The 71,776-nt window shown below is 32.3% G+C and overlaps 7 protein-coding genes and 1 long non-coding RNA gene across 10 annotated transcripts; 2 read left to right on the top strand and 6 right to left on the bottom strand.

Annotated features, from left to right (window-relative positions):
- Window positions 1-13,394: 13,394 nt before the first annotated feature.
- LOC107016339 lies at window positions 13,395-16,550 on the top strand. The gene is made up of 2 exons (XM_015216826.2): window positions 13,395-14,414; window positions 15,921-16,550. Exons 1-2 carry the CDS (start codon window positions 13,559-13,561, stop codon window positions 16,424-16,426), a joined length of 1,362 nt encoding a protein of 453 aa, XP_015072312.1. The 5' UTR covers window positions 13,395-13,558; the 3' UTR covers window positions 16,427-16,550.
- Window positions 16,551-18,264: 1,714 nt separating this feature from the next.
- On the bottom strand, window positions 18,265-22,502 carry LOC107016077 (SUMO-conjugating enzyme SCE1-like). The gene is made up of 5 exons (XM_027916190.1): window positions 22,332-22,502; window positions 22,157-22,240; window positions 19,320-19,472; window positions 19,101-19,214; window positions 18,265-18,527 (listed from the first exon to the last, which is right to left on the bottom strand). Exons 1-5 carry the CDS (start codon window positions 22,398-22,400, stop codon window positions 18,465-18,467), a joined length of 483 nt encoding a protein of 160 aa, XP_027771991.1. The 5' UTR covers window positions 22,401-22,502; the 3' UTR covers window positions 18,265-18,464.
- Window positions 22,503-23,282: 780 nt separating this feature from the next.
- On the bottom strand, window positions 23,283-27,164 carry LOC114076943. The gene is made up of 3 exons (XR_003578024.1): window positions 26,801-27,164; window positions 26,631-26,712; window positions 23,283-23,861 (listed from the first exon to the last, which is right to left on the bottom strand). It is a non-coding gene; the product is annotated as an uncharacterized LOC114076943 (long non-coding RNA).
- Window positions 27,165-36,992: 9,828 nt separating this feature from the next.
- LOC107017703 (kinesin-like protein KIN-4A) lies at window positions 36,993-48,372 on the top strand. 3 transcript variants are annotated; one of them, XM_015217933.2, is made up of 26 exons: window positions 36,993-37,414; window positions 38,393-38,539; window positions 38,646-38,795; window positions 39,544-39,797; window positions 40,498-40,676; window positions 40,752-40,876; window positions 41,585-41,621; window positions 42,253-42,344; window positions 42,434-42,544; window positions 42,672-42,785; window positions 43,067-43,154; window positions 43,314-43,441; window positions 43,692-43,793; window positions 43,884-43,994; window positions 44,075-44,191; window positions 44,265-44,345; window positions 44,565-44,636; window positions 45,139-45,232; window positions 45,393-45,424; window positions 45,515-45,612; window positions 45,715-45,813; window positions 45,960-46,181; window positions 46,732-46,885; window positions 47,295-47,441; window positions 47,556-47,867; window positions 47,942-48,372. In XM_015217933.2, the coding sequence occupies exons 1-25, from the start codon at window positions 37,286-37,288 to the stop codon at window positions 47,781-47,783; spliced, it is 3,111 nt and encodes a 1,036-aa protein (XP_015073419.1). In that variant the 5' UTR covers window positions 36,993-37,285; the 3' UTR covers window positions 47,784-47,867; window positions 47,942-48,372. The 3 variants fall into 3 exon arrangements, with proteins under 3 accessions (XP_015073419.1, XP_015073421.1, XP_015073420.1); XM_015217935.2 differs by having other exon boundaries at window positions 36,995-37,414; window positions 43,329-43,441; XM_015217934.1 differs by having other exon boundaries at window positions 37,286-37,414; window positions 47,957-48,372.
- A 288-nt stretch (window positions 48,373-48,660) lies between these two features.
- Window positions 48,661-53,234, bottom strand: LOC107015671. Its single transcript, XM_015216002.1, has 2 exons — window positions 52,855-53,234; window positions 48,661-49,291 (listed from the first exon to the last, which is right to left on the bottom strand). The coding sequence occupies exons 1-2, from the start codon at window positions 53,035-53,037 to the stop codon at window positions 48,926-48,928; spliced, it is 549 nt and encodes a 182-aa protein (XP_015071488.1). The 5' UTR covers window positions 53,038-53,234; the 3' UTR covers window positions 48,661-48,925.
- Window positions 53,235-55,057: 1,823 nt separating this feature from the next.
- On the bottom strand, window positions 55,058-58,169 carry LOC107018424 (probable inactive receptor kinase At5g67200). The gene is made up of 2 exons (XM_015218904.2): window positions 56,360-58,169; window positions 55,058-55,872 (listed from the first exon to the last, which is right to left on the bottom strand). The coding sequence occupies exons 1-2, from the start codon at window positions 57,765-57,767 to the stop codon at window positions 55,265-55,267; spliced, it is 2,016 nt and encodes a 671-aa protein (XP_015074390.1). The 5' UTR covers window positions 57,768-58,169; the 3' UTR covers window positions 55,058-55,264.
- Window positions 58,170-60,954: 2,785 nt separating this feature from the next.
- LOC107017147 (uncharacterized protein At4g06744) lies at window positions 60,955-62,544 on the bottom strand. The gene has a single exon (XM_015217418.2). The coding sequence runs from the start codon at window positions 62,342-62,344 to the stop codon at window positions 61,190-61,192; it is 1,155 nt and encodes a 384-aa protein (XP_015072904.1). The 5' UTR covers window positions 62,345-62,544; the 3' UTR covers window positions 60,955-61,189.
- A 4,086-nt stretch (window positions 62,545-66,630) lies between these two features.
- Window positions 66,631-68,343, bottom strand: LOC107018428 (probable WRKY transcription factor 7). The gene is made up of 3 exons (XM_015218912.2): window positions 67,409-68,343; window positions 67,177-67,302; window positions 66,631-67,077 (listed from the first exon to the last, which is right to left on the bottom strand). The coding sequence occupies exons 1-3, from the start codon at window positions 68,173-68,175 to the stop codon at window positions 66,915-66,917; spliced, it is 1,056 nt and encodes a 351-aa protein (XP_015074398.1). The 5' UTR covers window positions 68,176-68,343; the 3' UTR covers window positions 66,631-66,914.
- Between the last annotated feature and the right edge of the window lie 3,433 nt (window positions 68,344-71,776).

Below are 71,776 nucleotides of genomic sequence, written 5' to 3'. Positions count from 1 at the left end.
ATAGCAAAAAGAGATGAAACTTTATGTAACTTTCTTAACCTATAATTTGTCTAATTACACTTTATAGATATAAATTCATTTGTTATACTAATTTTCATTTGTATGTTTCTTTTATATATATATATATAAATAAATTATACAAATTGAGTTTATACAAGTAACATATCACTATATTCAATTATTTGTATTGTATACAAACTATTAATATAAATAAATACGTAATTGTATATAAGTGTAGAAATTATACAATTGATTTGTATAAAGTATTGTGGGTGCGAGTATACCGGAAAAATATAAACAACCAAAAACCAAAAAATATATAGAACCAAACATCAAAAAGAGAGTTTATACACACAAGAAAAACACACACACATATATATGTGTGTGCACGATATAATAACAAAATTATTAGTACGTATGCATATACAGAAATATATACAAATAGGATTTATACAAATATATGAATTTTTCATAGCAAATTTTATTAAATTGTAGCAGCGATTCATAATTATCTAATACTATAGTTGTATTAAATAATAAAACAGTAATGTTTGTTGAATCAAGTAATTTTCCTCTTTTATTAAAAATGTCGTTTCAAGAACGTAAACCTTTCGGGTAAAAGAGATTCTTGACCCAACTTAGAAAATAAAGTCCAAACTAGCCATTAAGCCCATATCATAAATGGGCCTATTCCCAAAACTCAATGAAGACTTTTTCATGTTTGTGGGTATAAAAGCTGACTAATGAGTAAATAGTGTCAAATAAAGCAGAAGAGAGTTGGGCCTTTGTTATTTAAACCCTTTTCATATTAAATTTTGTAAATTATTTTGTACTATAGAAATAAAAGTTGGGCCTTTGTTAAACTATCATAATGAGATGGGCTTGGGCATGGTCCTTTGTCCTTGTGAGAACATGGGCCAGTAAATTTCAGATATTGACAACTAAACCCAAAAAACACTACTAATGTGTGTTAGATCGTCAAGTGTTTATGATTATGCTAAAAGCTATAGTTGATCGCGATGACATAGTTTTATTTCTTAACCAAACTCCATATTCAACAAAGACTCTGACCTTGGGCCATCCACGCTCCATCACACGAGCCTCACTATTGGGAAAATGTTGGTGTTACCTAACAATCCCTCTCTCAACACCTCTCACATGTATCATATCGCTTTTGAGAGTAGAAGTGTAAAACCTTTGATCTTGATTCTGATATCGATTGTTAGAATCAAGCATTTATTATTATGTAAAAAGTTATAATATTAACTATTAGCAAGAATGCAACTTAATTTCTTAACTAAGCCTATCAAGCAGCTGATCTCGATTTACCACTAAAGCCTAGTAAATATAATCCCAACCTTTAGGGTTAGGTCTTGTTGACACACAATTGACGTGTAGGTGACATATATCAATGCCTCATCATTTACTCAATTCTTCTAGTGTAATATTTTCATCAAGCACATTAAAAAAAATTGACCAAGTACGAGATTAATTTTGCTTCCTTGCTAAATGTACCCTACAACCATAATAATTAGGAGGAAGATATCTTTGTTCCAAAGTAGGAAACAAAATGAAATGACAAAAGCTCCATATTTCATGCTTTTGTTTACTCTACTATGAGTATATCCTATCGAATGTTTTAACCATCTACTCTTTTTTTGTGCCACTCTTTCTTGTCTCTTTTATTTATTTTTTTACTTTCACTTTGTCTTTTGCCGTGCTTTCAACGGATATACTTATTTGATACACATTTGAAGGAATCAATGTTGGACACGATCATCGAAATTTATTTTACGATCTTATTAATCTGAGTTTGCGTTTCAAATTTTTGATTTTAATGGTATAATGCTTAATATTAGATATCATTTCATTCCGAAACTTTAATTTGAGATAACTAATTAAAAATGAGAAATATTTATCATCCATAATAATCCGTGACAGTTATAATTAATTTTTTAGTCCTTATTAGTAAAACATAATTGAGATGGAGTAGCTCAACCAAATTCCTCCTTGTTAGGTTAATCAATAATTCTATGAATTAAGCATGTACAATAATTCTAGCTCTCTCTTCTTGGTAATGTCAAGTACGTTATAACAACAAATTTGGGAATAGTACAACAATATATATATATATATATATATATATATATATATATATATATAAGTGGAAACTAGGAAATGTGAGATGTACATAGATTTTATTTCTATTTTTGTAGGATAAAAAAATTGTTTTCAATAAACTCTCCACTCGAAAAAATTATTTTTTAAGACTTGTTTAAAAAAGAAAGCACTAGTAAAAGAAATTATGATAAAAATATAAAAAAAGTATACAAACAATAAAAATAGAAAAAGTGATCATTAAAGTAAAATGAACAATAATACTCATAAAATTAAAGAATAAATTGCTACGACAATAAAAATAATAATATTGGTAAGGGAGTCGATCACAGGTATTTGCTCTGTCGACTATCATTAAGAAGAAAAGAACCACTCAACTATTTACTAGTTGTTTACTTTATTTCTTGACCTTCATAATTTCTTGTCTTTGTTCGATAATACAAAAACAAATTTAAAGAAGGAATAAAAAGGGGTTGACCTAATTTATGGTCATCATATTTTAATTTTTAAACCATGAAAAGCCACTAAAAAATACAATATTCAGCTCATATAAGAAGAAGACCTTTGTCAATTAGTCTGAATTCAAATATTGTTTAGTAGTATTATTTTTTATTTAAGAATCTCTTTGGATTCTGTCAAGAAGAATTGGCCTAGAGATATAATTTCAATAAGCTCAGCTGATAGTCATTGAATGTTTTATAAGTAGGTAAAAAATTATTCAAAATTGTCGTAGTATATATAGTTATTTTACCATATTAATTACATTTTTTTCCGTTCGATATTCAGAGTCCGACTAAATTTAAAATCGTGTCTGAAAATCTCACGTTGAGGTAAAGCGTTCCCTTATAAATATAATTTTACATATCCGATAAGATTTGGACCCGAGACCTTACTTACCACTTCACTATAACTCTCGTTAATACAGTATTCATTACATGATCTAGAGTGAATGGACAAATAAAAAAGGGTATTATTAATGAAGAATATTAATTTAACAAAATTGCTGGCCCGCCCTTCGTTATCTATCTTTTACTTTTTCAAAGTTTTTGAGTCTTTTGTAAAGAAAAATTGTGTCATAAGAAGAAGAAAAGTCTGAAGATTGGACCAGCTTTTGCCATGAAATTGTCCTCTTTTTTTGGGTCTTTTAAGGATAAATCATGCTAATGAATCCAAAGAAATAACAAGAAAATAAAAAAGTAAAAGCAAATTAAAAGTGGATGATGCAAAATCATTACTTCAATAGCATCCCTACGCTTAATTAAGAATTGTGATAATTGATGAAGGAATATTGATTGTATTCAAGTGTTAAGGGAATACATGGGAGATATATATAGGAGATATAGGAAGGAGTACTAATCCTAATAGGACTAGAATTAAGGAGTACTAATCCTAATAGGACTAGGATTAGTACACAGTAAATACTAATATTATTTTATACTATTTATTTAATACTATCTGTTATTATCCCCCCTCAAGCTGAGCTGAGCGGAAGCGAACGGAAGCTTGGAACTGAGGTAATCGTGCTGTCGGCTCGGGAGAGGCTTGGTGAGAATATCAGCCGGTTGTTCTTCAGTGGGTACATACTGCACAGTCATGGTGCCGGCCTGAACTTCATCGCGAACAAAGAGACAATCGGTATCAACATGCTTCATTCTGGTGTGTAGGACGGAATTCTTGGCCACACAGATGGTTGATTTGTTGTCACAATAGAGAGCAGGAACAGTGTGAGTGGCGCGGAGTTCGCGAAGAATATATGTGACCCACATGGTCTCAGCAGCAAGAAGAGCAAGGGCGCGGTATTCAGCTTCAGTCGAGGACCGAGAGACCTTGGGTTGTTTTTTTGTACACCAGGAGATCAGGTTCGGCCCCAAAAAAACGAGAAACCCCGATGTAGATTTTCTGTCATTTTTATCATTCGCCCAATCTGAATCTGAGAAACCCCGAAGCTCCAAGTCCCCGGGTCGAATGAGTAAACCACGACCAAGAGTGCCAAAAATGTACCTGAGAATGCGTTTTAGACAATGGTAATCATGTTCACTTGGTTGATGCATGCGCTGAGCAACTCGGTTGACAGCAAACTGGATGTCAGGACGGGTAATGGCCAGATACTGTAGAGCCCCAATGAGGCTGCGGAAGTGGGTGATATCGGCAAAGGGGGTGTCGGCTCCATTCGTAGACGAAGAGACTGCCATCGGTGTTGGTTGACTGGTGCATTTTTCCAGTCCAGCTTTCTGCAACAGATCTCGAGCATATTTTGACTGATGAAGAAACAAGCCGCTGCCTGTCCGAGAAACCTCCATTCCCAGAAAATAATGTAACGGGCCAAGGTCCTTCATTTTGAAGGTAGTATGCATAGCTCGAGTGACATCCTGAATGAGAGCTGCAGTAGAGCCTGTAATAATGATATCATCTACATAGACAAGAAGAATGACTGTACCGTGTGCTGAATGTCGAGTAAACAGACTCGTGTCGTGTACGCAACACGTGAAGCCGAGTCCCTGGAGGAACGTTTTCAGACGTGTGTACCAAGCACGGGGGGCTTGCTTGAGCCCATACAGAGACTTCTGGAGTTTGCAAACATGTTGAGGGAAGCGGGGATCAACATAGCCCGGTGGTTGCGTCATGTAGATAGTTTCATCAAGCATGCCATGAAGAAAAGCATTGGAAACATCCAACTGATTGATGAGCCAATTGTTGCGCACGGCGAGTGACAGTACCAGGCGAATGGTTTCCTGCCGAATAACAGGACTGAATGTCTCGGAGTAATCAAGCCCATACTCCTGATTGTAGCCTTTAGCAACCAAACGAGCCTTGTACCTGGAAATACTGCCATCCGCATTGTGTTTAATTTTGTACACCCATTTACAGCCCACTGGGTGCCGCCCATGGGGCTTAGGTACAAGAACCCAAGTTTTCTGATCAGTCAAAGCCTTAAACTCGTCATCCATAGCATGACGCCAATAAGCATTTTTTGAGGCAACAGAGTAGGTTGTTGGTTCACTATCGGGAAGGGGTGTATTTGGTAGTATGGTAGCCTGAAAGGTTTTGGGTTTAAAGATACCGGCTTTGCCACGGGTTAACATGGGATGAGTATTGGGGGGTGGCACGGGCGGTGGTGATTCGGGGGTGGCCGGGAAGGACCCAAAACGGATCGGGCTGGAGATGTTGTGGGTATGGGGTGGTTCGGGTTGGTTGTGAGTGTGGGTGGTGGTTGCGGGTGTATTGTGGGTGACGGTCGAAGGGGTGATGAGGGGTGGTTGGGTAGTGGGTGGAGGTGTGGGGGAAGGTGGTGAGGGACCCTGTGAGTATGTTGGAAAAAGGGGAAGGACGCCAATGAATGATGTATTTGTGGAGGAGGAAATAGACTCGTAGGGAAACTCATTTTCGACAAATTTGACATGACGAGATATGTAGACTTTATGAGTTTGTGGGTCAAGACAGCGATAACCCTTGGAGGTAGGATGATAGCCCAAAAAAATACAAGGACGGGATCGGGGTTGTAATTTGTGAGTAATATGAGGGCGTAGCCAAGGGTAGGCAAGACACCCAAAGACGCGGAGGTTGGTATAATTGGGAAGTTCTTGGTAAAGGAGTTGATAGGGTGATTTGTTGGAGAGAGTGTGACTGGGCATTCTGTTAATGAGGTAGTTTGCGGTGGCTAGAGCTTCTACCCAAAAGGAGACAGGGAGATGAGATTGATGTAGAAGAGTAACCACCGTTTCAATGAGATGGCGATGCTTACGCTCAGCCACCCCATTCTGTTCGGGAGTGTATGGACAGGAGGTTTGATGTATAATTCCCAGGGATTGCAGAAACTGGCCAAAGATGTTATTGACATATTCCTTTCCATTGTCACTTCGAAAAAGTTTAACATGAGAATTGAATTGTGTTTTGACCATTTTTTCAAAAGTGACAAAGGTGGTGTATGCCTGTGATTTGTGTTTTAGTGGGTACAACCAAGTGTATTTTGTAAAATCATCCACAAAACAAATATAATAGCGAAAACCAGCAAATGAAGGAACAGCAGTAGGACCCCATAGGTCAGAATGAATAAGTTGAAAAGGTGCAGTTGTACGCTTCTCAGATAAAGTAAAAGGTAATTTATGAGATTTAGCAATTGAACAGGAGTCACAATTGTTTACATGAATGGAAGAAAAACCTAATTGAGACATTAAAGAATTTATTATTTGAGTAGACGGGTGACCCAGACGACTGTGCCACAACAGACTGTGGCCATCAGCCGAAAGAGCCACCGGAGCCACAGGAACGCTTTCTGAAACTGGGTGGGCAGACGAACTTGTGCCAGGAAGAACGTACAGACCATGCTCACAGGGGCCCTGAAAAATCACCCTCTTGGTAGTATTGTCTAGGATCTGAAAATCATTAGAGGTGAACAAGAGTGAGCAATTATTGTCTTTTGTGAATTGGTGAACTGAAAGGAGATTGGATTTAATAGAAGGGACGTGGGTAAGGTTACCTAGGTGAAAGATAGCGGTGGGGGTTTTAATGGTACCCGTGCCAGTGTGAGAAATATTAAGGGACTCACCGTTGCCAACAGTAATACCATTGGAGCCATGATATGGATTTGGAGCGTTAAGCTTGGATAGATCAGAAGTAACGTGCATGTTGGCCCCAGTATCCAACAGCCATTCAGAGGAAGGGCCGGCTTGAGATGCATAATTGGCACGGTTATCACTATTTCGGCTCTCCTCATACCGAAACCAGCAACGAACAGCGGTGTGTCCTGTTTTCTGACAGATTTGACAAGTTGGACGATCCCGCTCGTAAGTGCCCTGCCCGCCGCTGGAAGATGACTGCCCGCCGCTGCCGAAGGAGTGCAGGCTGTTGTTGCTGCCGTGCTGCTGACCGTCGTACGGCGGACGACTGCCCTGCCGACCGCCGCGCCCGCGGCCTCCGCTGTTTCTGCCGTAGCCGCCGCGGCTCCCCTGCCGGCCGCCACCACGCCCCCCGCGATAGTTCTGGCTTGCGGTGAGGGCGGTGGCCGGCTCCATAACAGCGGCTTCTCGGAGAAGAAGTTTGCTCTCCAGATCCACGTTGATTTCTTCACTTTTTAGCCACGAGGAGAGAGTAGCCAGGTCAACGGGCGTTGGACTGATGCGAACCGCCTGTTTAATGGAGGAGTAAGCTGATGGGAGCCCCCGAACGACGCACATGACGAGATCTTTTTCGGGAATGATTTCGTTCACGGTGTCGAGGGCTGTGATGATGGTGGAGACCTCGTCTAAATACTCCGCCATAGTTTTCGTGCCTTTGGTAATTGTGTGGAGACGATCACGCAATTGAAAAATATGAGAGTGGGAAATTGATGCATAGCGTGTTGCGAGGGCCGTCCACAGGGCTGAAGCAGTTGTGTAGGATCGGACGTGTTTCTGAACCGTGGGAGAGATGACCGCAATCAAACATGATCGGATCTGGCCATCCACGGCTTTCCAGGCGGCATGGGCCGGATTGGTTTTTTCTGATTTGTCCGTGGCGGTGATGACTGCCGGCGGCGGTTCTGTGCTTCCATCGACGTATTTGAGAAGGTAATTAGCCTCAAGGGCTGTAAGAACGGTGATTTTCCATGTAGGGTAATTTATGTCTGATAATTTTTCGGGAATCAGGGCATGAAGATGCCTGAGAAGGAGTTTAACGCCAGAAGGAAGTGAATCGAGAGGATCCACCTCGGTTGTCATGGCTGCCGCCGCCCAAGAGAAGAGAGGGAACGATCGGTGCCCTAAAGAGAGAAAGGAAAAAAAAAACCTAGAGAAAAGAAGATCTAGGTTTTCTGGCTCTTGATACCATGAAGGAATATTGATTGTATTCAAGTGTTAAGGGAATACATGGGAGATATATATAGGAGATATAGGAAGGAGTACTAATCCTAATAGGACTAGAATTAAGGAGTACTAATCCTAATAGGACTAGGATTAGTACACAGTAAATACTAATATTATTTTATACTATTTATTTAATACTATCTGTTATTAATTGATCATAAGTCCGTCGATCAAAAAGAAAGTAACCATTCCTTTCCTTCAAAAATAAAACTCAAATTTGTTCAGTGATCAATATATTAAATTAATTTTTAAAGACTAATTCAAAATTTATTTATTCAAACAAATACTAATGTATAAGTCGCAATTCTTTTTTTATATATATATAGTTTGACTCTAGAGAAGTTGAGATTTTGCGATGAAAAAAGTATCATTCACATTGTTCTATGAAAACAGGTTCTTACTTTTGTATATTCCTAGCTTTTTTTTTATTCATTACTTTCCTTAAATTTTTTTGTTCTTGTAATTGTTCCCACTTTCAATTTTCACCTCTCTACAAAGTTAAACATCAAAATGAGACGATTCGATCAAATAAAAATACTCAAAAATAACCTTAGAACATATAAGGTCGTACGCAGAATTCATCTAAATGATTTATTATCACAATTCGACTGGTAAGTGAATTTAAATTTAAGACTTTACTTCATATCTCAAATTAAAATTATTTCATATTATTATTTTAAGGCAATATGATATTGGAACTATGCAAAATACATGAAAAACAAAAGTTGAAGTACATGCACGAGTAAATTATTTTTTTTTAATTATTTGATTATTTTTAATCCGCAAGCTTAATGGTCGAGATTATATTATTTGCAATTAGCTTTTTTATAAATACATAAAAAAAAAGTTTTATTTTACATATGATCACTTAGGTTATATATTATAATTTTGTATATAATCTCTTTACTTCATATACTTTAATGATAAAAGTCAAAATTCTAATTTATGTCAAATTAAAGTTACACTATATATATAAACTAAAGTCTAAAATTTTATCGCAATTTTAGGCCCACTAATTGATTGTTTTTTTTCTAATTAATTCTTCACAATTAACAGTCCATATTAATTTTAGGCAAATTTGACACAAGTCAAACCATGCATCATTGACCTCCATTTCAAGAATTTTGTTTCTCTCTAGAAGGCTTTTATTTTTAATAGGGAAAATTATATATAATAGCAAACTAATAACCTAAATTAAATGTAATAGCTAGGGTTTGATTTAGTTGTGCTCCATAGCAAACATTAGCTAAAATTTGCCAGCGTCTCTCTCCCAAAAATCTCGCTCGCCACTCTCCATTCTCACTCGCCTCTCTCGCTTTATACACAGAAGTGTATAATTCTGTTTCTGTTTTGTATAAAGCGAGAAAAACATATATCTTCTTGCTATACCCTTATAATTATGCAATATACATACATTTTAATTCGCTTCAACTGTATGCAAAGCAAATTATACAATTGCAGTGAAATACAATTTTCTCTAGCTTTATACCACAGAAGTGTATATATTGTGTTTCTGTTTTTGTATAAAGCGAGAAAAACATATATCTTCTTGCTATACCCTTATAATTATGCAATATACATACATTTTAATTCGCTTCAACTGTATGCAAAGCAAATTATACAATTGCAGTGAAATACAATTTTCTCTAGCTTTATACCACAGAAGTGTATATATTGTGTTTCTGTTTTTGTATAAAGCGAGAAAAACATATATCTTCTTGCTATACCCTTATAATTATGCAATATACATACATTTTAATTCGCTTCAACTGTATGCAAAGCAAATTATACAATTGCAGTGAAATACAATTTTCTCTAGCTTTATACCACAGAAGTGTATATATTGTGTTTCTGTTTTTGTATAAAGCGAGAAAAACATATATCTTCTTGCTATACCCTTATAATTATGCAATATACATACATTTTAATTCGCTTCAACTGTATGCAAAGCAAATTATACAATTGCAGTGAAATACAATTTTCTCTAGCTTTATACCACAGAAGTGTATATATTGTGTTTCTGTTTTTGTATAAAGCGAGAAAAACATATATCTTCTTGCTATACCCTTATAATTATGCAATATACATACATTTTAATTCGCTTCAACTGTATGCAAAGCAAATTATACAATTGCAGTGAAATACAATTTTCTCTAGCTTTATACCACAGAAGTGTATATATTGTGTTTCTGTTTTTGTATAAAGCGAGAAAAACATATATCTTCTTGCTATACCCTTATAATTATGCAATATACATACATTTTAATTCGCTTCAACTGTATGCAAAGCAAATTATACAATTGCAGTGAAATACAATTTTCTCTAGCTTTATACCACAGAAGTGTATATATTGTGTTTCTGTTTTTGTATAAAGCGAGAAAAACATATATCTTCTTGCTATACCCTTATAATTATGCAATATACATACATTTTAATTCGCTTCAACTGTATGCAAAGCAAATTATACAATTGCAGTGAAATACAATTTTCTCTAGCTTTATACCACAGAAGTGTATATATTGTGTTTCTGTTTTTGTATAAAGCGAGAAAAACATATATCTTCTTGCTATACCCTTATAATTATGCAATATACATACATTTTAATTCGCTTCAACTGTATGCAAAGCAAATTATACAATTGCAGTGAAATACAATTTTCTCTAGCTTTATACCACAGAAGTGTATATATTGTGTTTCTGTTTTTGTATAAAGCGAGAAAAACATATATCTTCTTGCTATACCCTTATAATTATGCAATATACATACATTTTAATTCGCTTCAACTGTATGCAAAGCAAATTATACAATTGCAGTGAAATACAATTTTCTCTAGCTTTATACCACAGAAGTGTATATATTGTGTTTCTGTTTTTGTATAAAGCGAGAAAAACATATATCTTCTTGCTATACCCTTATAATTATGCAATATACATACATTTTAATTCGCTTCAACTGTATGCAAAGCAAATTATACAATTGCAGTGAAATACAATTTTCTCTAGCTTTATACCACAGAAGTGTATATATTGTGTTTCTGTTTTTGTATAAAGCGAGAAAAACATATATCTTCTTGCTATACCCTTATAATTATGCAATATACATACATTTTAATTCGCTTCAACTGTATGCAAAGCAAATTATACAATTGCAGTGAAATACAATTTTCTCTAGCTTTATACCACAGAAGTGTATATATTGTGTTTCTGTTTTTGTATAAAGCGAGAAAAACATATATCTTCTTGCTATACCCTTATAATTATGCAATATACATACATTTTAATTCGCTTCAACTGTATGCAAAGCAAATTATACAATTGCAGTGAAATACAATTTTCTCTAGCTTTATACCACAGAAGTGTATATATTGTGTTTCTGTTTTTGTATAAAGCGAGAAAAACATATATCTTCTTGCTATACCCTTATAATTATGCAATATACATACATTTTAATTCGCTTCAACTGTATGCAAAGCAAATTATACAATTGCAGTGAAATACAATTTTCTCTAGCTTTATACCACAGAAGTGTATATATTGTGTTTCTGTTTTTGTATAAAGCGAGAAAAACATATATCTTCTTGCTATACCCTTATAATTATGCAATATACATACATTTTAATTCGCTTCAACTGTATGCAAAGCAAATTATACAATTGCAGTGAAATACAATTTTCTCTAGCTTTATACCACAGAAGTGTATATATTGTGTTTCTGTTTTTGTATAAAGCGAGAAAAACATATATCTTCTTGCTATACCCTTATAATTATGCAATATACATACATTTTAATTCGCTTCAACTGTATGCAAAGCAAATTATACAATTGCAGTGAAATACAATTTTCTCTAGCTTTATACCACAGAAGTGTATATATTGTGTTTCTGTTTTTGTATAAAGCGAGAAAAACATATATCTTCTTGCTATACCCTTATAATTATGCAATATACATACATTTTAATTCGCTTCAACTGTATGCAAAGCAAATTATACAATTGCAGCGAAATAGGCCAGCGAATTATACACTTGTATATGTATAGCGAATTATACCGTTTTCATGTTTGCTATGGAGCGCAATTATGCAAAGTTTGCTATAGCATACAAATATGAATTTTTTGTTTGCTACATGTGAAAGTTACCCATTTTAATATATAAAAAATTAAAACAAAAGAATATGTCTTTCTATGTCCTTTGAAAATTTATATTATAAATTAAAAATAAACGAGACACGCGTCCCCTAATTCCCAAAAGATGGTGTCGGGAGATATTTTTGTAAAGTTGTTTCAAGAGAAATTAGTACTCTTTTAAAATTTAGAAATAACTTTTTTTTTTTTACTTTTTTCAATAAAATAATGTATCCAAATATAAAAAACGATATTAAGAACATCAAAATCTTTTGGAACGATTGAAACATGACTATCTTGATTGGTTTGATCCAAAAAAATTTCTTTTTTTTTAGAAAAAAAAAAACTGACAAGGTCAATCAATTGCTTTTACCCAAAAAATCAAGAAAATAGAAAATCGACTAAGCTTGATAGTTTAAGTACAAAACAAAAAATTAGTATAACCAATTGGACTTCTATTTTTATCTTACATATAACATTTCTCATTCAATTGCAAAAGCTCTACATTTGATTAACACAATAATTTTTATCTAACATTGAATTATTTAAAACTTTTTAAAAATTATTTCAAGAAATTGACTTGAGGTTTTTTTTATCGAAACTTCAATCGAATCTTTTAAATTAATCAATTGAAGAATTGAATCGAACTATGATGATTTTTTCAGATTTTATCGCGTAAAAATATTGATCGAGTTTGGTAAACTTTTTAGTCAGTTCAAAAGTCAATTATCTTTTTCCCGTTGATATCGTGTATTTAGTATTCCCATTATCCCTTATTACTTCTTCATTTTTTTTATTTGTCTATTTTAACAAATCAAGAAAGGACAGTTTTATTTACCTATTATAACCTCAATTAATTACTTGAAAAAAGGTAGAACTTCTTAAAAACCTTAAATTTTTAATTCATTCATTCCATAATTATTGGAGTAAAATGATAAATATAATTTAGTGATATTTTGATATCAAATATTCAATAAATAAATTTATTTAAATTAATTAAACTGATCAACAAACATAAATATAATCATTTAATTTTTTTATATTGATCAAATTCATATTTTTAAAATAAATAAATTTTAAAAATAAAATATGAAGAATATTATAAAACGATAAATATTCATCATACGAACCACGTGTAAATAAAAATAAAGAAAATATTGAACAAATAAAAATGACGGAAATATATATTTATGAGCGTGCCTGCATTTTTGTCAATATAGAAAAGGTGTAAATGTTATCTTTTCTTGGCCTAAAACGCCTCTCCCATTCTTTCCATTTACTTCATTTTCCATTTATATTATTTATATCTAAAAAAAATAAAAAATGTCAACTTTCTCTCTTTTTGGTCTTTATTGCAGTCTTTCTTGAACCATTCTTCTTTCTCTTTGCCGCCACCGTTCATGTTTTTTTTCTTCTTCCTCTGTTCCAAAAATAAATAAATCTCTCAATTAAAAGCCACAAAATTAAATAAAATTGAGAATATGGAAGAATGGTTGAAGATCTCATTCGTAGCTTTTTCAAGTGTGATTGTTGTTGTAATTGTAATAACAATAATTAAACGAAGATGTTGTACTAAAAAGTCAGATCAATCAAATTCGTCAAAACAGAATTTACAAAATGGAATTTCGAAACATCATCATCATCATCATGTAAGTGTTACAAACAAATATTATGTTGTTAAAAAAGGTTTCAGTTGGTCTGATCATCCATCACTTGTAACTGATGCTGTTGAAAATGGATGGTCAAGATTTGCTTTCACATCTATTGCTCCATCTTCATCCATTAGATCATCAGCTAGGTCCATTTTAGGATCATGTGTTGGTAATGATAATATGAGTTGGGAGATTTGTCAAGATTCATCTGATTTTATGCAGAAAATTCGATTTAGTTATGGCAATCAAAAACTCAATAGAAGCAGTAAATTTATGTCTGTTGTGAAAACTAGTTTACCATTACCAGGACCTCATTTGGGAAATTCATCATTTCCACAAGAATCTTATTTCGAGATAGCAATTTTGCAATGGAATCAAGAGAATAATGTTGAAGTTATGGGAAAGGTAAAAGAGGATAAATTAGATTTGGAGAAAATTAAGTTAATTAGAGAGGATTCTTCTAATTCAAAGGCTAATTCAGAGTCTTTGGTTCATGTTACAAGTAGTAGTAGTAGTAGTTATCATCAAAAGATTCAAGAATCAAAGGAGAATTTGAGAAGTGATGAGTTCATTGTGTTGTCAATTGGGCTAACAAGTGCTGCTGCTGGTTCTCTACCACTTAAACTTCCAGGCAGCTATCAAGGTTCCATTGGATTTAACTCAAACGGTTCTGTTTTTCTTGATGGTAAGTTCTCTTTTTACTCATTTTCTCGTTGTTTCAATTTGTTTGTCTTATTTTTAATATTTGCATACACTCTATTCTTTATAGACTTCACTCGAATTTCACTGAAAATGTTGGTGGTGTTGGTGGTGATGGTGATTTTAACTTGACATGGAGTTTAGCAAAGAAAACAAGATTTTTGAATTTCGTTGTCTTAAATTAAAGATGCGTGAAATGTATCTAAATGTTTTTAGTCTTGTGATCTTAAACATGTTATATGAAAAGCTTAGAACATATCAAAATAAAAAAAGAAAAAAAGACATTTTTTTAAAAGGGAAATGGGTCTGAAAAATATTTAATTTTGGTCGAAATTGATGTTACGATACCAAACTTTAAGAAGAATTTTTTACCCTCAAACTATTTAATAGTGTATTTTAAAGGTATATATGTACCCATCTGGACACATTACTATTTATAATTATGCAATATTTTTTATGTCCACGTGGGCACATGCATACCTTTAAAATATATTATTAAATAGTGTAGGAGTAAAAGGTCATTTTCAAAGTTTGGTATCGTAATAATAATTTCGATCCAAATTCAAATATATTTCAGATTTTTTTCCCTTTTTAAACGGTTTACGGAAAATATATGAGAAGTTGAAATTGAAGGGGTAAGTTTTAGCCCATTTGGAGTTTTTAGAATGGGTAAACAGAGTTGTATAAGTCAATTTAAAGCACTAAAAATGTTCATAAACTAACTTTTCATAGTGGCCATTTTACTTTATTATTTGCATTTGATAACAATGTTTATTTACTAGCTCATTGCTTATTCCAAAAGTCACATAAGTAATCAGTCATTAGTGTTTTTAATTGTCCATGATCAACATTGTGGAATTGTTACACCATAAACAGAATTTGTCAACATACACTGATAACAAGTCAACAACCAAATAATCACTAGTATTATTGTTGAAATAACTGAACTTTACCCGTTAAACAATAAAGTCAAATAAGTGTTACCCACTATAATAGTAAAATTACCTTGATACCATAAGTTTTGTCGTTATAATAGGTAAAGTTTAGTGATCTTTTTCTTATAATGGCCTAAATTTTTTAGGTAAATCCATTAAATATTCAATAATGAGCCAATAGATTATGTATCTACCGCAAGTACTTATGCATATATACCTATATTATTTATTATAAATGTAAGTTCTACCATCTCGCTCTGTGTACACGTCTATCCTCCCCAATCCCACTTGTGGGGTTATAATATGTTGTGGTTGTACTATTGCGTGACACGGCATACGTGTTTAGTGAGTTATAGTTACAAAAGTTCAGTTACTTTAATGCAAATTTACTTGTATAGTGAATGAAGTTTAGTAACTATACTCCACTTGTGAAATTTACATCGAGTATGTTACTGTTGTTGAATTTTAGTAATTGTATCCCGCTTGTGGAATAACACTGTGTATGTTACTGTTATTAAAGTTTAGTAACCATACTTTGAAAATTTTACTTTTTTTAGGAATGAAATTGGTGTTTGAATCACAAAGAGAAGAGTGGGGAAAAGCAGAAAGAGTGATTGGTTGTGGTTACAATCCAAGCCAAAAGAAGGTATTTTTCACAGTGGATTCTTTGTTAGTACATGAAATTTTTTGCAAAACAGAAGAATTTGGAAATCCACTTTACCCAATTTTAGCATCAAATGGTGATATTTTAGTACTAGTAAATCTTGGACAAAGTGTATTCAAATATCAACCAGCAAATCTACACAGGACACCAAATCCTTGCTTCATTGGTCCAATAATGCAAAATGATTCATCAACTCTTGGATATGAAGACAGCAAAGAACTTTTCTCAATGGGTAGAATTGATGCACAATGGCTTAATAGAAGTAATACAAGAAGTAATAACAATACTGTTAATAGTTTGAAACAAGTATTAGATTATGATTTGGAGTCTGAAGGTGATTTATTTGAAATTGTTTTAGATAATTGTAATAGTTATTCAAGATCTCCTAACCCTTTGTAACATATTTTAAAAAAAAATAATTCAAATGTAACATTATAATTTTGTACATTTTATTTTTTTTTGGTTGTATGAGACCATGAAGGGGCACTAAATTAGAAGATATTGGTTTTATTTTATTTGTTAATTTGTTAGTTGTTGTAACTGTTAAGTCACTAAATTAAAGATGATGTTGATTATAATTGTATTGTAATTTGATTAATGATGTAATTTTTTAACCGAATTTGCCTTTAGGATACTAATTTTTTTGGGTCAATGGAAGAAGACATGTCATAATCTCAGAGGATGCCACCTAATCCCATGTCATTATCAATTTGTTGTGTTATCTTTGGGTAAGATTTATGTATATATATGTTGAAAGTCGATTGGCGTGAAATATAAGATATAATAGTCTGAGAGATAAAATGTAGGATTATTTTATTCTGCTTTTGGTTGAAGGTATTAGATAGTCTTTAAGATTATTCGTTCCATCATTTATACCTTAATGATGAGATAAATTATACTATATATATTGTGGAATAACTTATTTCAGATTCGTATTTATAAAATTATGTTGAATTTATGGTTGTTTGGTAGAAAGACAACACTAAAGTCTAGAAAAGAACAAAAAGAAGAAAGCTAAAAAGATTTGAAGAATCAGTTCTTATTCTTCCTTCTGATTTTGGTGAATCACATTTGTTGAATTACAAAAGCCATTGGTTTTTCTTTTGATTGTTATTTTTTAAAACATATAAAATATTTTCGTATAGAAAATTATAATTTATAGTTCTCTTTTATATTTTTTTTAAACATATAAACGAATACACTATGTGAAACTAGAGTATTGACTCTTTTATAGAAATGTTTATGTCAAATCAATAAATTAAAAATATATGTTATTTTTATATAATTTTTTTCCAACCACTTGACTATAATTTATCAGCATTATATACCTTCGTTTCAAATTATCACTTAACCATACGTGGGACGGTGGAAACAAGGTTGAAAATCTTGAGTATGTAAAAAATCTCGTAAGGGAGTTTACACGGAGTGAAACTTAATTAATTGAGATTTTAATGCGAATACGAAACGAAAAAAAAAAAAAGAAACTAGAAGCGAGAGGGAGACATCAATATCTTTTAGGTGTATGTGTTATCTCTATTATCATTATAATTTATGATAATTATTAATATAAAGTGTTGAATTTTTTAAGTTTGAACAAAATAAAGGCATGCTCAATTAATAAAGGAGATACTGATGAGTTGTGAAATCTGTAAGGGGATATATGATGTCGGTGTTTCATAACTTGTATAATTCAGATGCATGAATTTGATCATATTATTTTCTTAATTTAATGGTTGACACTCTAAAAAACTTATATTTTTAATTACTTGCAAACCTAAATTAAGCTAATTTTTTGTATGTCTTGCACGTTTTCAGTTTAACTTGTGAACGCAAAGACAACTTTATATCCTTTTATTTGAAGGGACAATTGAAAGAAGCAATGATATAATAATATCTGTAACTATACTCTTTTCCTCTTTAAAGAATAATACTTACTATTTTGCTTGTTGAAATATACACCAAATGTAAGTTTAAACAATTAGTGATGTCACTGAGTCAACGTTGATGGGGTATAATTAAATGAATAAATATAAATGGAAGGGTTATCAACTTTAAAATATTCTAATTCACCGTATCTCCAAATGATTGATGAATTTCAGGAGAGAAACCAGAATAAACAGAGGACCTTTAACACCCTCCGTTGGAAGCGCCTAACCTTGCTGTGCTCGATCCGAATTTAATCGGGCTCTAAACACGAAACCAAACAAAAAGAACTCTCCCCAAGGGCCCTCAGTAAGTAAAGAGACTGATTTTGTACAATTCTAAATGTAATCAGAAACAAGAGAAAGTACGGAAGTTGCATATCGAATCATAGACAAAATAAGCACCCAAAGTTAGCCACAGAGTCACTATTACAACAAGGACTAATGGTGTTGCTATGAATCAAGAGAAAGTTACTCATAGTCAATTTAATTACGTCTTCTTCCCGCGGCTATAACTAGAGTAGAGCTGGATACTGCTTAGCCTGCTGCTTCACTCGCTTCTTGTACTCAAATTCATCCTGCAAAAGTGATTTCCACATTATTCATAATGACAGTCGAGTCTCTTTGGTCAGGGAACTATGGGGCCGTTTGGTTACATGTGTTAGAGGGTTATCCCAGCATAGATTTGGGATTAGTTGTCCAGTGTTTAGTTGTAGGAATTCTAAACCAGGATATGAGTTGTAGCAAAAACTTGGGATTATCTATCCTATATAGAAGCTGCGCTTATAATTGGGATAACATTGTTTGAACTAAACAACCCCCCACATGAGTAATTTCCATATAGCATCATATCTCTCAATGCATATCATCTTTGATTGCAAGGAAGGTAAATATGAATCATTAAACTAGAAGTTAAATTCATTGTCACCAAGTAATCAGTAGAACGAAATTTTTTAAGAATTTCGGTACGCTGTATAGTGTATAATTATTTGTTACTATGCATTAGGCATATATGGTTGACATACAGCAATTGAAACCATGTAACGATTAGGATTAATAAAGAATAATCCAGGTATGGTGTTGAATGCCAGAAATAAAAATGCCAACTTGAGGAAACTCAAGCAAATAATTGTCAAACTCAAGTAGAGAACCTGCATATAAAGCTGATAGCCATCGGTTTGTGCTGGATCATCGGGATTTGGCTGGTCAAGCAAATCTTGTATACCCACCAGAATTTGCTTCACTGTAATGGCTGGCCTCCATCCCTAAGAACAAGTAACAGCAAGAGTAAGAACCCATTTATTCAATTAAAAGCTGTAAATAACAATCAGCAAACATAAAACAACACAATGGCAACAACAGATACTTACACTGTCCTCATTCAGGATAGACAAACATACAGTTCCTGAAGGATAGACATTTGGATGAAAGAAACCTGCTGGAAACTTGCACTTTGGGGGTTTGCTTGGATAGTCTTCACTGAAATGCATCGTTACTGGATAGTGACCACCCTCCCAGTCAGTCTGTACCAGTCATAAGATTGTATATTATTCTTCACAATCATAAATGAAGGAACAGGGTGAAGAAAGAGGCAAGAAAAGGATTTTGATTACGGTAAACACTTACATAATATCTTCAAAGGAGAAAACCTAAACTATCTAGCCTAACCAATTCTAAATATCCAAAAAGAAACACAAGAAGCTAAAAGTGAAAGTAAATGATTCAGTATTCACTAATTCAAAGTTACTGAAATAATTCTTCCTTCCACAGGTACATTAACTACCCGTGAAAGGTAAACTAGTTCAGAAGAAATGGGCCGGTAATGAAAAGTTGAGAGAAACACAGTTTCTACATGAAATGCAAGACAGCTTGATCCATGATTAGTACTTTGAGAAAGTTACCAATGGCCTCAAAAATCAGTTCATGACAACATTTTTTTCTAGTGACCTGGCGGTTATGTGCAGCCTGTGCTCAAACTTCCTTTTTCTTTGAGGACGACGACATGAACTCTGATTTAATCCAAATACAAATCACATCATTGAGATGCTTTGTTGACTCAACCTTGATATAGAGATGTCTTATCCAAAATTCATGTGAATAAGTGTAAGCCTTGCTACTCCAGGTAAAGCCATTATACACCGATTGGTGAAGTAGTGTCAAACATCCTTAGTGGTACAATAAGAGGGGTCTTAATGACATCATCTGCATTCTTCTTTTTCCTCATTCAGTCATAATGAAACTATTGAAGTTCAAATCTTATAACACTTGAGAAATACATTTACACTTCTCCTAAAAAATGAACTTCTTACACCTCATAATAAACGCGGAAAGCATGAAAATCACTTCTGTTGGAAGCAATAAATGTATGAAATCACCTTACAGGCTCCTATCCACTGAATTATTATAACTGCCTTTTGGGTTCAGAAAAGGGATATAATCAACTGAGAGATGTACCAAAACAAAGAGAACCCAGAAATAAAAAAGAAAACAATATGCGACAAGCGAAACCATCAAGTAGAATGTATGCCTTAAGAACATACTCTACTGACTTATTTTGTTTAGAACAATGTAAATCTCTCTCCTGCTCTCTCAATCACAAAATTCAAAATCTTTCCAAGGCCTTATGTGTCTATCACTTCCACAGAACAGCAGAAAATTGATTCAGGTCCATAGCTAAAATATAGATTATAAGAAACATGGTCCAAAGCTAATACATCTCTAAGATTGACCAAACAGATGAACACTTGGAGCCGCCATGCTCTTCCCAATAGATTTCAGTCATTTAGGTATTTCACCTGGAACTAGTGTGAAGAAGAAGGCATATTTCATATCAGAACAGATCTGAGAGCGCTTGTTTGTTTTCTTCCTTTAGGTGTGTGTGAGAATGTCTTTTTGTGTCTGTAAGGAACATCCCACATAATTCAAAGACTGACCTACATTTTGTTGTACGCCAAGAAGCTCTGCCTGGATATTTATTATACCTATCCTTCTTTATCATCATCTCACAACTCTTTTTTTTATAGGACATTGGTGTCTGGGCCATCTTCTGCGCACCTCGACTAATCCCACGGGATACCTATCATCTCATATCTCTTTCAGGTCAAACTTGAATAAACAATATTAACTTTTAAAGACCATGAATCCTAGTCTTGTTATTCACTCAAATGTCCTTAAAAAGCTCTCCCATGTTCATGATTGTTACTCTTGTGTCACAAAATAACAAAACCTGACATGTCATTTTTGGTTTCTTCCTTCTTTCCAGGCTTAGGAAATAAAGATTTGGACGGACGGTGGACCAGATTGGACACTCACAAAGATGGTGATTAGGAGATAAGTGGTTAAAATGGCCTAGCTGGAGAAGTAAGTTTATTCAAGGCCAAAATTCAAATTCATTTCAAAAGGAGAACAGGTGCCATGAATGAAAGAAAAATAATCTTCCGTTTCTTTGTTTTTCCCCTTTTACCTCTAGATAGTATACTATATTGGACACTTGAAAAGAAGGTGATTAGTACATGATATCAGTAGTTATAATGGTGCAGCTGGAGCTGTTAGTACATTCAAGGCCAAAATTCAAAATCATTTCAAAAGGAGCACAGGTTCCACAATGAAAGAAATAAAACAATCTTCCACTATTACAAAGATCCAATTATCTCGAATAAGGCAACAACCCATCTCTTTGCTTCAGAAACAATGAGTACCCACGAAACACGACTACTGCCATCTTCCACCAGTCAAACTAACCTAGTACAAAGAAACAAACAGTCTCACCAACCAAATTGAGCCTGAAGTTCTCACATCTACTTCCTTTTATCAAATTCTTTCCTCTGCCAACTAATTTTAGCGTAAAATACAACAACAATACACCCAATGAAATCCCATTAAGTGTGGCCTCGGGGAGGTAGAGAGGTCAGCTATTTTTTTGACTAAAATATTAAGCTTAAATAGACCATGTACAACCACGGTTTCTAATCCCGGAAACCAATTCTCAGCAGATTAGATAAAATACAACCTCTCAGCACTTGAGAAAAATGCTAAGTACTAACAATTCCGCCCAAAAATCGTGTAAACAAAACACTACATAAACATGAACAATAAAGTAACTACAAGCACGAAGTTACTGATCATCTACCAGGACAGATACTAGCACAAAATATTCCAAACAATGTATGAAGATTCAAAATAAAGTGACTACTCAACCGAAACTTACCGAAGGTTTACCCGGAATAGAACATTGCCAGACCATCAAATTAACACTACCATCAGGACCAGTCTCCGGCTTTGCCACAAAACCCTAACCAAAAAAATCAACAATTAAAACCCATTAACATACACCAAAAATACCTTTAAAAAATAGGTAAAAATGAGAAGAAGAAAGATCTTACATGAGGATGATTCTTACGCCATGCTTTCCTCTCCTCCGTCAGACGACCACGCGCAATTCCCCCTGACATTTTTCCCTAAACTTGCAAAGAAAAATTGGGAATCACTCTTCAGCAGGACGAACAAATGGTTTTTATATACACTCTCATATAAAATGAAGTTAAAATTTTCTTTTGTCTTATTTGAACCATTGGAATTCTAACACATGTTCATACTCTACTACTTTTGAATATTGTTACTCCCTCCCTCCCTCCGTCCACAATTATTTAGCATATATATTGAAAATAAATATTCAAAATTAATTATTAATTTAAATAATTAAAAAAAATTAATTGATTTTTTTTAATTCTATCCTTAATATTGCTGCATTTAGTTTAATTAAAAAGTTACGTAGATTTTTGCTATTCTTGTAATAATGGAGTTATATTAGTCAAATTAATCTTATATTATTGAGGAAAGTATATGAAACTTATCCTGACAAACAATTATGGACAAAGAGAGTACTGTAAAAAAAAACACTTAATGGATGCCAAATTACAAATTTTGATTCACGATAATCAGCAAAATTAAATTTGATTTAATTTAGTATATTATTATTTTTAGAAATGTTAAATGAGCAAGCTAAATTGAATTTGAATGAATTAAAATAAGATAAGTTAATAAAATAAATATTAAATAAATAAACAGTTTTGTAAGGAGGAGTTCGGAGCTAAAAAAACAAAAGAAATTGAGTGAAATTTCTAAAAAAATACTAGCAAAAAATAAATTTGAAACCAAAAAGGCAACATTCAAACGAAAGTGTCAGTGTCACTAGCGTAAAATTAAGTAAAAATTAGGCAAATGACATACTGTAAATGATAAATTACATTCTATCCCTATAATATCAATATTTACCAAAAATTCCTTAATTTTAAGAATTTCGGATACTTTATAAAACAGAAATGATACTTGAATATAAATGAATATAAATGACTGAAATTTTTTTTCGGTAACTGTTAGAGCTAAAATCATGGGTAACTGATTTCCATTCAATTGATTTATGTTAATCTTGTAACTAAATGACCGTAAAAATTGCTTCAGAAATTACTACATTAAATAATCATTTAATTTAATGATTTTCCTTCCCTGCTTCCAAATTACTACATTCAATTTTATTCAATTTAAAAATTTTAAAATAGTCATTCAAAAAAAAAAACACTATTCTGCTTTAAAAAAACTCTGAAAGGCCAATTCTGATTTTTCAAATATGAATATTTCGATACTAAATTTCAACACATTCCCTTTGGCATGGCGAATGTGAATCTCTTCATCTAAATTATCATGCTCAATCTCTAACAAGTATAAACACTTAGTAATTTGGCCTTGGTAATTGCATATAGGTATCTTTAGGTATGGTGCAAAAATTGTTTCTTTAAATAAATTCATACCTTCAACCTTGATAGATGATACTAAGTGTTCAACAAAATTCGTTTTGTATATTGGATAAAACTTTAATGCATTAGTGGAATATGTTTAATTACGTAATTCATATTCTGCAATAAAACAAATAAAATTTTATCAAATTGTAAAATATATAAAAAGTTTATAAGTATTGAGCGCATATAATAATATTAATGTTTTAAATTGTACTAAAAACTGCATAATGTTGATACTAAATATAAATAAACAGGTTAACATGACACTTACAAATACTATTTGAAACTATATATAAACGAAATATTAAATTTAAATATATTTCTTTGATACATTAAATTTCATGTCAAACACATAAAAAGATACTCAAATTCACAATTTAAATTAGATACTTAAATTTTTATATACTTATCAATAATTCATATAAATATGATACTTAAATAACAGATGTATGACAGTATGATACACATATACTATTATTTGATACCTTAATATGTACGAAATATAAGTAAAAATAAAACAAAGAATCATTCTATCATGAGCACCAAAAAATGATACTTAATAAAATTAATTGAACATACTAACAAATTTATTCAAAAATCATGATAAGATTAAAAAGATACTTAATACAAATCATCTTATACTAAAATATAAATAAACAGGTTAACATGATACTTATGAAATACTAATTGAAACTATATATATAAACGAAATATTAAATTTAAAATATTTTTTTTGATACATTAAATTTCATGTCCAACACATGAAAAGATACTCAAATTCACAATTTAAATTAGATACTTAAATGTTTATACACATATATTATTATTTGATACCTTAATATATACGAAATATAAGTAAAAAGAAAACAAAGAATCATTCTATCACGTGATACTTACAAACTACTATTTGAATCTATATATAAACGAAAAATTAGTGGGAAAAAATTAGGAGAAGTTTTTGGGGGGGAGGCGGAAATCTTGGTAAGGTACTTTTGGAAAGGTGATTTTTTGGGGGAAAGGAGTCATGCATTGGGAAGGTAATTTCTGCTTTACCTTGATAAGGTAAATATTGCCTTTTTAATATTTTAATGTATAAAATTTAATTAGTATCATTTGGGATAAAAAAAAGGAATTTTTGTAATTTAATACAGTAGGGAATTAATAAAATTAAATAAATTAAAGTAGTGTATTTTAGTAATTTTTCCTAAAATTATGGAGAATGGCGTATTATGGGATCCTAATGGACGTTCTACTTAATTTTCTCAATAAATGAGTTTGGGTTAAAATTGGCCCAAGAGGTATATGATCCACATTCTAGTTTCCTCTAAAACTCCTTCAGAAAAAAAAGGCCATTATTTTCCATAATATGGGCTTTATATGTCTTTGAGCCTTTTTTTATGGCAACTTTCACATATAGCAAATAAAAAATTCATATTTGTATGTTATAGCAAACTTTGCATAATTGTGCTCCATAGCAAACATAAAACTGTATAATTTGCTATACATATACAATTGTATAATTCGCTGGCCTAAATTGTATAATTCGATGGCCTATTTCGCTGCAATTGTATAATTTGTTTAATTAAGTGTATAACACGAATATATACATTTTTGCATGTGTATATACATTTTTCTCTCGCTTTATACAAAACAGAAACAAAATTATACACTTCTGTGTATAAAGCGAGAGAGGCGAGCGAGAATGGAGAGTGGCGGGCGAGATTTTTGGGAGAGAGACGCTGGCAAATTTTAGCTAATGTTTGCTATGGAGCACAATTAAATCAAACCCTAGTTATTCCATTTAATTTAGGTTATTAGTTTGCTATTATATACAATTTTCCCCTTTTTTTACTAGTTGCTTTCTTTCTTCAATATCATTTTCCTTTTCATTATTTTATTATGTTAACTTGAGTTGAGGGTCTCCAGAAACGGTCTCCTTACCTCTATGAGGTTGGAGTATGATCTATGTATACTCAATCCTTCCAGACCTACCTATGGAATTCCACTAGCCACTAGGTATATGTGTTGGGCCTTATGGGCTTTCAACTATGTTTTCCAAGTCGGGAACTATTGTTCAAGTTACGACAGTTTATTAAGCAAGTTTTACGTTTTTCAAGACGGGGACTATTGTTCAAGTTACTACAGTTTATTAAGCAAGTTCTTTTGGTGACATTTGCATATATGCATCTTTTTTATCGTTTAAACATTAGGTAGCTAACATTATTAATCATAAAGAACCTAATATTAGTTGAAAAGCATAGCAATTTTGATACAAGACAATGAATTATGGTAGACAAAAAATAAAAAGAACCACAATCAGATTGCATTAGTGCTTTTAATGTAGAGCCCAATTAGGGGCCAAAAATATCAATATCATAATTACTTTTTCCCAGGAATCATATCCTTTCTATGAAGCCATAATAATCTCTTATATCTTTAATAATGTACTTAATTAAAATGAGTGCCCAATGCACTGATTAACAAAGAAAAACTTCCCTATTGGACCTAAAGGAAATCTATTTAAGCTACTCTTAATTATGTTACTAATGATTCAATTTTTTAAAATAATAATAAACAAACACAAAAGGGGTAAAGTCTAATTGAGAGTTTTCTCATGGGATTGATCTAATGAGGGGGGACATTATGTGTGTAAAAAAGAAGGATAAGAATAATGCTTGTATTGAAAAGGAGGTGGGAGCATGTGATCTAAAGTTCCCACATGGGTTGAAAAGATCAAAAAGTGAAAGAAAAAAAAATGGTGGGGGTGGGGGTGGAGGTGGGCGTCAAAGAATTAATATGGAAATCAGAAATCTCGTCAAAAGTGTTCATGATTTAATATGTATGTAACCCTTTGGGATGGTCTAGTGGTTTGAGCTTGGGACTTACATGTTGAAGGTCTCAAGTTCGAAATTCCCGTTTGCCTTTTGAGTCGAGTTCGTTGCACCAGATTTGCCTAGTGCATGTTACCCTGTGTGCACTCAAAGGATGGCGATCGTGAGTTTTCCTAGTAATTAAAAGAATGATTTAATATGTATGCATAGAAAGTAGTATCTTACCTATATATGTAGTATGATTTTCTCTTATCTATACTAAGTAGTATATTTTTTGACGAAGGGTGTTTAACTGATAACTCTTCGTTTTACGTAGCTCAGCCAATAGGAATAAAGTAACTAAAGGTTCATATTGTGACATATTTTAAGTATGGGATTTAGTGAGGAAAAAAAAGGCAATTTCATTGGCTGTAAAATAAAAAAGAAAAAGTGGAATATAAATTTTGGGATGAATATATTTATGTGGTTCATATGCTCTTGTGCTAATGAGAATGTTGTGTTGGCTTTGCAGTAATAATTGTCATAAAGCTGTAAACATGTCAATGACAACTAGAAAGGTGAAAAAGAGAAATGGTTAAAAAAGGTAGCAGTAGCATACTTGGCACTACAATAGAGATTCTTATATATATAGATAGATTAGAATATTAGATAATTATTTTTTTCATATCAATATTATTCGAGTTAATTTGTTTGTATTTGCAGGTGATAAAATTTGCTCATAAATCACGATTAGTCAATTTTGTAGATGTTTGTCTATTACGAAAATAAAGTTGATCATATGCATCTTAAACCTATGTATGATTAATATAACTTTGTTTAATATTTGGATAAAAAAATTATGTATAACTTAAGCAATTGTTTATTGTAACATTATGCTTAAACTAGCTTCATGAATGCTACTTTATAATTTAAGACTTTGTGATTGGTCAATATATTAGAGTTAGGATGATGGAACAACTCAACCACCAATGACCAATTTTTAGGGACAAATGAGAAAACTAATAAAGTGTTTATTGTACTGTTTTTTTTTTAGTTTTGACAATTTAATTCAATTGAATGAGACCCTTTGAAAATTATAGAATATAAATTTTGTAACTTACAAGAATATTAAAAAAATATTTTATTTGGCTAGTAGGTGAGTTGAAAACAGCAGGATTTATTGCTTGTTGATAGTTACAATTATAATTTTTCTAACTTCCAATTGAAAAAAAAAAACTTTGGTTCTACGCCTTTAATTTGGCTAAGAAGAAACCAACAAACTTCAACCGCATTATATTACTAACCACTAAGCTGTATAAACTTTATTTTGGTTCATAAATTTAAGGAAGATTTAAATTATAGTACTTCCTTATATTTTCCTAATGTAAAAAAAAAATCAACATAAATATATCTACTTTCTAGGTTATTATTCACTTCTTATGAATAGACATTTAACCATAATTATCTTTTGATTACTTGATAATAACGGCAGAGTTAAATGTGTTGGATGAGATTCAAATAATTTTCATCGTCGAAAACTCGATATACGTAAATAGTTAGTAAGAGCCTTAGTTATACGAGTGATTGTCATGGGATCAACAAAACCTAATAACTTTGACTCAATTTCTATATTTGTGTTCTTAAAAAAAATCATTTTGTATGTACATATATTCTATTCAGAATCCAAATAAACAAACAAAATATTCGGGATACATAAATGAATTTTTTTTTTGCCTCTGCCTCTATATAACTATAGTGAAATTCACTATATAAATGTAAAACTACCTCTCAAAAAATGTAAAACTAAACTTACGTGATGGGCATAATCTACCAAAACATATAGACTATAGTCATTTTTTACTATAAATAGCATGATAAGTAACAAATTAACAACCGCATTATATAAATGAGGTGGCAAGGTTTATTCTAAAGTTAGGTTAAAAATAGCATTAAGCATAATTAACTACCAAAAATAGACGCATAAATTAGACAAAAAGCATACTCTAATAAATAAAATCTTTTAAGCTAATAAAGTGGAACCAAAAATAGGAAAAAAAACAGTTTATAGGTACTTGGTTAGTGTCCAAGTAACGGTAGGATTGAAGAAATCAAAATGAATAAAATGAAAAAAAAAAAAAAGTTAGGTTAGTGAAAAGGAAGTTTGGGTGAGAAATGAGCATTGGGATCATTTCTGTCAGTTTTTTGCCTTTTTCATTTTACAAAATTCTTTCTTGTGGATGAAGATGTCGGTGAGTGAAGACAAACAATGACAGAAATTCGAAGTGAATTCACAATTTAAAATTTATGAAACTTTATTATATGTTCGAATTAATAAATATATAATAGTAATAAAATTTATAGTCCAATAATGATATGATCATCATGTCAACCCGGGTTTGATGTACCTACTAGTCCGAGCTCAATAATTTTGAGACTCGCATAATATTGTATAAGAGGACATTCATTAAATTTCAACAAATAGAATATTTGACTCATAATTTTAGATATGTAATACGTTCACTATTAAAAATAAAATCAAACTTATCAGGTTAAAAATGTGAATTTGTTATTATTTTCCATTGAATATTTTCATTAAAAACTGTCGTATATAAAAATAGATATATTAATTGAATTGGTGAAAAAAGAAAAACTAATAGTATCTTTACATTGAAAAAATTATGAAACTTCCCATTATTTTAGTTAGTATCTATTTTCCCAACGAGTTAGTCGATGAGAAATTAGTAAATACTCATATTTTTAGAATTTTTTCGTTGATTTGCGATAAATTTCTCTTTTGTGGTTTCTATTAATGTTTTCAACAAATTATTTCTTGCAAGTGGGAATGAAGATGGAACATAGCTTTACTTCAAGTCCACCTCTACTATACCATGAAAAAGCCATAAACAACGAAAGAAAAAAAAAAGTAAAAGGGAGGATATATTGAACATGGGACCTAATATGAAAGGCAAATTCAACCATTTTGGTCTAAATTATTAGTCATATTTCTTCCCATTCCCACCTCGATTGGAAATTTGATGGATAATAAGATGGAACTTTGATTTATTAAACAGAAAATATTTTATTGATTATTTTAATTTAATTTTCTTCTTATGTTCTACACCGATCTTTGAATTTAATATACTCACAATATAGTTTAAGAACCTTATAATATTGTAAAAATTTATTCATGATCAATGTTTATATCAGATAATATTAATTGAATTATTAAACTTAAATTACAAATTAAATGTTAATGTAATAATGTGTATAGGTGAATAAGATCGAAGTGATAAATATTGTATTTGGAAATATATGTCATATATTCATTTGGTTGGTACAAAATACCGGTTCAAGTAAGTTTGAATTTATGTATGTTTTTGGTACAAGAAAGGAAAATATTTTCCTACAAGTTATTTTTGGTAAACGAGCGTTATTTTTAGTTATTTTTACTTATTTTTTAATATTTAATAAATAAATATTTGATTTACACTATGAGATTATACAACAGTTATTGATGTGGATTTCAGTGAAATGATTGCAATTTTTCTACCAGTACTAGAGATTTTTTTGTTTCAAACCCTTGAAAATGAAAAATATTCTATTGAAAGCGATATGAATCTTGCAATATATAGAAATCCAAAAATCCATTACCGAATATAGGTGAAAATATCAAAAATATATATGTTGAAATGATCAATTGCCGACTTCTCCAATCTTATCTGATCAGTACCTAATTAAGTTTAACATTTAGCGAACCGTAATTGCTATAATTAAATATAGGGTTAAATGTCAACATCATTCATTAATCCAATAATCAGATACTAAGAACTTCGTTAGTACATCTAATTAGGTCCATAAAAGTGCTCTTAATTAACTTTTAACCACGTTATGTGGTCCACTAAACAGCCGCATTTGTAAAAAAACAGCTAACATGTTAATCTTGTCATTGAAAATGATCTTGCATGTACCATCCTAAGTTGTTTAATTAGGTAAAGGATTAAGTCATCTCAAAAATTTTAATCATTAATTATTTAGTGTAACACAAATTCTTTACTCAAACAAGTTATAATTATATAGTATTTGTTAATCTAACAACTCAAACTTAAACAGCTAATTAAGTTAAGTAGTTCCTCCTAACGACAGAATTTAAGCCTAATGAGTAACGACGTACAAAATTATCAACCTGTTAATTAAATTGCCAAAGTGCTTATTTTGTGCCATAAATAATGGAGCATTTAGCTATTTCTGCACGTCTCTGAAAAATTTTTAAAACACTAATTAACGCCTAAAATAGCTTCATTGTATACCTAATTAAAAGCCGAGTAAATCCTGTTATTATTGATTAAAGGCTCATTTGTTCAAAAGTAGATGATTTTTTATATGGGAAAATATACGAGTAGTCCCTCAATTTATGCCTGAAATTTTAGAGATCCATTTATACTATATTAAGGACCTATTACCCCTGAACTTATTTTATAAGTAATTTTCTATCCCTTTTCTGACTACGTGGTACTAGCTCAAACCAGCATTGGGCCCACAATCTAGTGCCACGTAAGCTGAAAAGAGGTAGAAAATTATTAATAAAATAAATTAAAAAGATAATAGGATCTTAATATAATAAGTATGTATCTCTGAAATCTCGGACATAAGTTAAGGGGTACTTATGCATTATCCTTTTTTATAACTTCACGATTTGTTTTTTGAAACAATAAAAGAACAATTTGTTTGCCACTCTCAATGTTATAGCCATGGTACTTTTGCCACTTTCGATGTCATAATTCTTGTGCAACTCTCGAGTCATGTTTATATCATTATAAGTATTTGAAAGTTGAAAAACAAGGTAAAATTAGAAGAATAAATACTAAATGGTATAGGATTCTAGGGCATGTGCTAGGAAGGCAAGACAGAGCACTAATAAATACAAATAAAGAAGAATAAGCCAATAATATGTACGGTAAAGGAGATCCAATTAAAAAATAAATTAAAGAATATGAGTGAGACATTGAAGCATGCTTGTATTTGGAAAATTTTAATGTCGTATGCAATGGGTAATGTGCTATTGAATTTAATTGTCAAAGACCTGAGCTGGTTTTGGTACTATTCTACTAATTCATCTTCACCATAAACATAGTTCTATAGATTATAATATTTCGTATTAATTCAATCGTTTAGAATGTGTTTTTTTTTAATTCAAAATAAGTGAATTATTTAAAATTTAAGAGAATTTTTTAAATTATTTTAGTATTAATTTATCTTTCATTTAATAGGTTCTTTTTTTAAAAGAATAATTTTAAAATAATAATAATAAATAATAAGTTAAATCGTTAAATATTTTTTTTAAAAAATATGTCTTATTTCAAAAAATTCACTTAACATGACCTAGTGGACGATAATTAAAGTCCGTGCATGGTTGCATTTTGTAGTGAATTAACACGTCGACTATTTTTATTCTAATTATATATTCTTTTGAAAATTTAATATTAAACATTTTTACAAATTAGTCTGTAAAAAAATAAATAAGAAGCATGTAAATTAACGTGACACTTTTTTTAGCCAAAGAACATCACATTTTAACTTTAAAGTGTTACATAAATTAGGATAAATAACTTGATTTGAATTGGATTTAATTAATAAATGAGGCCTAAGATTGTGTGAAAATCTGTTTGGAACTTGGAACCAAAACCGCAACAAAATTATTAGCAAGAATTCAAAGAAGAAAGTTGATAAATTAGAATAGAAACTATATAGTATAATGATTTAAGTGTAATTTATGTTTTAATTCAATCAAATGTTTCGTGTCAAGTTATAATTCGATCAAATTTCCATTTTTCCTCTTTAATCATTATTTCTTCAAAATTACAATTTACAGGTCATCCTATCCATCCAATAATAAATATTATAAATAATAATGAAGTGATGAAAACTAAGGGGACCAATTTACCATTTAAGAGGAGGAGCCTTTGCTTTGGCTGAGAAGTCTGACTTATAAGTGGATTGTGGGCTCCACTATACCATGTGAGGTAGGACACCACCAACCTGGCTTATCTCTTGTTTTTCTCACCTTTCCTCTTAACATACAATATCTCTGTTCCTTATCAAAGACGATTTCATATATATAAAAAATAAAAAGAGTTAATATACTCTTCAACTTTTTAATTTAGAGTTGACATATCTCTTATTAAGAAAGTAATTCATATATATATTTATTATTACGTAAATAACTGATATATTTCTCGTTATCAGCTCTGAATGTGTAAATTTTCTTAGGTATATATATATTGTTTTATGTCCGATATACGTATGTGTCTGTGTGTTAAAAAACTTAGAATGCGGAGAAAAGACAATTATATTCTTCAGTTTAATTATGAAAATTATTTTCCTCATTTTCAAAAAAATAAATAAATTTGATCGATTTAATATAAAAAAAATATATGTTGATACCAAACAACACACAAAACAATTGTCCCTTTCGAAAGGAGTTGTCTTTCTTTGATCACGGGACTTCCCTTCAAGTTTCTTCTATATATCCTTTTGGTAGACTCCAAAAAACACTATACAAAACTTACAATTCATTCAATCAATTGGCATATACTTTGATAGACATGTGTCTATCAAGCCTTATTCACATTTTCCCCTTTTTCTTCATTTTCCTCACTAAGTATGTTATGATTTAGTAAATTGAAAGTGACCACACAAAAAAAAAAAAATTAAACACAAAGACAACTATATAGACCCCCCAATCACCTTAAAATATCTAACTTTATTTTATTTTTTGGGTTTTATAAAACGTATTGATTACCAAACCATGTGCATTATATCTCCAAGAGATAATGACCTATCACTATATAGTAAATCTACTACGTGTACCCCTAATTATTGTGGTGAATAAAGTAGCTACATCTGTATAAGCATTTGCTCTTTGACATGGATAATTATATAATTTGTCACAAAAACTTAGACATTATAGTAGAATTAATGTTCTTATAGAAACATATGATCGTGCAATATTCATATAGTTTTTGTAATTAGAATTTGTATAAATTATTTGCTTTGGTAGAATTGATGATTTATCAGAAACAATCTTTCTATCCTCATAAGAAGAAGTGTGATCTACGTAAGTATTATTTTTTTCGAATTCACTTATAAATTTTTATCGAATATGTTATTATTGTTTTTTGTTTGCTTGTATTGTGAACTTGTGAGACATCTTTGTACCACCATTTGAGCTGTATTAGTTGGGTGGTAGGAGTTCAATTTAATATCTATTAGCAGCATGGGTCCATTAAACTGTTTCTAGTTTAATTTTAGTGCAATTGACCTTTCTCTATCGTCCCTACAAAAAATAATTGTACTTATACTAAACAACAAACAAATGATTTTTAATCTAGTTTAAACTGCTAAAGTCAATTTAAGCTTGTACTTGTAAATGAAAAATTTACATGTAAACAGTGAGTTAAAGTATTGTATATTGACAATATTTTTTTTATTTATAGAGATATAGGTATTTTATCTTATTATATGTAGTTTGTTAGCCTATGATAATTGATAAAATATATTATCAGCTTTAACTGGTTAGAGACTTAAAAGTAAAATAATAACTTTGATTTATTAAAGTGATTTTAAATCCTTAAACTACTACGGGCATCGTGTTAATTTCACAAATCCTTTCTTTTTCCAATATTTCACATATCCCATTTGGTATCGGTAAACATTAAAAATTTTGTAGGACTTTACAACATGGTTCTATTTCAATTAGGATTTTTTCTAAATCTAATTTATGCATATATAAAAGGTATTATATTTTTTTAGAGAGATATCTCAAAAACTTCATAAAAAATTTATGAGATATTTATAAAGAGATCAAGATATGACTTCCTGCATTCGAGAAATATGTCACTAACAATCATCAAATTATGGAGAGAATTTGTTGCAAACAGTAACAATTTGATTAGTATATAAACAATTTTTAAAACTAATCATTAAATTTTATTTAGTTACTTGAATTACGACTTGTTTAAGTTTAACACCTGAATACATAATAAAATTGTTTCATTAGAAACTTTCAATTAAATTTTTTAGCACGTTTTGAAATGTCTATTACATAAACAAGTTAACCTCTTAAAATATATTCAAAATTCTTTAATTATCTCAATAAATATGTTCAAAAATTTGAATAAAAAATGTTTAATAATAAAAATTTTATCACATATTTAAATACTTAATTATAACAAATTTATCACTTTTAATATTTAGTGCTATCTTTTTTTTAAAAACTAAAATTCCATCAAACTTTAGTTCAATACCATAATATTAAATTTTATGCTTAAACTGAAATACTTAAAATGCCAACAGACAAAACAATAATATTTTTATAATATATTCAGAACACAATATTTTGGTTAATTATTTAACTAATCACCCTTACAACTTATTTGCCCCCTCCACCACCCTAGTGATCCTAGCTAATAGAATTTTCAAGCCCCACTTAATTAATAGGATGGTAGACGATTCTTTATTAAAATAATAAAAATATAGGAGTAATGAAAGAAAATAATAAAGTAAAGTATAGAATATAAAAAAACACGAACCCAACTAGGCATGCTCGTGCAAAAGAAAATTAAAACAACATCTTCCTTGTAATCGTATACGATTCCATATATCACGTGGTTCGCGCTGTGCTTGTGATGCAACTTTTTTTTTTTCGAAAAAAAAATCTGAAATATATTGAAATTTTATTTTTTTATATTATTTACTAATATATTTTAAAGATATATATAAATTTACGTAAATATTAAAAATAGTACATAATTATAAATAGTAACGTATTTATATGAACAAATATATACTTTTAAAATATACTATTAAATAATGCATAGGATAAAAGATCTTTCGTAAAATTTGATATCGTGACAACAATTTCGATCAAACTTAAAGTATTTTTCAAACTCTTTTAGTTTTCTTTTTCAACATAATACATCTAAGGTTCGAATTTAATTTAGATTTATTTTGGGGAGTGTTGTATTATGATGTAAAACACATTTTATCTAATTTGATTAATTTTGAAGATTTATATTCAAAATTTGAGTATTTATTAGTTATTACTATATGTAATGTGTGTATATATTTGTGAGTATAATATTTCCTTCTAAAAAATAATTGTTTTTTTTTTTTTAGTTTGATTTAAAATGAATTATAATTTTTTTTTGTAACACTTTAATTTCAATTTCTACGTGAAGTTAAACTATATCATTTTTTTAAAACAAAAAAAAGCATTAACATTATCTATGAAATGTTATTTTTTTTGTTTCTCCTCCAATGTTCATACTCGAAGCTTCGATTAAATTCAAATTAACGCATAATATAGTCTATTTGGAGATAATACTTTTAAAAATATTTTCTCCATATTAATAATTCAAACTTAAAATCTCCAATTTACCATGAAATAATCTCATCACGACACTAGGATCCTCAGATAATTTAATAAAAAAGAAAAATAAGATAATAAAAATGGGGAGAGTTGATAGAATAACGAACAAAAGTGTAAGGGACAACTGTTTTTGACGGGAAATGAGAAAGAGGCCGTTGAGTAAGCCGCCAAGGGTATTTTGGGAAAGAGTAGTTTATAAGTCTTAATGGAGTTCTGACATGTAAGCATTGAACCCATGAACCGTCTGGGCTCCTGTGCACAGTGCACTCTTTCTAGTAGTAAACACCAAGACTCCAACAACCAATAAAATTAAAAAAAAATAATAAACATAGTAAAGGCTCCAAAAAACATGTCTCAGATTTTACGATTTATTGAAACGTATCATCAAAGGAGATCATATATTTTAGATATAATGTATAAGTGTGTTTTTAAACTTGACTTTGATATTTATTTTTATGAATTTTTAATTTCTATAAATAAGACACTTAAACTTATATAAAATTAAACAAATAAACATGCATGACCTATGTGACATAATGCACAAGATACACAAGTAGAATGTGAATTCTCAGTATGATACATTCAAAGTTGGAGGACATAATTATCAATTGAGGCAAAGTAAAATAGCACGTTTAAGTATTATTTTAGTGACTAAATCCAGATTCGCGTTGGAATGTTCTATATCGATGAAAAACACTTCCTAACAAAGACGACTCCGTACCTTAGGAGAACCGGATCCGAAATCTCTTAATTAATCATGACTTAATTTGATACAAAATTCTAATATTTTTACTAAGCCTATTTTTATCATTATATGTATTTCTGCAATCTGATTACATATATTATGATAAAAAAAATAAATAATATACCATAATGAAAAGATTATAGATTTTTAATTATTGGTATGTAAATCAATGTGAAAAGTAATAAAGTGAGGCAACAAAATAATTAAAAAAAAACATGTTATGTTAGTGGTTGTTGTCATTGTTGCTGTTACACTACTAACACCTACAGCCACAGTCGCAATCTCCATCTTGTGATATACTCCTCCATTGCTCTTCTCTCTCTCCATTTTCCTCAACTACCCTTTCTCTCTCATTTCTTCATTTTTCTCTCTGTTTTTCTTTATCACCGACTCTTATAGCTGTTGTTTTTGTTGCTGCTGCTGCTGCATCACTTTCTGGTCCCTTAAAACTTCCTTTCCAATTCCGTGAAAAAAATCTTCTAAGCTAACTGTTTTTTTCCCTACCCACAAACCTTCATTACTACTTTCTCTGTTTTTTTTTGGTTGTTGAAGATTTGCTATGGAAACTTCTCCTGGGGCTGGGGAGGATTGTTGTGTTAAAGTAGCTGTTCATATAAGGCCACTTATTGGAGATGAGAAGCTTCAGGGTTGTAAAGATTGTGTTTCTGTGGTCCATGGGAAGCCACAGGTACTGTAATACTGTAATGTCATTCTCTGATTCAACATTTTTGGACTTTTTAGTCTACTGGGTTTCAGCATTTTTTTGGACTTTGTTTTTAGCTTTTTGATTCTCAACTTGGTGTTGTTTTTTTGGAGATCTGGATCTTATTGTGTGATAATGAAGCTCTATTAAAGGTTTTTAAGTTAATGGTTTCTGCATGTTGGTGTGATCGGAGTTTTTACTCTGATTTTATTGATAGCCCAATGGTTGATGAATAGTGTGTGCTAAAATGGTGAAGAATTGAACTGTTAATCAGCTTGATTGCAGAAAGCTAGTCGAATTTACTTTGATTTGTTTGATTGTGTTTGGTTAATTCTAGTGTTATTCTAAATTGGGGAAGAAGAATTTTTGTTTGAGAATTAAAATTGGGGAAAAAGAATTTCTTTGGTGCTTGCTATCTGGGGTTCATACAAAGACTAGAATATTAGTTTGCTTTCACTGAGATTTTGTGTTTCATTTAGATCTGTGATTGACCTTTTCTTCATGATTTTGTATTTTTCAGCTGTGTAGCAAATGCAATATAATTCACCTGATTGAAGATTATTGTTTCCAAAAAGAATCATGCATGTTAACTAATTCCCTTGTGGAGCTAATAGTTTTGATGCGAAAAGGTTACATTTTTTTTAGTCGTAGCTCGTAAACTACAGATTCCACTTTCTCCAAATCCTCCCCCTTTAAGTCTGAGAAGTTATCTTGTTTTTGTTGTTTAATGTGGTGCCGTTTTCTATTGAGTCATGGCTTCTTCATTTCCGTTTTTCTTTTTTTTGGACCGTTCTTTTCCCTTGAGCTGAGGGTCTGTCGGAAATACCTCTCTACCTCCAAGGTAGGGGTAAGGTCTGTGTACACTCCATGCTCCCGAGACCTCGCTTTGTGGGATTACACTGAGTAGTTGATGTTGTTGCTGATTTAAATTGACAGTAAGGTTGATAATTGGTGGGCATGCAGGTGCAAATTGGTACACATTCCTTTACTTTTGATCATGTTTACGGGAGCACAGCTTCTCCCTCAACTGCCATGTATCAAGAGTGTGTGGCTCCTCTTGTTGATGGTCTGTTTCAAGGTTATAATGCCACTGTTCTTGCTTATGGCCAGGTAAATCATTTTGGTAATACTAGAAGTGTGGGTCTGTAATAAAGGCTACAGTTAAGTTTGCCATTTGTTTCCTTATTCTTTCAATTTACATTTCAACAAAATGCAGACAGGTTCAGGCAAAACATACACCATGGGAACTGGTTTCAAAGATGGTTTTCAAACTGGACTAATTCCCCATGTTATGAATTCTTTGTTCAACAAGATTGAGACCTCGAAGAATCAGGCAGAGTTCCAGTTGCATGTGTCTTTCATTGAGGTTTACTTTCTCATTTCTTTTCTCTGTACTATTTAAAGTTAACTTAAATCTTAACCTATATGTGTGGTGTGCCCTTACAAATTTTCATTTGATTCCCTTTTCATTTTGTTGAGGCTGTAAGCATTTTAGTTACCGATGAGTATTTTGTCCAAGCAAATTGCTTTTGAAACCAAAGCATCTAGTAGACGAATCTCATGTTCCCTAAATTACTGCGTTATTGTTTTTGGTGTAGTTGAGATCACTAAAGGAGTAATTGATCATATAAGAAAACCAAGTGACTTTGTTAATTGAACACAAGGTCTTCTTTTAGCCATAGTAGGATTATACTTCCATGATGGACTCAAAACTGTATGTTAAGTCCAAATTCTAGCTACATTTACATGCTCTCATCCTTAATTGAAATAGATGGATGAGAAACGTGGTGGCAACTCTGCACATGGGTTATGCATTTTCCCGACTTCTTTTAGTTTGGCGATACTAGAGATTGTGTTAGTTCTTTCAATATGAAGTTTCTTGTCAATGCAGCATCACACTATAATCTGCTTTCAGTTCTCTTCACTTTGAACGTATAGACTGATCAAACACCGTTTCTAGTTTCTACGATCAAACTATTTTTGGACAAACATTTTCCTCTATCATGTGGTTCTTTGTACAAACCTCCTCTGGACATGCTTTCCATTTGAATAACATTATGCATACTTGTGACAGTAATTATGTAACATATTTATTAAGATAATTCCTTTTACAGATACACAAAGAAGAAGTACGAGATTTGCTGGATTCTGTGTCTGTGAACAAATCAGAGTCAGCAAATGGACACAATGGAAAAGTAACTATTCCTGGGAAACCCCCAATACAAATTCGCGAATCTTCAAATGGTGTTATTACATTGGCAGGATCCACCGAACGCAGTGTAAGAACACTCAAAGAAATGGCAGACTGTCTGGAGCAAGGATCACTTAGCAGAGCCACAGGCAGTACAAACATGAATAACCAATCCAGGTTGGAATGTAGTTAATTGTATAGAGTGTACTGTTTTACTCCTTTTCTTGTTTTTGTATGACATATGATAGATTCTCACATTGAACTCCAAAATTTAGAAAGAATAAAGGTTGACATTAAATATTTTCTTTTTATAGTTATATTTCTCTTTTTTAATGTGTTACTTCATAGAATATTAGGCAGGAAAGTAACTTAAGAATAGTAAATTCCATTGAAGCGAAGATGGTAATTTATTGCACGTTTGCTCTTACTACTATGAATCTTTTTTCTGCAAGTTGATTAATCTACGTTTATTTCTTATTGGTAAGTCAATGAAGCTATTAAACTGAAGAAGCCTTGCAGAGAACATGTCTTTTAGCTTCTTTAGGTACTTGCTTCCATGACGTTTAACTAATACAGCTGTTGTATATCACATGATGATTTGATTCAAATTTCTGATGTTCCAATTTACTAATGGACTTTCTCCTTTGGTAAGAAAGAAAATGTTTCAACAAATAATACTTTTGACACTTGAATTTGTAAAATCGAATGTAAGAACTCATGCAAACTAATTGCAAGAGTTATTAAACCCAGTTGTTGCTTGAATCCTGAAAGGATTGATTATTGACTCATGAAGATGCATTCTTTCTGATGAATTTTTTTAAAACATTTATACTACAAGATGAGATAACTTTATCTCCCTTTTGCTTTCACTTTTCAGTCGCTCTCATGCCATATTCACCATTTCAATGGAGCAGATGCGCAAGACCGGTTCTAATGATGGCAATAGCAATGAATGCATGACTGAAGAATATCTTTGTGCTAAGCTGCATTTGGTAGATCTTGCTGGTTCAGAGAGAGCTAAACGAACAGGATCAGACGGTCTCCGTTTTAAAGAAGGTTCTTGTTTTGACATTCTTGCTTGTTTTGAAAGTGTCTCTTGCATGATGGTTGTTGACCTATTTTCCATTGCAGGAGTTCACATTAATAGAGGCCTTCTTGCACTTGGGAATGTTATTAGTGCACTTGGAGATGAGAAAAAGAGGAAAGAAGGCGTCCATGTTCCATATAGAGACAGTAAACTCACTCGGCTATTGCAGGTTGGTTTCAGGTTTTAGGTTATTCCAATACTACATCATGTCATTATTATACTGAGCATGAGAAGAATCAGTTCTAAGAAATGGGAAAAACATGTTATTTCTGTCTGAGCATCTCCTCATTTGTGTACTGTATGCTGAAACTGTGAACGTGTGTGACAACTCATTTGATCAAAATAATGCAAAACTACCTCTTGTTTCATTTGATCAAATGAGTTCTCTTTGCACTTTTTGGTGTTAAAGTGGTCATTGACATCACGGACACCTTTTGCTTCTCAATTTATCAATAGTTATGATGCAATATTTATAAATGGTTTCTTCAAAATCTTTCCAATGGCCAATATAAAAAAGTCCAACCTTTTCCCAGTGCTGTAATCTGACTTCTAATATTGAAAGGTGCTCCTGAAATCCTTGATACTCTTTATTGTGTAACAGTAAAACGTCAGTTGATCTTAGTTATAAGTTTTCTCACTGGAGAATCTATCACATGAAAGAAGAAGTCATCTTTGTGGAGAGGAAATGAACAAAAAATTGTGGGACTGAGTTTGGCAACAATATCATATTAGGGCGCTTGATACTTTTAAGATTTGGCTAAATCTTCATTTTTTGAATTGACTTCGTTTCTGTTTTTCTCTTGTTGATTTATTTTGTTGTCTGTTGATTGAGTTCTTTGTTGATTTTTTTAAAATTAAGAGTTTCTGGAAATGACAGGATTCCCTTGGCGGTAACAGTCGGACAGTCATGATAGGTAATTCCAGTTTAACAACTTATTCTTTCTATTTTGAATTGATTGAATATCACAGTGAAACAACTTTTTTATGTTTCATTTTCACTGAAGTCTGAACGTCTCTACACTTGGATCTTTCCAATTAAAGCACTGTGATCATGACATAGTGATACCAACTATGTTCTTTCTTCTGAATCTAGAATAAACCATTCTAAACAGCCAAATGCACAAGTGTGGAGATTTTCTAGTAGGTAGTTTGTCATTCTTGAGGTGATGTTATATAATGAACATATAACTCCCATTGCTTTTGAGCCTGTTAGGCTGTGGGTGGGTGATAGGCGGAGGTCACAGTGAGGAAGTCAAAGTACTGTTGTTCTGGGACACCTCATGAGGTGTATTTGTCTGGCACATGTAACAATCTTATTCCAAACATCTTCCTGTTGTCAGTTTAAAGGAGAAAAACAAAGGAAATAAAAGTGGTCTGTGGAAGAACGAAATTAAGCTTATCTAAGTTAAAATTATGTAATTGTATCTTTGAATTTTATTAGATAGCCTTCTTTTTGACGATCTTTGAGATGCTGCTATGTCTTGTTCTGGCGACAAGTAGATTCCTTCTATGTTCTTGCTTATGTCCAGTTTATGTGTTTTCCAGCATGCATTAGTCCTGCTGATATAAATGCGGAAGAAACTCTGAACACTCTTAAATATGCAAATCGGGCTCGCAATATTCAGAACAAGCCAGTTGTAAGTCTGATGACAAATCTTATTTCATGTTTCTTCTTGTCATTTCTGGATCAAGAATCCTAAGTAGTTTCTCCCTAAACCTTGTGCAGATCAATCGAGATCCTGTATCTAGTGAGATGCTGAAGATGCGGCAACAACTAGAGTTTTTGCAGGCAGAACTCTGCGCCCGTGGGGGAGGTGCTTCTTCTGATGAAATTCAGGTCACTTTTTGTTGTGCTCCGGGTGTTGATGTCAACAATAAACCTTTCTAAATATTAAATCAAGCCATGGATAGTCTTCGGTCTTCACTAAATGACAATGAGGTGTAATTGGAAATTTCTCGTGTAGGTTCTCAAGGATAGAATTTCATGGCTTGAAGCTAATAATGAGGAGCTAAGTCGAGAATTGCATGAGTACCGCAGAAGAGGCTCTGGCACTGAGCAGTGTGGGGCAGAAGTGAAGGTATATATTGTTCTTCCCACATTCATAGAACCCATTTTAGGAAAGAGGATCTATCATGCCTCCAGGGCTTTGGTCTAGTGGTAAGAGTTCAGCTTGTGATGTGTGGGTAAGTGCACATCATGGTTGAACCCTGTTGCAGATAAAAGCTTGGTAATTGGTATTTAATTTGAGAAAGGGGGGGGGGGGGGCACTGATCAGCGGAGATTCTTGGTTATATAAAAAAAGAAAGAGAAACGGTACTCCAACTTAGTTGCATAACAGAATCTTCATCTTGATTTCAGGCTAATGGTGTCTTTTCAGTAAAAAGCGAAGGTCTCAAAAGGGGCTTGCAAAGTATAGAACCATCTGACTATCCAATGAGTGAAAATGGTACGCCATTCTCAACTTTTGACACTTTTCGATGAGGTTTACATCCCGATTAGTATGTTTCGGACTGGGACGTTTTCTGGATAAGAAAGCCATTTTCATTGTCTTAAAGAATTTAAAACCTAAATATCTAAGCAGTTCAATATTCTGATTTGGAGCCAGTCTCTGTACTTCCAGGTGATTCAGGAGATATGGATGACGAAGCAGCAAAAGAGTGGGAACATACCCTCCTGCAAGATTCAATGGACAAAGAACTGAACGAATTAAATAGGCGCTTAGAGCAGAAGGAGGTAAGGCAGACTCTTGCGCTTAATGGTTTTGTCTTTTGATGTAATAAACTCGTGTTTAGATGTTTGGTATTTGGTTTACTTGCAGTTAATTGTGAATATAGTTATTCATCAAAAATATTTAATTGTGAATATGGAATTTAAACATGGTCTTGGTTGTGCATTTCTGTTAGATATAACCTTCTCTGGTTGCTTGTTTTCCTGTCTTTGATCCATGTGGTGATTTGATGTATATATCTGTGTATCGATTCAGTCTGAAATGAAACTTTATGGAGGCTCTGATAATACCATGGCTCTGAAGCAACATTTTGGAAAGAAACTTTTGGAACTTGAAGAGGAGAAAAGAGCAGTGCAGGTAATAAAAAGCAATGAAAATACTATCACAAATTGTCATCTGAGCTTGTCAAAGTGATTGTCCCTGTTTTGAACTGAACTTTTGATGCAGCTAGAGAGAGATAGATTATTAGCTGAGGTTGAAAACCTTGCCAATAATGATGGACAAGCAATAAAATTGCAAGATACACATTCCCAGAAACTAAAGTCCCTTGAAGCACAGGTCTGCTCAATTGTACCATGTCCGTTGTATAGACATGAGTGTCATGGTTAAATCTAATATCTATAACATGTTGCTGACAGATACAAGATCTTAAGAAAAAACAAGAGAACCAGGTTCAGCTTTTAAAGCAAAAACAGAAGAGTGATGATGCAGCAAAGCGCTTGCAAGATGAGATACAATCAATCAAGGCACAGAAGGTTGGTTCTCATTTCTTCTTTGATTAACACCATTTGCACCACTATGTGCAACTTATATTCTTCCCTTTTATAGGTACAGTTGCAGCATAAAATTAAACAAGAGGCTGAACAATTTCGTCAGTGGAAGGCATCGCGGGAGAAAGAGTTACTGCAGGTAGTTTCCTGCGATTACTTTTTTCATCAACCGTTCTTCGTCTTATAGTATGGTGGATAGCCATTATCTCAAAGGGATGACGTTCCTGCTATTTCAGTGATATACATGTTTTCGCAACAGTCTTCTCTTTATGCACAACACTCATGAGGCAAATGCAATTCATTCTGAATGAGACTCTACTTTATGTTGTTAACCAACAATAATTTCTTTGGAATGCAGTTAAAGAAGGAAGGAAGAAGGAATGAGTATGAGAGACATAAATTGCTAGCTTTAAATCAACGACAAAAGATGGTGAGCATTTTAAGTTCCTCTATGTCCTTGCATTGTCTTTCATTCTTCTCCAACTGTTTTAGTGAAGAGACACTTGACGTACATTCTAGTTGTGACGTCCAAAAAACAATATGTCTTTAAATGCTACAATTCTACTTGATGAAATGGATATGTGTAATTGAGCATTTGATTTGATCCTTGAAGAAAAATTCAGCCACTTGAACATCTATTTGTAGCAGAGTAGAAAAAATCTTGTTTCTTGAATTTTTTTTTACTTTGATCACAAGTTCAGAACAGAACTTGTATTTCTTGAAGACCTAGCTCAAACAAAATGCAGCGTTTATTAGAGAGGAAACAGTACACCTCCTGCCCAATTGTAGCTATTGTACCTTTGACAGCTTTTGTTAAATGGCTAACATAAATTGATGGCTTACTAGAATAACGTGCACAAGAGTCAAGCTCGTGCTAGTAGGTGATCACAGTCAATATCTGAATGTTATATGGCATCATGGATTTATTTCAGGTTCTTCAAAGAAAGACGGAGGAGGCTGCTATGGCAACTAAGAGACTAAAAGAATTGCTAGAAGCGCGTAAATCTTCAGGTCGCGAGAACTCAGGTTTGCACTATATTTAGCTTTTATCTGATGCCTTTTTTGTGGATTACTGGTGAATTCTATTTCTATTAAAAATATATTCTCTCATAAAAGGTTCCACTGATTTATGCTAGTCTTAGCATTTTAATTTGTTCAACTTACTAATGTTCTGTTTATCATGCAGTTACTAGCAATGGCCATGTAGCAAATGGACAGGTACCAATCTTGTTCCTTTTGGACTCTAATGGACTTTTGTTTTTGTACCTATTTGATCAAATAATTTAGTCAAGTATCTTTTGTATTCAGAGCAATGAGAAATCGTTGCAACGTTGGCTTGATCATGAGCTTGAAGTGATGGTGAATGTTCATGAAGTTCGTCATGAGTATGAGAAGCAAAGTCAAGTGTATGTAACAAAACTTATTTTACCTAAATTAATCTTCTCTTAATGTGTGCACACTTAACATATTCTGGGTTGCTTTTTTGAAATGGTTTCTTTTCATCTCAGACGAGCCGCACTTGGTGAAGAGCTAGCAGTTTTGAAACAAGTTGATGAATTTGCTTCAAAAGGACTGAGTCCTCCAAGGGGTAAAAATGGTTTCTCTAGGTACATATACTGAATGCATCTCTATTCTATCTGCCAATAATGGATTCAGTATCTCCAAAGTGCAGCCTAAGTAGCACTAAAAGAAAACATTAAAGTTCTAAAGAAAGTTCAGTCTAATGGATTTCTATTTGTGGTTATCTGTTCAGGGCATCTTCAATGTCGCCAAATGCTAGAATGGCACGAATTGCTTCTCTAGAGAATATGTTAGGCATTTCATCCAATTCCCTAGTTGCAATGGCTTCACAACTTTCAGAAGCAGAAGAACGAGAGCGTGCCTTTAGCAATCGTGGGCGTTGGAACCAACTACGCTCGATGGGGGATGCAAAAAGTTTACTCCAATATATGTTCAATTCTCTTGCAGATACAAGGTATTCTTCTGATGTGTCTTGTATCTTGTAATATGAAGCTTGGTCGAAACTTCATAAGTAAAGATGGCTAGACTTTGTATGCTCATTAGTGCGACTTAAATTATCTTAAACACTAGCTAGAGAAAGATCGTTTGAGCTTAGCAGTGGATTAGGTGTGTCTTGAGTCCAATAGTGAAAGTTAGGCAAAAGATTTTGGATCTCAGTGAGTTGGGGACATCAAATGGTAATAGAAGTGGGGTAGCGAAAAGGTAAGCAGCCTCATCTTTACCTTTGAAAGTACCCTCGAATCCCTATGTTCACACAGATGTAAACTTTCACATCGTCCCAGTCAAAAAGACAAAAAGGAGGACAGAAGATTTTCTTAAGAAAAAGTGTCTACGATACTCCAGTTAACAACTTCCACCTCACAATTCGTACGAATTCTTGAAGGTTTCTGACATGATGTCTAGCTATTAACTACAAGGAAAATTTGTCGATGCATAATCTTTAGTTCTATTTTGTGGCAGTCTGTGGGGTTTTTCTTTGCCTTAACTCTCATTATTTCATCCAGATGCCAACTTTGGGAGAAGGAGCTTGAGATCAAGGAAATGAAAGAGCAGATGAAAGAACTCATTGGTCTATTGCGGCAGAGTGAAATTAGGAGAAAGGAAGTTGAGAAGGAGCTTAAGCAAGCTGTTTCAGTTGCATTGTCTTCCCCAGCTTCGGTAGGATCATACTCGCTTGTATTTTTTCTTTTGTCCCAAATCATAAATCAAGTGTTTTAGATCTTACTTTTTTAAGGGAGCATGCAAGTCCTTAAATAATGCATTGTGAGTTTGCAATACATGGCTGATTGAGATTTTCTGTATGCTATCTGGTTATTTACTTCCTAACTTTAAGTGCTCATGTTCAGATCCACATCTGTCAAAGTTTTTTTTTTCTGCAATCATCCTGAAATAGAACTCTATTTGGTGTTGTTTATGCATACGCTTTAACTGTCCTTGAGTAATACATCTGTCGACAAAATCAAAATGGATTTGTTCTGATCTTAGTTTCCTTTTTAGAGCTGTTACTGTTAGTGGGTGTCTTGTATTTTACATTTTCTTACACTGATGATGTTGTAACGTGAAACAGGGTAACTCTAACAAACACTTTGTTGACGAAATGAGTGGTCCACCATCTCCAATCCCTGTACCAGCACAAAAACAACTCAAATATTCAGCTGGCATTGCTAATGCGTCAGTCAGAGAAGCAGCAGCCTTTATGGATCAAACACGAAAGGTTGCTTTAATATTTTACTTTTTCTTCTTTGACAGTTTGACAGTTGTCTAACTCTAAGTTAGCATGATTAACAAAGAAATGGCTGCTGATAATAAGCAAGCTCTAATGATGCAGATGGTACCACTAGGCCAATTGACAATGAAGAAATTAACAGTAGCAGGACAAGGTGGGAAGCTGTGGAGGTGGAAGAGAAGTCATCATCAGTGGCTATTACAGTTCAAATGGAAATGGCAAAAACCTTGGAAACTCTCTGAGTGGATTAGACACAGTGATGAAACAATCATGAGGTCACGACCTCGTACCCAGGCTCTGCCAGATATTATGTGCAGAAATGGTCGCTAGCTTATTTGTGCCAACTGTATATTCTATTATGATCTCTTTTGAGCCCTTTCACATGGTACAGGAAGAAACTGGAAATAAGTGCTGGTAAGTTGTATTTTGTTTAATTGTACTGTAAATTTCTTCCACTTCTTCAAGGGTTAATGCAATTTTGAATACAGGTATTGTATATGCAGGTTGCAGTTGAAGTGGTGGAGCTGTGAAGGGGATTTTGGTTTTAGGTGTTCTTACAGGAGTGGGTTTTAGTTGGGAATTGTTAGATTTTTGAATTTTTCCAAACCGTGATTATTCATCAACAGCATCTTGTGAATATGTTGAAGCTACATAGGATTGCCTGAGTAATTGCAGAAGAATACTTAGAAGGTGGATGATGAATGGTAGATTGATTATAGGACAAGGTCAAGATTTGTGTATACATTTTGGCAAATAACATTGAAGGAATTCTTCCGTCTGGTCACATAAGCAATGTCAAAAGATCCTTTGCCTTGATTTTTTTTTTGGTGTCATTCTTGATAAATGTGTAATGTACATTTGTGTGTAAACATAACATTGATTTGTTTAAAGTAATGATATAAATGCAGCATTTTCTGTAGCTACTGAGCCTATTTCTTTCATCCTTTCTTTTTGTTATCTCCATTGTGAGTGTAAGAGTTGTAAAGAACAGTTTGTTTACCTAGCCCAAGCTACCAAAACGAACTTAATATGTCTTTTCAACAGATCTATTATTTTGGCATGCACGAGAGAAATTTCCATTAATATTTTGCTCTTCTTTTGCTGATTATATGTTTTGGAAGTCACCCTTTATGCCACTAGAACGGTAGTCCTCATAATCAATTGGTGCAAACAGTAAATTATGATGCTAAGTCTCAAGAGGAAAACATGATTACAAGCTCACTATAAGGATATGCTTCAATTATTTCAAAACATCTTGAATAGTACAAAGTGCACAACATACTCCAAGAAACTGAATACATTTCTATTGTCAATATCTATAGCCATACAACTTTCAGTGCGACCTGTGCATTCATTACTCCAGCTACCATGCAATGCTTACAGCAACATGCCTAGTTAGAGCATAGATCTGGAGCCAAGAGCAAATACTAGAGAAACTCACTGGCTAAAATACATTCAAGTTGAAAGCTAACTCAATTTTTGCAACACCAGAATGAGTAGTGTTCATCTTTGCGATGGGTGCTAACCAGACCACCACATTGTAGGCAAACAAAGCTGCTTCCGTCAGAGAATGCATCAAACATTATCTGTTTTCTGCCAGTTTCAGATAGTATTGAAGTTCCATGAGCGTCTACTTCAATTGGTTTATCCACTGTATTATGTTCAGAAGGTTGGGATATAGTAGGGATGGCCTCAGCAATGGCACACTCAGCAAACAAAGAAGCCAGCTCATCTGCAGCCACACTTGCCTGTACTTTATTTCTGTACAGCTCCTGGGCACGATTAAGGGCTTGAATTATGGCCTGCTCACCACCTCTGGTTCTCATGGCCGTCACCACCTGTTGCCATATTTTATTAGTACAAGATTTACATGAACACTGGCAGAAAATGCAAAGTTTTCATGATACCCGAGGCATCGCTAAAAGAACAGATGGCCCTTGAACTAGACACAAAGTACCAAATTCTTGGAAAATTTTCTAAGAAATGAATTTTAAAAGGTCTGCTTGGTTTTTGAGTATTTAGCTATTTTAACCAGAATTTCTTGTTCTCCTTAGCCTGATTGGTGCTTACTTGCTTAATCAACATGCAGTTATAAGTTATAACACAATGCTAAATTGTTGAAAAGAGAAACCAAACTAGATCTGATTCCTGTAGGCATAAGGTGATTGCTTTTACATATTTGTATGCATTTTACACAAGTAACTAATTATTCATAGTTAAAACTTAACACAATACTAGGTTGTTGAAAGGGGAAGCTAAAAGGACCAGATCTGTTTCCAGGATGTCTATAGGTATAATCAGGCATATACGTACATAAGATGATTGCTACATATTTTCATGCTTTTTCAATCATAACTGATTATATATAGTGTCATAAAAAAAACTGCTCATATAGTTAACACAATACTAAATTGTTTAAAGGAGAAGCTACAAGACTAGAACTAATCCCCGGATGATAACAGCTATAATCAGCTAAAACTGACATAAGATGATAACTTTTTACATATTTGAATGCACTTTCCATGAGTAACTAATTGTTTATAAAAAAGGAAAGGATTCATTTTCTTATCACTCATCTAATGACAATTTCTACCGATAAAATAGCTAGAAATGTAATTTTACATTATTCATGCTGCTCAACTGATCCATAAAAACGATGGGGAAAATACATGTTACTTATCAGGAAAACAGGAAATGCAGAAAATCCATACAAGATACAACTCATCAGAAATTTCAGATGAAACATAGTTACATACCAAGTAGGCCAAAACACAAGGTGGTGCACTACTGAATCATATTTTACAATAACACCACTACAAAAAACTTTTTGTTTCTTAAACTTTAAGTCACTGAAAAAGACAGTCTAAAAGACTTTCTTATATATCCCAGAAAAGAGTATGTAGAGGCAGGCCTATAAGGATATGAATCAAATGGGATCTCAGATCAGCTTTCTACCTTGGAAGCTTATCTAGAAGTTCAAAATTCCTTATAAAGTGGTTATTTTTCACTTGGCTGGTTGTGAAAGAAGCTGTTCTAAAATGCCGAGACAATTTACCATCTGTTTCTTCAATGTAAAGTAGCCAGCTACAGAGGCATAAGGTGGACTATGCCTGAAAGAACAAACAAGCTCTAATAAGCTTGAATACAGGATGGTGACAGCACAAACAAAGACAGATGGAGAATTGTCCGGACGGTAATATGGTGGACCATTTGGAAGGAGAGAGACTCCTGGTTGAAGGCAACAGTAGATTAATACAAAAGATTAAAATGAATTGCATTCTAACTTTTTGTTATTGATACAGTTCAGAATATATAGATGACCCAGTTTCTATTTGGAAATTCTAGGACCCTTATAAGATGAGATAGAATATAGGGAGAGTCTTTGATTTCACTTTTTTGGATGTAGTTTCACTGCTGAAACTTTTTTGGATACCAGCCTTAGCGCTGCTGATTTGTATACACAATCTGTTACCATGTCAAAAAAAAGTATGGAGTGACAGATTTGGTACTTCAGTTATATTGACACTGTTCAGGACATCCCAATAACAAACTTACAAAGTTACAATGCGGTACAATGTTTAATGATAACGTAACATTTGATCTACATATCTTTCCTCCACTAAACATGTATTCATCCTTCATTGCCATAAGGAGTGGAATTGACAGGCAATGTCAAGTATCAGTGACAGAGTGTCTTACCATCGCACTACCTGTATTGGAATACATTGACCACATTCACGCCAATGCCTATTTAATCATCTAAACTCATAAAAACTTATCCATGAAGTGATTATCACATCTAGCAATCTATTTGTATCCATCGAAAGAGATGCTCTTAGCGAGTCTTCACTGACAATCATTACAGGATAGTGTGTGTTAGATCCCGCAATAGGTAGGTGGGATCTCTTTCATGCTTATTACGAAAATACTCTTGCAACATTTACACAACTTCATAATGTCATTGCCTGTGTGTTCTATGAACATCAGAATGTGTAGCCAAGAATTAGGATGTAACAAACATACATGCAATCACAAAGCTTATGTAATTATGCACACTAGACATACATAATAACAAAGTATAATTCTCGATCCAAACAAAAAAAAACACAAGGATATGAATTGTCAGATAGATTCCTATACAAATAGAAAGATACAAGTCTGTTACCGACACCTTGTTCAACATAAAGAAAGTACAATTAAGAAAAAAGTGGTCCTATATGTAACAACAAAGAAAGCGTTGCACTTTAACCAAGACACTAAAGATGACTTCAATTCTTAAAAATCTGATCAGATGAAGGATGACTTTGAAACAATACCTTGAAAATGAATAGTCCTTTAAAATCCAATTTATCACTGTATACTTATTATCTGTCTGGTTTGGATTATTTAAGTATCTGATGTTATTTAGATTAATGACTATAATGACTAGGACCTATCAGCTATGCTCTTAGCGAGTCTTCACTGACAATCATTACAGGATAGTGTGTGTTAGATCCCGCAATAGGTAGGTGGGATCTCTTTCATGCTTATTACGAAAATACTCTTGCAACATTTACACAACTTCATAATGTCATTGCCTGTGTGTTCTATGAACATCAGAATGTGTAGCCAAGAATTAGGATGTAACAAACATACATGCAATCACAAAGCTTATGTAATTATGCACACTAGACATACATAATAACAAAGTATAATTCTCGATCCAAACAAAAAAAAACACAAGGATATGAATTGTCAGATAGATTCCTATACAAATAGAAAGATACAAGTCTGTTACCGACACCTTGTTCAACATAAAGAAAGTACAATTAAGAAAAAAGTGGTCCTATATGTAACAACAAAGAAAGCGTTGCACTTTAACCAAGACACTAAAGATGACTTCAATTCTTAAAAATCTGATCAGATGAAGGATGACTTTGAAACAATACCTTGAAAATGAATAGTCCTTTAAAATCCAATTTATCACTGTATACTTATTATCTGTCTGGTTTGGATTATTTAAGTATCTGATGTTATTTAGATTAGTGACTATAATGACTAGGACCTATCAGCTTCCATATGACGAATTTGTTGTTAAATAACAGAATAACAATTGTAATAAAAAATTGAAACTAAATCTGGTAGATATTTCCAAGCAAACAGGCCCTTGATCCTAGTGATATTCACATATCTGATATGCCAGAATCTCCATTATAATCAGTTCCTGGCGATTATGCAGAGCAAATGAAAGAGGTCGATAGGAGGGAACATAGATGCTTGTAGGCATAGACTTAATCCAACAACCACAAAAAATCTAGCATTCAAATAAAAGATAGCAATCATGTTCAGTTAAACGACGAACTCAAAATCAAATAATTTTTTACAGGAGAACGACGCTGTAGGTAGGGAGAAATGAGATTACCGCTTGAAGAGCTTGAGAAGGCCTGCCTTGATCGATAAGCTGACGAGCCACAGTGAGCATCCCTCTAATGGCGCCATCCTGGTCTGAACTTGAATGCAGTAGTGACGGTGACGGTGGCGGTACCGGTGGCTCCATTGACACCGTGGACTCCGCCTCCATCATGTCAGCATCTATATCGTCCATGGCATTTCCGTTACAGTTGCGATCTGTTACTTTCGTCGCCGGAGTTTTCCTATTTCTTACTCTTGTTCTACTCAAGGGTTTAGTATTTGATTGGAGATTTTAGAGAAAGATGAAATGGCGAAGAGACCACCAGATATTTCTAGCAGTTTCTGGAATATTTGCCCCTTCCCACCCTCAACATTCATTTTTTCCTCTCTGCCTCTTCTATCATCGTCCCGTTCGGCTGATTGCTACACATATTGGGCCTTTCATTGATGGGCTTTTAGCACCTTGGCCCAACCGAAATAAAGTCCAATAAATACTGCATTCATATACAAGTACTATACAATATAATACATTATTAAACAATACGTAATAACCATCTAAACAGAGATCCATTTCCAAGCCCTGCTATCAAATATTAACCACTATTTTAAAAGTTCATATTAATACCTAGCCACTCTTTTAACATGGAACAAGATCACTTGACTAAAGTATGGTACAACTTTAGCAAACGGTATAAGAATTCGAAGGAATGATAAGTGGAATCAAATGAACGATTCATGTAGTTCATTATTATTATTATTATTTTTGGAGTTTTCAAGCAAAGAAATAATTAATTGGATTCAAAAAGTTGTTGAAGATTCAAAACCAATTTCATAAGTTCTTTTGTGTATTCTTATTAGAATTTTAGTTTCGCATTCAAAGTGTGTTGGGCTCATATTCCATTTCAATGAGTTTCAAATTTCAAAATTCATTCGGATTATAGCGAGAAATAAAAGCCACATACCCTAATATTAAGACATTTCATTGATTAAAGTTATGGGCTGGTTGCCTCTCTTTAAGGTCATGTAGATAAAAAGAAGGAAATATATATATATATATATATATGTGTGTGAGATTGTTAACACTTCTTTGAAAAAAGTTTGAGGTGGTTGCTAGCTAGTTTTGAACTCGTGACTCAATTTGAATTATGATTAACCTTTTGGTCCCAAAAGTTTGATTATAATTCAAACAAGTAATGTCACGATATTTTACTCACAATTTTTAGAAATTAATAATGGACAGTAGTCAAAGCACCTTATTTCCAGTTTTTTGCAGATGCATTGTTGTATCTGGTGTTTGTGGTCCAATTTTTCTTCTTTTGTAAAATTGGATGGAATGACTCTGATTTCGACTGTTGTTTCCCTGCAGGCATACATCAAAATCTATTCAAAGGTATATAATTAACAAAGAAACTACAAGCACGTTAGTAATAATTTTGTGGCACAGGGACCATGTGAAAGTGGATGAGTTCTTTTCTTTCAATTGTTATGTCTATTTTGTTATTTTCGTTTGGGGTTTTCATCTATTCGATATAATAATTTGAGTTCAAAAATTTAAATTTGCACCAGTAGAGTCCATTCGGGAAAAGCAATAATCTCATTCACTGCCCCACAAAGTGTTACTAGTATTAACAATTTGTAATAATAAAGAACACAAATTTCCCAAACCCAAATCAGTGTCATATTTATAAGTTGGAAATAATGGTTCAATCCGAAATTAAAGCATCCAGCTATGCTATTAACTATAGTATTAAGTTGTCACAATTAATTACCAACAAAATATTACACCTACTCACCTCTATCAAAGCCACAAAATTATAGGGGCAAAGTGAAAAATGTGTTCACCCTCCAACTATAATGACTACTCCATTTTTATGATTTCAACATTCAAGTACTGAACTAAAAGTAGCTAGCCAGCCAACAGCTAACCAGATGGCAAGCTGTTTTTTCTTTCCTTGAATTTGAGTAGATGTATATTAAATACTGCATTTCTTTACTGTCTACCAAGATTCAATCTAACTTTAACATCTTGAAGAAGTTAAATTGAAATATATTCTTGAGAAAAAAACACTGCCAGCAACATGTTGACACTATAATAAAAATAATTTTTAACGGCAATAAATATTGACATTAATAAAGAGTGTTAAAATCTATACCGACATTAGCTAAGTGTTATTAGAATCAATGTCGCTAAAGGCTTTAAGGATGAGTGTTAATTGCCGCTAAAACATATCAATTTGTTTGGAAGTGAGACATAGTTATCCAATAGGGTGAAATAAGGTGATAGTAACCTACTACAACTTGTCAACATGCTAACAAAAGTGTAGGTTTTTCCCCTTTTGATCCTTTCTTTTGCAATTACTAATATTGAAAAGTCTCATGTAGTGAATATAATACAAATTCAATTTTATAATAACTAAGAATTAGGACTTAAGAGGACCAGTGAGAAGGTCCATTTCATTACTATCTTCCATTACAACAGCTTCTTTAATCTCTTGTATCATCTTTAACACTTGCCACATTGTTGGTCTTTGCTCTGGTGAGCTCACTCTACAAGCCATAGCAACTTCAAGAAGCATCTCCAACTTACTATCTTCGCCAACACTACCATCATGATCCTCTCTAGTAGACTTCACCCAGTGTATCATATCATCTGGCATTAGATATGGATGTTCCGAAGGAAGCTTCCCCGTTAGAAGTTCAAGCAAAAGAACCCCAAACGAATAGACATCAGCCTTGGCACTAGCTTGGCGGTGGTGGTTGTGGTTGTTGTGATTCAGCTTACGAATTTCTGGAGCCTGATAGGCTACAGAATCAGGATTCTCATCGTCCGAGGGGACAGCTAGGACGGAGAGACAGTAGTCGGTTATGCACGCCTCGAAATCGGAGCCGAGGAGGACGTTAGAGGACTTGAGATTGCCATGGACAAGCCTCCATGCTTGGTGGATGTAGGAAAGTCCTTGAGCTACATCCTCTGCTATTTTCAAACATGAAGTCCAGTGAAGTGGCTTTGCTCTTGATGACTTGGAACCTGTACACGTGGCAAGTTGACTAGTCAAACTTTATTTCAGTACCACCGTGGCATTAAATATGCATTAAAGCTATTATTTATACTAACCACCGTACTCTTATTAACTTCACGTTACGCAACCACACGTGAAACAAAATTAAAATAACTCTTACTGCAGACAGAACTAGCTTCAATTTTAATACTATAATTAGGACACTAAACAAACATAAAAGTATTTTACGATGACAGAAATATGTGTCCAAAAATGTCATCACGGTCAGCTGCAGGATTCTCTGTGTTTGTGAGAACATTGGGGTTGAGAAACTGAAACAATAGGGTATGGGGTATGGACCTTATTTGATTGGACAACATATTCAAAATATTCCGTTCATTTAAATTACATTTTACTTATCAAAGGTCAAAATAATTACGATTATAATATTTTTCATACAATTTATATACGTCTTAATATAAATAATAAATACGAAATATACAGAGAAGAACGTACCATGAATAAGAGAAAACAGGCTGCCATTGGGTTGATAATCATAGACCAACAGCCTTTCTTGTCGGGCCTGAAAATAAGCCCGAAAAGGGACCAAATTCGGGTGCCTAAGCCCGCCCACTGATTCCATATGCTGCTCAAACTCTTCTTGACTTGTACCCGCCAATCTCCCACCGTCCAATCTTTTCACACAAACAATCCGACGGTTATCAAGCACTGCTTTGTAAGTAGTCCCCATTGTTCCTCTACCTAGAAGTTCAGCAGAAGCTCTCATCAGCTGTTCCAGGGTATACACCTGCACCTCACCTGCACAGAATACTAAGCTCCCACTTTTAGCCATCACTTGCTGCATTCCTTGTTGTACTCTTTTCACCTTCTCTTCCAGTTCATTATTATCTTCTTCAATCCTCAATACTGCTTCTGCATTGCCACTAACACTAGGATCGAATGCGGATTTCTTAGTTTCTCCCAATTTCTTCGAGGTCCTTCGCTTCTTCGACGCTAATGCGAATAGTATAACTGAACATAAAAGGACTAAACAAGCGGTTGAAACTCCAATTATGAGTAAAGATCTTTTATGTGATTTGTTTTCTTTACGGTTTAACGGACTTCCCTTACGTAACTCTTCGTTTTGGCCGAGTTCTGCCGGAGTTTTTGACGGCGGCGGCGTGATTTTTGTGGAGGCAGCGGTGGATGGACTGAAAAACGGTTGTATCGGACGGCATTCTTTGTGTACGATCTCACCACAAAGTCCTTTGTTTTCTGAAAACGACGCTGTTTTAAACCGGGATAACGTTTTGGTTACCGGAATAGGACCAGAAAGGGCATTGTGAGAAATGTTGAAAACATTGAGAGTAGATTGGTTCAGCGGTGGGATTGATCCGTTTATCCGGTTCGAATCAAGCCGGAGATAGTACAACCGGTTCAACCCGTTGATGGCAACGGGTATTGAACCGGTGAGTTTATTGTAAGAGAGATCAAGGGTTTTAAGCCTATGAAGAGTGAAAATGGAAGCTGGAATTGAACCGGTGAAGGAGTTATGGTCCAGGAAAAGAACTTTGAGATTAAAAAGTGCAGAAAGATCAGGAATCGGACCGGTAATTGAGTTGTTTTGTAAACTCAATACTCTCAGTTGATCAAGCATAGATAATGTATTAGCTGGAAACGTACCTCGTAAGCTAAAACTTTCAATAACCATACGAATCACTTTCTTCTCCGAGCATTGTATCCCTTTCCATTTGCAGAATCTGAAACTTGTATTAGCAGAAAACGCAAGTTTGTTGTCCAAATCAGCTTTGTATTTGAATGCTAACAATGCTGATGCATCAGAAGGAATCAAGGAAACAGTGGAATGAAAAAAAACAGATAAAAGCAGAAGAATGGTAAGTAGTAAGAATTGTTGTATATTCATTTTGTTTCAGAAAATTTTTCCAGATTGCATTGTTGTGCAATACGTGACAAAAGAGTGAAGAGAGAAGCAGCTGTCTAAGAAGATATGGCAAAAGGCAGAGTCAGATTCACGTGAAGATTTTTGAGAAAGTAAAAAGAAAAAGTGGGGACTTCCAATATTTAGTCTGGCTATTTTTCTCTCTGTTTCTGTGTCAGCCATGGCCATAATGTTTCTCCCATCGTTTCGGCGAAAATAAATTATTCTATCACTATGATATAATAGTTAGATAAACGATTCAATGACGGGTTATACCTCACATAAAATGACTCGTTAGTACCTCTCTGAAATAAACTGATCATTGTATTAAAATTATGTCATGATTAGTACACTATGTTTGGTAGGAGTAGTATTTCAATTTGTTGTTTAGAAAATTCAGTACATATATCAATTATGGTATTTGTTTGGTTTGTGTGGTTGGTTATCAATTTACATTTCCCTGTAGTTTAAATAAGTTGAACTTGTGAGCTAAGATGTGCTTTTTTTGTTTCACTCTATATCAAGTGTTATCATTTGGTGAGTCAAATAGTTTTTCTTTTTTAAAACAAAGTTCCGTTTAACTTTGCAAGATATTTTTGCATCATTAGTTATATTGATTTGATCTGTATAGTGTTGAAGTAGAAGACTAGATAGGGAAATTTTTATGGTTAAAAGATTTGTCATACTAGTTATTTCTCAAGTTGAAAAGCGAAATATATTGAATTTGATGTATTCAATTTCATATATAAAATATATTGAATTTGATGTATTCAATTTCATATATAAGATAAAGATATAGAGATTTCATATATAGAATTGCAAAATAAAAACTATTTATCTCGAAAAGGTTTAAAGAAAATTTTGGAAAAACATCAGCAAGTACTTATAAATGAGTAATTAAATTTTACAAATCAATATCTATATTACTAATACATGCATAAATTCAACATGACACAACTACCCAGTATCTACCAAGAGGTATTTTTTAGTAGTAGGATATGTTAGGGAGATCTTGAAATTGGAAGGACACAAGCTTGTCAATACAAGTTCTACTATTTTATGTTTAAGTTGTTAACCAAATTGGTTGAAGAATTCTTTAGTGATCCATCTAATATTTTAGGGATGTATGAAGAAGTGTAGGGGACTGTTGTTAATAGTCCAGTGATAAGATTATACATCCTTTGACTAATGGCCCATTCTTAATTGGGCTTGTCATTGTCATATCAATGTGTTGTTTTTTTGAATTTTGAGATGTCAAGACATGATTTCTGTTCTCTTTTCACTCAATAATCACTCTACTTGTTGAAACTTGAAAAAGAAAACGAAAGTATCATTTGAATAATCAAAATGTGTATATATATATATATATATATATATGAAGTGAATATTAAGTGTGTGTACATTTTAGCTTCTGCTAACTAGTTTATATCATATGTCCACTAACTAAATTAATAAAGCCATTGAAAACAAAGAAAGAGTGATTGTATGACAAAGCTGTTTAATAATTATACATAATAAAATGATAGGTTATTGTTACTGATGGATTATTTAGAGCTGGACATCCACCAGCGCTGCACTAACGCCATGGCAATAGTCGGTCGATGGTGCATTTAATATAATTTAGTTACACACTTTAGTATTTTTTCCAGAATTATAATCAGGTGCTACTACTAAATATATGTAAGCATTTATTTTTTTTGCTGAAATTGTGTCATGCTTAGTCATCTGGTTGCCAGGTTGGTGGGACGAGATATATAAGAATATCTCATGATCTGACCTTATTATAAACAAATGTGGGATGAAAATAATTCCATGTTTGATCGTACCACCACAAAATATCCATTTTAATAATACGAGTGTGATTTGAGAAGGGTAAAATGTATGCAGATATTATCTTTACATATCTCAAATTTTATTTGTACAATGACAATATATCTCTTGAATTTGGAGCTGACGTGGCAGTGAGTGTAATACACGAGTCCAGAGCCTAAAGGGTACAAAATATTAACAAAAATTTCAAAACGGTATATAAAATTTTATATTAACCAAAACAGCAAAATCGCTGCATCAACAGCGATTTACTCCACCGAAAAAAGTAAAATCGCTGCCTCTGCAGCGATTTTACAAAATGTGAATTTTTTTTTTAAAAAAAATGAAATCGCTACCTAGGCAGCGATTTTAAATTTTTTAAAATCGCTGTTGATGCAGCGATTTTGCTGTTTTGGTTAATATAAAATTTTATATACCGTTTTGGAATTTTTGTTAATATTTTGTACCCTTTAGGCTCTGGACTCTGTAATACACCACCTACTCTGAGATTGGTGTTATGCGTTTCAAGGTGGTATTAAATTCAATTTTAAATAGTAAGGTTGTGTAATAGTTCATCATAATAGTTGAAGTGTGTAACTGACTTTTCTATACAAGTTGAAGGGGAAATTTATGTCTTTTCCCTAAAATGAACTACAAATTTAAACACATGGCATGCATATATTGAATTGGTATAAACACCCTGTGCGGGTAAGTTTTACCCAATAATTCCATGTTTTATCCTACAACCACAGTATATCCTTTGTAATCCCACGGTGTGATTTGAAAAGGATAGAATATACGCAATCTTATCTCTATCTATCCCAGATTTTATTCTACAACAACAACATGTCCCATGAATTGAAATTTCAAAGGCAGACTGTACAAATACGCAAACCTTACCTTTACTCAAATTTTGAGGTATTATTGTTTATCCCACTAACCAATAACTTCAAAAAATATCATCATGTGCGACCTGCCAGTATATCATGAACTGAACCTTTGTGTCTTCGAATATGCGTTTGTGTTAAGCTTTGCTTTAACTCTAGTTTCATGATAATTTTGCTTGCTATACCCTGACACACATATGATGGAAGTACTTCAGAATTTGTAATGTTCCTTCCCGTCGTCGTGAGTAAGTCAATAGTGAAAGAATTTCGGTCAAAAAACTTTCCAAGTGTCGACTTCTAAATTTTCTACTCGGTCAATCTCAGTCGAAATCTGGGTTAGGTGCAGTCTATAACCTTCCAGGAATGGGTGGGGTGTAAATGTCTAGGCTTGCTTGGTGTTTTCTTGTAACTGGAACTTTATGGAATTGAATTCAGTAAGTAGAACTCTCGGAATTGATTTTGGTGTGAACAGGTTATTACGGAATTAATTCAATAATCTTTTATGGTATCTGTAATTTAATCGAGTCGAGTTTTATTAAAAGTGCCGTAAAATTTGCAACTGATCCTACTCCATAAACAGAGATTCCAAGTTATTATGAGATAATACACTCTGTTCAATGGAAAATACAAACTTAATTTAATTAAAACAAAAAAAATCTCGTGAACCATGCTAACACAGAATGCTTTGTGCACCGTGTTGTCCTGCCGTTACTAAGGAGCCAATTCAGGGAGATCCAGAGAAGGTGTTTTGAAATTTGAAAGCCAACAAGGAATATAAGTATACGAAGCCATATGAGGACAGTACCTTGGGTAAGCAAAAAATGCAACACATTCAGCTATTGATCTTTGAAATGGAAAACCAGGAATACAATTATTCCTCAAATCAAGCACTCCATTTTCAATCAATCTCAAACAAATTGGCCCAAATCCTGTAAAATAGTTATCGGACAACGATAAATTTGCTAAATTCTCCAGGGCACAAATCACATCAGGCACCATCCCATACATCTGATTACCAGCAAAATTCAACATTTCTATGTTTTCCAAACACCCTAATGAGAACGGAAGTGGACCGGTGAGTCTATTATTACCAGCATCGAAAACTACTGCTTCGTTCAAGAATCCTATCTCGTAAGGCAGACATCCAGTCAACAAGTTGTTAAGCAGCAAAATCTCAGACAAACTCGACAAGATTTTGGAAATACTATGTGGGATAGGACCGAAAAATTTGTTGTTTGCTAAAGTGAGATACGTGACATGACTGATCGCGATGTTATCAGGAAGCATTTGCATGAAATTGTTGTTGTTGATGAAGAGCGCGTCTAATTGATCTTTAGTGAACAATTGAGGTGGGATTGATCCTGTGAAAGAATTGAATCTTATATCCAATATATTTAGGCTATTCATGCCCAAAATTGGACTAGGAAATGGCCCGGAAAATTGATTGTTACTAATATCAAGTTCATAGAGATAAAAAAGATTCGCTATTTTTGGAGATAAAGTCCCACCAAAATTGTTTGAATTAGCATGGAAAATTGCTATATCAGGGAGCTGATCAAGGAAGCCATCAAGCGTCAACGCACTAAGTTGAAATCCATTGAAATCAACAGAAGCAAGAGCAATTGCTGAACTGTTATCTGGAGGACTTTCACAATAGAAACCAGTATAATTACATATATTTGGACCAACCCAAGTTTTTGTAATACCTAGAGGATCAGCAGAGATGATATTCTTGAATTTTTGTATAATGGGGTATACTACAGCAAGCCTTTGATCTGCAAAAATCAATTGGTTTTGTCCCTTTAGTGGTTGAGCTGTTGTAACACTGAAGAAAAATATTAGAAATTTGATAGTACTATTCATCATATCTCAAAACTAAGAAAATGAAAACAGAGAACTAACAAACAAATCATCAATACTATATATAGTCTCAATAAACTACGTTTTACTGAACCGTGGTGGAGTCAGAATTTTCATTAATAAAGTTCAGAATATAAAAAGGTAAACACACTGAAGAACATGATTTTTTAAAAATTTCTTAACACTACTTGATTTACCAACCAATACCTATTGTTTTTTTTTAAATAAAATTGAGACAGTGCAAAAAGAAGCAACAATGAATGGATCACTATTTTGGTTGTGGGCAGGGACCATAATGCTTTTCATTATTGAATCTTGCACATAAAAGATGTCATGTTACCTTTTTGACATTTTTTGTTATCTATTTGGCCACTAGTACCAGATCTCAATATTTATATACAATAAAATCTTTTGTACCAAGTACTAACTATATTAGAATCCAGTCAATATTTGTTCATGTAACAATCAGCTTTTGTTGCAATCCAAATCCAGGAGGCGAAGTCAGAAATTTTAGCTGAAATTGTAATATATGCATATTCAATTGAATTTCTAAATATAAACTATTGGATTCATCCGAACTTATTTTTCACGAGAGTCATTAGTTAATCATATAGTCTGCTTTGTCATTCCACATTTTATGGATTAGATGGGCTTTATGACATTTGAGAAGATCAAGTAAGAAGGCTTTTTGTGTTCGATTCGTGATCCATTTCAAAATCTAATACAGAATAATGGGCCTTATATTTCAGTTTCAAAATAGGAAAAATTGTATATAATAGCAAACTAATAACCTAAAAAAAATGGAGTAGCTAGGGTTTAATTTAATTGTGCTCCATAGCAAACGTTAGCCAAAGTTTGCCAGGCGTCTCTCTCCCAAAAATCTCGCTCGCCCACTCTCCCATTCTCGCTCGCCACTCTCCCTCTGCTCGCCTCTCTCGCTTTATACACAGAAGTGTATAAATTCTGTTTCTGTCTTGTATAAAGCGAGAGAAAATTGTATATACACATGCAAAAACATATATCTTCGTGTTATACACTTAATTATACAATTTACAAACATTTTACTTCAATTCAATTGTAGACAAATGCAAATTTTATACAAATATTGCAGAGAAAAAGGCCAACGAATTATACAATTGCAGTGAAATACAATTTTCTCTAGCTTTATACAATAAAAGTGTATATATTGTGTTTCTGTTTTTGTATAAAGCGAGAGAAAAACATATATCTTCTTGCTATACACTTATAATTATGCAATATACATACATTTTAATTCGATTCAATTGTATGCAAAGCAAATTTTATAAAAATATTGCAGCGAAATAAGCAGCGAATTATACAATTGTGCATTATACAATTGCGGTGAAATAGGATAGCGAATTATACAATTGCAGCGAAATAGGCCAGCGAATTATACAATTTAGGCCAGCGAATTATACAATTGTATATATATAGCGAATTATACAGTTTTATGTTTGCTATGGAGGGCAATTATGCAAACTTTGCTATAGCATACAAATATGAATTTTTTGTTTGTTATATATGAAAGTTGCCCTTCAAAATATTTCTACAATATTGCCGAAGCCCTAAAGTAAGAAAACTTATGAAGAGTAACAGGCCCAGTTGGGAATAACAAATTAACAAAAATAGTAGTTATTAATTCTTCAAGCATAAACTAGTTCATATCACTTGTTTGAAATTTTAATCTGTTGTGTTATAAATGGGCTAATTTATTCAAATAGTAAAAGTAATGACATCATGTCACATATGTTCAAAGTGTTGAATTAAAGGTTGAAGAATTTTGTTAATAAATTGACTAGACCAATTGCAAAGACCGTAAGAACTCGTGTTTCTATACCAGTTGAATACTCTTTATCAAAAAATGATAAAATGTATAGAGGTCAATGCTATTTAACGCATAAATGAATTTTCTTTATGAAATTTTTAACTTCGTCATTGTATAGCGAAGTAGTCAAATTTTGAAATTTACAATTTACAATCTAGCAAAAAATCAGATATTTGAATTCATTTTATGGATATAAAAAAAAGATACAAATTGACAATGAAAGAGGACGCCACTAAAGCCCAAATTTGACTAACCAGCGTACAAATACTATTCTCATTCTGACTCTCAAATTTTTCAATATTAACTTTCACTTTCACACATTCTTGTTAGGATTAACTTATAACCTAAGAAAAAAAAAATGTATCTTACGTTATTAAATTTTTTAAAATATATAATTCAAGTCTTCCTGGTTTCATGTAGTCAAATACTCAAATTTTGACTAAATCATATAATAACTGATTATTGAGTTGCACATTTTATGTGCTTGGTATGTCTAGTATGACGATCAGTATAGGTTCAACCATTGATTGTAAAATACTTTTAGATTTAAAAACGCCTAAATTAATTCATTCAAACAGTTAAATATTTTGAGTTTAAAACTATACATAAAACCTAGATGACTTTTAACATTTTTGAACATATAATTTGAGAAAAGTCGTATAAAAATCCAAGAATATAGCATAGGATACCAAACAGTACCATGTAAAGGAGGGTTCTCGTAATTTGACCAGACAAACAAAGAAAAGAAAGTTATCTACTTGGGTAATAGGGCACGTTCATCTCTCCACATGTGATGCATTTTCTACATCTTATTACAATATAATACTATCTCTATTTTCTATTTTTTATGCTCAAATTTGTCCAAGGTCCACTATATATTTTTATAATGACGTTACATTCATTTTATATTAGTTGTTCACTTTAGAGAAAAAAATTGAAATATATTTTAATTTTAATTAAAATTATCGTAACGATACCGAATTTTAGAAAGTATCTTTTACCTCATGTACTATTTAATAGTGTGTGTTAAAGATATATATATGTGCCTATGCGAAAATATTATTTAATTATAAATAGTGATATGTCCACGTGGTCACATAATCTTTAAAATACAATATTAAATTGTGTAGATCCTCCAAAAAGTTTAGTATCGTAACATCAATTTCGGTCAAAATTAAAAAAATTCTCGGACCATTTCCCTACTATAAATAGTTATCTTTACGTTCATTCTTCGTTCATTTTTACTTATTCAATATACTAAAAATAGTCATCCACTTAACTTGTTTGGTTTGAAAAAACAAAAGATAAGCAATCATTTTATATCTATTTTATTTTGTTATTTAATACTATTCAATTCTAAATATTTACAAGACCTAGAATTAATAGAGTAGATAATAATAACACTACTTTTTTATATATAATTTTTTAATTAAAAATATGTCAAGTCAAATATAAACAAAGGGACTACTCGTCAATTTACAAACCAATATAAGTTTAATTTGAAAAAATCCGTTTTACCCCAACAAATTTTTTGGAAGCCTACAAAAATTTTATCAAGTTCCAAAAGTTCCATTCTCAAAGGAGTATTAATTGATAAATTAGTAAAATTATCAAGTAAATACTTCTTAAAAGGCATATAGAGAATAGTAGACACTTAATATGAAACAAAGAAGAATCCAACACAAAAGACCATTAAAAATAAAATTTTCATAAAGTCAATTTACATATCTCAATTATTTCATGATACACCTTCCATTCATCAACATAAAACACCAAAAAACTATCTATCAAGTTTTAGAAGAATGAAAAGCAACCTAACATTTTTCCGTCTTTATTCTATTATCATAATTTTTATCACACTTCATTAATTATTTGCGTTTTCATATTGACTTTGCAATATATATATACACATTAAGTTATGCAAGTTGTGACCCACGCACACCACCCAAATCGTTATCTGTCCCTTGAGTCAATCCACAAATATTAATTTCAAAAGATTGATCTCGAACCAACATCTTCCCCCTCAATTATTATTCCAAATTAGCCAAAAATAATTTATAGACAATTAGCTGGACCATACATTTGAATAATATAATAAAAACAACACTACTTCAAAAAAGTCCAAACTGATGTAACACCCACCCATTTTCCCATTAATTATTATTTATATATATATATAACTTAAAGTTTGTCAAACGTCCCACTTACGACACGTTCTTGATTAGACTAATCCCAACTTGATTAAATTCTTTAATCTTAATTCCCATTGACTAACTATTACGGTAGGAACCAAAACTCTTTAATTTATTTTTAATTATGATTTAGTGGAAGATGGAATAAGTGGACTTCCTTGCTAGAATCAACCTAACGTGTATAAATAATTAAACGTCAAATCAGAAAATTAAACAAAGCTAAAAAAAAAAATCTTCCAACATGATATGTATAGTATATTAAATTAAAATTAAAATAAAAAATAATAAAAAAGTAGCCACTAAATTTTTGCATGATTCAATTTTCCACCAAATCCACAATTTGTGCTCTCTATCTTCTTTTCAATTTTTTTTCCACGCATAATCAAAAGTATTTCAACGACAAATACATAGAGAGAATAAAAATTAATCAAATATTGCCTCTTTTTTTTTTCTTTAGGCGTTGACCATTAGATCGACGGTGCCGATTTACTCTTCATGCTTCTAAAGAAGATCTGAGCCATTGATTTATCATTAAGATTTAAGAAGATTCAAGAACATGAGCTCCTGGTGTTTCTGTAATGGAATGTGAATGATTGTGTTCTCCTTCATATGTAACAATCAACATAGCTGCATCGTCTAATGCTCTTTCTACATGTTTTCTTGCTGGACATCCTCGTACACTGCTACATTTGTAATATCCCCTGAAAAAAAAATCAAAATCGAATCAATACGATTACTCTGAATGATTTTAAATCAAGAAATTGTGGGTTCGAGTTATTATAATAAAGTAGAAAATTTACCTAGGATGAGGAGAACCCTTGATGGGTTTTTGACCATATTTTCTCCATGAATAATCATCAGGTGGAATATCAGCCATTTTCATGCTAATAGCAGGGACTCTTACTACTCTTTTGACTCTTGATTTTCTGTATAAGTTATTAATAGATCAGTTAAAACTCAGATAAATTTGTAAAGATCTGTATATTTATGGATTTAGAGTGATAAAAATTGAATCTTTGGGTTGATTTTTACCTTTTCTTTGGGCAGTGGCAACGGCCGGAGGAACCACCGGCGCTGCTGCACTTGAGGGCGGTATCGTCCATGGAACTACACTTTCTTTTGAATGAAGAAGTAGAAAGAGGTGGCCGGCCGGCGGATGAAACCTGAGAAAGATTTGTTATTTGAAACCCAGAAGATAAAGACTGCTGTAAGCTCTCTGTTTCCCCTGTTAACGATGACATAAACGAAGTCGCCGGCGATGGAGAAGCAAAATTAATGGTAGTTGATGCTTCTTTCCTCTCAATCGACCCATTTTTCACTAATTGAAGATGGTTATGAGGTAAAGGAGGCAATCTTTGAATTGGGGTCGGACAGTAGATTTTGGTATTTGAAGTTTGGGGTTTTTCGATTTCTTCAATTTGGGGTTTTTGATTCTTAATAGATTGTTGTAATTGTTGTTGCTTTGATGGAAGTGGAGGAGAAAGAGAACTAATTGGTCCTCGCCGGAATCTAGCATGACCAGTTCTGTTTTTATCAAGTAAAGAAATGAACTTTTTGAATTTGTTTACAGCAGCATCAGCTACAGCTTGATAATCTGCAGAAACAGAGGAATTACCCGATGACGAATCTTGAAAATTCGTTTTCTGTTGTTGTTGATTTTGATGAGATTTAGACAACAATCTGATTAATTTCTCAACGCTTTGAAGTCCGGCGGTTGCAGCTTCTTGTACGGCGGTTTCCTCCATCTTTGATGAAAAATTATCGGTTCTGTAACCACTGGTCATTAAGTCTACAGCCATGTTTACAATACCATAGAACAGAGAGAAGAAGAAGAAGGAGATTGTAAAGAGTGAAGAGAGGGGTAGAAGCTAATGAAGATATAGAAATAAAAATGAGAGAGAAAAAATGGAGGAAATTCTTATTCTAATCAATGAGGGAGAGAGTCAAACTTATGATGCCCCTTTTTCTCTTTTTTCTTTTGTTTTTTTCTCTACTTTTATTTTGTACCTTTATCTTAATAAATGACTTTTTTTAATTTTTTGACCGGATATTCGAGTTTGAAATCAAAATCTTTAATCAACCTATTTATAATTATCAATAATGATTGTACGAAAATGGTAAGTATATTTTTATTTTTAATTAAATATATTAAATTTAATGTAAATATTAAATTCTAAAATAAAATTTTAAAAAGTTATTTATGATTATTAAAATTCAAATTATTTAATTAAATATGTAAATGAGAAAATGCACAAGTACCCCCTTAACCTATGCCCGAAATCTCAGAGATACACTTATACTATACTAAGGTTCTACTATCCCCTGAACTTATTTTATAAGTAATTTTCTACCTCTTTTCGGCTTACGTGGTACTAGCTTGAAAAAAAAAAGTCAACAGAGTTGGGCCCACAAGATAGTGTCACGTAAGCTGAAAGGGATAGAAAATTATTAATAAAATAAGTTCGGGAGGATAATAGGACCTTAGTATATTATAAATGTGTCTTTGAGATTTCAAGCATAGATTTAAGAGGGTACATGTGCATTATTCCTATGAAAATATTAAATTTAAGACGTTTAATTTTTTACTATATCACAATCTTTATTGATGTAAATGTAAATGACTAAATTTTGACCTTATAGCTCATAAAGGGGTCGTTTGTAAGTTGATTAAAATTTTGAAGAGATCACTAATAAAATATTATTTCATCATTAATAAAATAATTAACAGTAATACAAGTATCTGTTATTTATTTTATATCAAAGGAATTTCGTATTAAGAGGATTTAAATTTGAAATTTCTTGTTTAGTGATGAAAAAATACTTATCACGCTCTTAAAGTGGCGTAGCTATATATCATTAAGGGTGTCCAATTGGACACCATTCATCGGGAAAATTTAGCATATATACAAATAAAATGATATACGAAATGATTAATAATTTATTTTAGACACCCTTAACATTACACGTTGCTATTTTTGGATACTTTTTAAAAAATTTCTGATTTCACCACGGCGACATCACAACCTTCGTTGATACATCTAAAGGATTAAAGCCAATGATATGTGTCCACGTTGATTATTCATTTCTTTGTAAGAAAGAAAAAGAGGGCATTGACTATATAGTATTTCTATTTTATTTTTTTTTGGGAGTGTATGGGTAACCGGTTAAGGGATAAAGCGGTGGAAAATGGAAGATGACGAAAGGGAAAAGAGGCAGAAAGTCAAAAGAAAGTAATGAGCCGTTAGATGAATGAATGGTAAAATGAAAATTAGGTTGGAGCCAGTGAGGTAGAGTTGACTCTTTAACATCTTTTAATGCAAAAGTCCATATGGGGTATACATAAAAGTCTTTTTCATTTTATTTTTATTTTTACAAGGCAATATGATAATTAAAACCTACTCTTAATGCATTTATTCTTACTTATTATCATTATTTTTAAAAAATATCTTTACTACTAATGATTTAGTTTCAGATGGGCTTACAATATTGTTTTTTTTCCTTTTTAAACACATAATATTACATTGAAAAATAACTTTATTTTTGTTATCTATTCTTTTAAATTATTTTAACTAATTTTTTTTTATCTCATTTTATCAATTAAAATAGATAATTTATATATATATTCAACTGATAATATATGTCATATATATAAAATATATTTATCTTTTGATTATTTTATATTGATATATTTTTATCTTTTGATTATTTTTATATTGATATAGGATAAACGTTTGCTTGTACTGATTTAAAAAAGAACTTTTAGAAAGAAAAAAAACATATATTTTTTTTTAAAATGAACTAAATTATATACCGTAAGGATATTTTTAGATCAAATTATAAACTAGGACATATTTATTAAGTTTCGTATAATTTAAGAATATTTTTTTATCCTTTTCCGATACTCATTATATTAAAAAAGATATGTTTAGGTTTTTTTTATTATTATTTCTCAAGACCAAATATAAAATATCAAATAATAAGTTCATTGAAAATATGTGTTTTGATCAAATAATATCAGATAAATCGTATCTTTTTAGCATATACATATTCATGTTATGTTTCAAAAAGTTGAATTGGATTCATGACAATAGGGTCATAGATGCCCCATAATTATGCGAAATAGAATAACCTTCCCCTCCATCTGAATTTCATCCTAAATATGCCTTTATCATTAGTAAATTTGCTCATATTTATCCCTCAAGTCATCAACTAGGGGAAATAAAATAACATTGTCCCTATTTCGAATTTAATCCAAAATATACCACTTAGCACTAGTGGATCAACTCAAATTTATCCTTCAATTATGGAAAATAGAATAACTTTGTCCTCCGTTTGAATCTGGTCTAAATATATTTTTATTGTTAATGGATTGACTTAGAATTTGCCCCAAATGGAAAATAACATAACATTGGCTTTCGTTTACGTTAGATCCTAAATATAACCTTATCATTAGTAGATTGACTTAGATTTTCTCCCTCAATATGAGAAGTTAAATAACTTCATTCTACGTTTAAATTTAATTTTAAACATATTCTTATCATTACTAAATTTACTTTTCAAACTATTTATAAGTGAAGAAATTTTGTTCGATCAATCAATAATTACGAGTCTTTTAGGACCTACTGATGTCTTGTTATGCTCAGTCTTCGTCAAACTTGAAATTAAAACCACAGAAAATCACAGTATAACTAGCTAGGTCACAACTCACATGGGATTCTTTTTTCTTCTTTCCCTATTGTATCTTTGAGTGACTTTCGTTTTTTGTACTCTTGTTAAAATTTCCTCTTGTGACCAAAAAAAAAAAAAACAGAATATTAAAAAAATAAATTTAAAAAATAATTATTGTCTTACACCAAATGAACATTGTAGGACCCTAAACTATTAGACACAATATTCTCAAATCTACTTGGGGATCATTTCAACAAATTGTACAAATTGTCAACAAGTGAAAGACATAATTTCTTCTTAGATTTTGCGTATACTCTCTTTATTTTAGTTAGAATTACTTTATTTTTTTCTTTCTTTAATTGGTCAAGTTGATCTTTTTGTTAATAAAATAATTGTAGTAGTTCAAACCTAGGAATCATTGGGGGCTTAAATTGTCTTTAAAAAGAAAGAAAAAGCAAGAAAATGAGTGATGTAATAATAATAATGTAACGTATCTCGAGGAGTAGATTTTAAAACGGAAAAAGAAGAGTTAAAGTTGACAAAGGTGAAGATATTGGGAGGGGTGTTGTACAAGTAGTTGGGTGGATTGTCAACTTTCAAGTTGAAAATAAAGGATAATTTGAAATTCAAAGATGTATTTGAATGTAGGTTTTACTTGAATAAATTTTAAAAATTGTTACTAAAAGTCATTATTTAATTTGAAATACTTAATTATAAACTATAGTAGTCCAT

This window comes from Solanum pennellii, chromosome 4 (genome assembly GCF_001406875.1).
Source record: "Solanum pennellii chromosome 4, SPENNV200".
Lineage (NCBI taxonomy): Eukaryota > Viridiplantae > Streptophyta > Magnoliopsida > Solanales > Solanaceae > Solanum > Solanum pennellii.
Note: the sequence above shows the minus strand (reverse complement) of the source record. Positions and strands in the feature narration are given on the sequence as shown.

Excerpts from the sequence above, each read along its gene's own strand:
- LOC107016339 (XM_015216826.2), top strand. The coding sequence starts at position 13,559 with ATGGAAGAATGGTTGAAGATCTCATTCGTAGCTTTTTCAAGTGTGATT. Across the intron at positions 14,415-15,920 it reads CGGTTCTGTTTTTCTTGATG|GAATGAAATTGGTGTTTGAA; the intron begins GTAAGTTCTCTT and ends TACTTTTTTTAG.
- LOC107016077 (XM_027916190.1), bottom strand. The coding sequence starts at position 22,400 with ATGTCAGGGGGAATTGCGCGTGGTCGTCTGACGGAGGAGAGGAAAGCA. Across the intron at positions 19,473-22,156 it reads CTATTCCGGGTAAACCTTCG|ACTGACTGGGAGGGTGGTCA; the intron begins GTAAGTTTCGGT and ends TGACTGGTACAG. Across the intron at positions 18,528-19,100 it reads GCTATCAGCTTTATATGCAG|GATGAATTTGAGTACAAGAA; the intron begins GTTCTCTACTTG and ends TCACTTTTGCAG.
- LOC107017703 (XM_015217933.2), top strand. The coding sequence starts at position 37,286 with ATGGAAACTTCTCCTGGGGCTGGGGAGGATTGTTGTGTTAAAGTAGCT. Across the intron at positions 43,995-44,074 it reads TAAAGTCCCTTGAAGCACAG|ATACAAGATCTTAAGAAAAA; the intron begins GTCTGCTCAATT and ends TGTTGCTGACAG. Across the intron at positions 45,814-45,959 it reads GGTAAAAATGGTTTCTCTAG|GGCATCTTCAATGTCGCCAA; the intron begins GTACATATACTG and ends TTATCTGTTCAG.
- LOC107015671 (XM_015216002.1), bottom strand. The coding sequence starts at position 53,037 with ATGGACGATATAGATGCTGACATGATGGAGGCGGAGTCCACGGTGTCA. Across the intron at positions 49,292-52,854 it reads CTTCTCAAGCTCTTCAAGCG|GTGGTGACGGCCATGAGAAC; the intron begins GTAATCTCATTT and ends ATATGGCAACAG.
- LOC107018424 (XM_015218904.2), bottom strand. The coding sequence starts at position 57,767 with ATGAATATACAACAATTCTTACTACTTACCATTCTTCTGCTTTTATCT. Across the intron at positions 55,873-56,359 it reads CCTGTTTTCTCTTATTCATG|GTTCCAAGTCATCAAGAGCA; the intron begins GTACGTTCTTCT and ends CCACGTGTACAG.
- LOC107017147 (XM_015217418.2), bottom strand. The coding sequence starts at position 62,344 with ATGATGAATAGTACTATCAAATTTCTAATATTTTTCTTCAGTGTTACA.
- LOC107018428 (XM_015218912.2), bottom strand. The coding sequence starts at position 68,175 with ATGGCTGTAGACTTAATGACCAGTGGTTACAGAACCGATAATTTTTCA. Across the intron at positions 67,303-67,408 it reads TGCCACTGCCCAAAGAAAAG|AAAATCAAGAGTCAAAAGAG; the intron begins GTAAAAATCAAC and ends TAACTTATACAG. Across the intron at positions 67,078-67,176 it reads AAGGGTTCTCCTCATCCTAG|GGGATATTACAAATGTAGCA; the intron begins GTAAATTTTCTA and ends TTTTTTTTTCAG.